This window comes from Glandiceps talaboti, chromosome 15 (genome assembly GCF_964340395.1).
Source record: "Glandiceps talaboti chromosome 15, keGlaTala1.1, whole genome shotgun sequence".
In the NCBI taxonomy this organism is placed as follows: domain Eukaryota; kingdom Metazoa; phylum Hemichordata; class Enteropneusta; family Spengelidae; genus Glandiceps; species Glandiceps talaboti.
The window spans coordinates 16,677,182-16,749,270 of NC_135563.1; the positions used below are offsets into that span (position 1 = coordinate 16,677,182).

Below are 72,089 nucleotides of genomic sequence, written 5' to 3' on the forward strand. Positions count from 1 at the left end.
CTACTTAGAATTGCTACCGTGGACTTTCACGTCACAAACCATTACACACATCTGAATTGCTCACAAACTGATCGAGTTTGACCAATGAATCATCAATAAATAAGTGCTTTGGTACGTAGACAGAAAAGAGTAATTAATTCAAGATCAACTACAGAACATTTTAAAACAGAAGCATGTTAAAATCGCGAACTTCCGCTTCAATTCTTTCGCCACAATTGAACATATTTTTAAAAGTCCAGACAATCATGGCATAATACATGTTCTTTGTTCATAGCAGTTAAAAATTAATTCATCAAAACGTTAAACGAATTTCAAAGTCAAAATAAATGTATTTTTTAATCCCGACATTAAATATATTGTTCAATTGTAGCAAAAGATGCAGACTATTTCAACAAAGCGTCAATGAATATATTACGTTCTGAGGCGCAAATTTTGCCACTGGGGGCGCTAGTCAACATGCAAGGAAGTTCGAGCACTGGAAAGTCTGTGGTTTCCAGTAATACTGTTTTTACGACCATTTCAAAAAAATAGGGTAATTATGATAAGGAAACCAAACATGTTCAATCGTCGACAACTAATTTGTCTGTGATTGATTGAATGTCAAGTTACAGACGTGAGGGCGCACTATCTTATTTATCGCTTCCAAACGTCCACTCTTAGACAAATGATGTGGTCTATTTTCAAGTGTATGTATTCATATATGTCTAAGACTCTGCCAGTATAATTTTGTTTATCACTGACGCATGATGTCTTTATCCGCCGATGCTAGTTATATATATAGAGTACACGGTACATATAGATAGAGGGTCGGAATTGAGCACGCCAATCTCAGTGTCAGCACCAGTTACTTACCACCAATGGATACGTGCTTGATAACAACTGAGAGCTTATTGCATTTTGAATAAAGAAAAATCTCCCGGTGTGGTAAAAGTTGTTTATTTAGGTCATCGTAAACTGGAATGCTGTTAGTAATTACAATGTTCTTGGGTAATTGACATCTAGACTTTACTCTGTTTGACTCACTATTTGCAATGTGTCAGATTAGAGACACTGACAATAATAAAGGTTTCTTCAGGTGAAGGAGGATAAGCTGATCACAGCTCGAGTCAGAATCATTATAATGTAGGTTAGAACTACAGTGACGTTAAGTGCTGATATCTAGAAGCAACGCAAGAAGGGATTTCTTCTCCATGGAGAATCTGTATTAATGGCTTCAGGCCAAGATTTTTTTTTTATTTCTTGTCCTTCGGAAATTGCGAAGGTGATGCGATAGCGCAGTATTCTTTTTTCTTTAAAGCGCCACCGCCATACAAAGAGAGACTAATAAGAACATATATTATGGGCTATCAACGTTTTATTCAACTCTATTGTATGTTGAGCAGATATATGGCTCATTGTATGAAAACAAATGATTAAAATTGTGTATATGATGTTGATATGGTGCTGGTACATTACTGAATATTAAACTAAGATTTGGACTGTATCGAGGAAGCAAAGCGACACTGACAAAAAGCCTGCCACTTTACAGGTTTGGAAAAAAAGACACCAAAAAGCTCTGACGCGCACGTACATTAATTCTCAGGTGATGTGGGGACGAGAAAACAAAAAAGTTCCTGGCCTGAAGTTTGACTGTCAGTTTCTCAGCTAGGAATCAACTATTATATATGCGGGGGTGGGGGGGGGGGAAAGCATAATTGCATTGAATGTTTTTGAAAAGTCCATGCGTATGACTAGTATAGCCATCATGTACGTGTCGATTCGCTCAAAATGGAAGGACAGTGCGATTGCTCTCAAATGGTGCAACCAGATCTGTGGCGGCTGTATTAAGCGATTGCAATGTTCTGGTTACACGTTTTGCACGTACTTGTTATCACTTGTTATCACTCTAACCCTTATCATTAATATGCATGTGTCTGGAAGATACGTTTCCGTTCTAGAAACAGCAGTCTAGAAGATACTCCGTTCTAGTAACGGTAGCCTAGAAGATACGTTTCCGTTCTAGTAACGGCATGAAGGAAACTCGTTATCATATTCCTATATCAACTAGGTAGAATGTTGTAAACCGAATTTTAATGTGGTGATGCAAGTCTGACAAAATACATGTAACACTTGTATATTTGACCTCGAATAATTTAGTGACTGTACACTAGCATGATCACCACCACCACCACCACCACCACCACCACCACCACCACCACCACCACCACCACCAACAACAACAACAACAACAACAACAACAACACCATCATCAACAACAACAACAACAACAACAACAACAACATCAGCAGCAGCAGCAGCAATAACAAAAACAACGACGACAACAACAACAACAACAACAACAACAACAACAACAACAACAACAACAATCTTCAACTGGCGAAATAACAGTGACCACTAACTGGCAAGTGTAATAGCACTGTATTTGTAATCTACCAGTTTCTGAATTGACTGCTTAACGAACCAAACACCAAGGGAGTGGTAAGATTGAAACGAGGTGATGTCGCAAACTGAGGAACCGATCCAATCTCTTCTGCGAATATTAAGCCGGAACCTTTTGCTTCTTTGCACTTTAAAATAATTGCAGTTGATTTACCCTAAGATTGCATCACACAACACGACTTATGTTAGGCTTTATATGTACGCCATGATTGAAAAGAGATTCTCAATCTAGACAGTAGGACAACTTTACCAATTCAGTCTGAGTGGAACACTATAGTCTTTAATGGTAGTATTTACATATTTTGACCCTGACAACTCAATGGCCTTAGTATAGTAAAGGCACTTAGTGATGTTCCGTCTGCCATTCGATAATACTTATTCAGAGACAGTAAGAGGTTACGGAAGTCTGTGTATGTTTTATGTACCTATTTAATGTTTTCCACGGTTTATATTATTATATTATTGTAACCTTGTTTTACATTTTACCGAGGTATCTGTATATTTTCGATGTCTGTTTTGTTGCTGCACGGCGGTATTCCCACAGGGGATAATGGAATTATAGTTTAGGTATATACTTGGTTAGAAGGCGTTGGATTCCCACATTTTGTTTCATACTGTACAGTTGAAATAAACGACCAAGAACATATGGTAATCTTATTGTTGTAGTCAAGTTCACATTGGACTGTAAAAACATTGTATCTCAAGTAAATTGCAAGGAAACATAGAATTAATAACCGTTATGATGATACACAGCGGAAGTTACAGTTGCGGTCAGTTTCGATGATAAAACATACGTGATAAGAGTCACATGCAAGTATATACGTATGGCTGATCATTCAAACTAAACGCAATTATGATTTCGAATTCCATTGTAACAGAAAACCACCCTCCTTTGATTTACATTTGCAATGATGACACTCTTGTCAGGAGCATAAAAAACTGATGACGTGATGATAGCATTCCTGACATGTCCATAAGACGAATTGGTTTGGAATTTATTGACAACGGAATACACCGATAAGTGTCACCAATTTTACATCGCCTTTACTGCCATAATCTTCAACACGAAAATATATGGAAATCTCATCAAACCCTTTTTGAGTGGAAGTTCGAGTCTTGTATCGTTCGATATTGGAATTCTCGCGAGACTTTTGCTTTGCTCGATCGAAATAGAATTACAAGTTTTTGTGTCTTAGAAGTAGAATTCGGTATCTAACTATTGATGGGAAATTGCAACTTTGTATAAACATGGCAAGACATGAAAAGGAAATGTGTGTACTAGTATTGGTACATGCATATGACATTAGTAGAACGAAGCGTGGTTTCCACTGGGGTAGTCAAGCTCAAGGGTTCATGGTATATATGCGGTCATGTGGCATGCGCATATAATTGTATGTTTGTATCTATGGCTGTCTTATATTCAACAAAGATGATGTTACAAATAATTGGTATCATTCAGCAATGAATGACTGAACAGGAAGTATGCAGAGTGACAGTCATCAACATGTTTGTCTCGTTTTGATATTATTGATATGTCAACATATATTGGGGCATAAATCCACTTGATGATAACTAATTACCCACATTCATTCCATATTGGAAAATGAAATGTCAACCTATCCTCCATTGTTATAGTGGTCTGAGTCGATTACTATTATAATGAAAGGAAAACTATAGGGCATATTGCCAAGGCAGTCTCACTCAGCCGTACCTAAGGTAATGATATATGTGACGACAGTTAGGAAACTTGGTGAAAGATTGACAGTTTATTAAATTCTAAAGTAATCACAATGTGGACATTTACAATATTGGACGTTATAGGTTTGTTCTCGCCCTTATTATGATTAAATCTGAAATAATAACAACATTCAGTCAAACAGTCAATGATTGTCAGGGTCATGTACTTTTGGTCGTGAGCTGTAGTCACTGAGTTGACGTATGCATAGTAACGTCTCAGACATACAGTGAGCCTGAGGTAACATGTCTACTTCCTGCTGTTCTCTGCGAACATTTAGTTGCATTATTTCTCTGACAGTTATAGTACGCTATCGTGCAGGTTTGATACTTTGGGGGCATCACTGTTTTGAAGAGAACGTGTACATCATTAGCGGTGTTTGCCTAACAACTTTGAAATTACACTGTTAAATCTATTAAAGTGGTAACACTTTGAGTTCAGTCATTGCAAGTGGCGGTAAGTGTTCTTCAAGAGGTGCGCGATAATGCAATATCTTTTAAATATGCAGTAAAAATTACGTCCAAACATGTGTAAATGAACTTTCATTTAAAGATGTGTAAACTCAGCTTGTGCTGCTTTAAACTAGATACATGTACTATAACAAAGTTTAACTGAAATTTTGATGCGTTTCTCCATTTTCTCCATGCAATTGTTATTTTGAGGGACATTGTTACATAACGCTCATACGAATCCTTTTACTTATTAATTAGCATAACTTTTATGTTTTTTGTATTTTGATCCTCCTGATCCATTTACTACTGTAACATTACATCATACTTTTTCCCACTTTTTAAATTTTTTTTTGTGCTGGGAATTGCTTCCAGCGATTTTCTGTTATGCAGCCAAATACACACAAACACACACAAATGCTACTTTTTCCCACTTATTCTTTTCATTATCAAGAAACCACATTGAAAGTAGATATGTTAATGAGATGTAAATGAGATGCTAATATCAGAATCACTTTCATAGAAGATCCAGCTATGAAGTCGTTAACCAATCACTATACATAATTGTTTTCACTAACCTAGGTAGTCAAAATATGTCTAAGGATGGGAGTTCCTTTGCAATCGATAGTCGTTGAGTGGGCTTAGTTCATCTGATTAATTTGTGTTTATAGGACCTGGTACAAACACTCATACACAGCTAAAAATCGATATTAACCAGCATGAGCTTGTTCAGACAAGTGCACCTGCGTAACGGATATCTAAATCGATACTTGACGACAACTTTGATGATATTTCTCACAGATTTGTTGATGAACGAAAAAACGACATCATCCACACCGACTCGATAGATCTTAGTACTTGACTTAAAAGAATACAAAATGTCAATACCAAGGTCCTCTTTAATCTATATGAAAAAATAATCAAAATCACTGTCATTAACATTCAAGTATAAGATGGGTTAGTGAGTCCTAGATCAAATAAACGCCAGATTTAGAAAATGTGAAATAAAATGACCTCCACCTGACTTCAATAGTATGTCACCTTTCGTTAGAAATTGGTATTGCATATATATGTAATACTTTGCGGGTGCACTGATGGACGGAACCCATTATAATATCACCCTCTCTTCCCAAGGTTGGGTCTGAACAAGGACGGATAAAACGTAGAAAAGTTGCTATAAATTTAATTTGCGACACACATACGCGTGTCTGTTAACTCAGTCATTCCTTGATTTATCGATGGAAGCTTATCATATTGCATTAAATTCTTTTTTATTTTCAGTTTATGAATATGACGTCGATAAAGACGTAATTATCCCAGTTTTGAGTTCAAACGTTTAGTTAATTTAATTGTGTCATAGAAAATCCTGGCGTATTTTCTCTCACTATATGCGATCTCGGAATTAGTCAGTGGAAACACTGATATCTTACAGTAGGTTGAAAGACAGAAAAACATAATATTCTTTTCTTTAGCCTAAGGCGCGCCCTCTAGCATTAGAATGGAATGACGAGACATGGATTCAATGCAGAATGAATTTACATAAACAACCGTCACCCCTCCATCACAGTAGGTTAAGTAGATATACATTCATATAATTATTCGAAATATGACCTTTGAACTGTTTACGTCAAGGTTTGTCACCGGAGAACACTATCATTGTGACATGATATAAGATCAAAATATTATATTAAAGCGATATTTAACCTCGTAACTTTTATTTAATATGACAGGGACTTAACGACGCCGAAGCAATAGTCCCAAGTATCAGTACAGTATGACGTGCTTTGATTAGCCCTCGAAATCTCCAACCGTATGTGTGCCTGATTGTCTTGCCGTTGTTGACATAATTTTGTCTTTCCAATTACGATACCGAATTAGAACCAATCTGGCTATATTCTTCAGTTCTATTTATGTAGCATATATCCTTAGTTTTGGAATGGAACCAATTTGGATGTGATTGATTTCAATAAAAACTAATTCCGAGGATTTACCTTATGTTCCATTTCAATTTGGCATAAGTATTCAAGCCAGATGACGCCAGTTTATCGAATTGAGAATGAGTGTCAATTGAAAATACGTCGTTCAGTGCGAACATTTTTATTTCGATTTTCACTATAAACGGACTAAAGTCAATTCGATGAAAGACAAATTGTTTGTAAAAAGTTGATGACAAAAGATGAAAACGGAAATAATAGACGCCAGATTGTGTGACCAATCAGTAAGTATTGTACGCTGAATAATGAAAGTTTATATTTTAATCCCCTAAGGTTATAGCTTAAAATTGACATATGTTTTCAGGTCAACAAGTAATTCAATTCAAAACACGAAATCATATTTATATATTTCAAGGCAAGCTGTGGTTTGAGCACTAACAGTTGTCTTTAAAAGCCGCCACGATGCAAAATGTGAACGACCTTCACCGTATCAAGAGTTTAAAACTACTGATCCCTTTAGGGATATTAGTAGGCAGAGCACCGTATCAAGATCTCGAGTTTACAACTTCTGACCCCTGTGGGGAGAGGGTAAACTGTCGTGCATGATCACTCAGCACAGGCTATTCTCGAGTCTGTAATTGCGGTATGGCAACACCACATTGAGTGTGCCATGCTGGTTATTTTAAAACTGGGTCGAGAAAAAATTAGATATATGATTTTATATGGCGAAAGCCTCAAAGATGATACATAAGCTTAAATAGTTGATGAATTTGTAAGATAACACTGATACAACATTTGAACAGAATGTCGTCGGGCTCGACAACATTTTGAGTAGATTGCTACATTTTATCGTCTGAATCGACATAAAAATCTCGCTAGCATTGCCAAATTTTGACTCGACAAAAATAATTGTTACCCGAACATTTCCAAAACGTATATACACCACAGTGACTTCAGGCATAGCTCGTCGACATGATTATTTTTGGATTTATCTTCTTCAGAATGTATAGTTACACCATCGCGTATAGATACCAACGACCAATGTGACATATTGCATCGTGCTAAAATATACGGTGGTGGTGGGGGTGGTGGTGGTGGTGGTGAAACTGTACTGTTTAGCAAAGAAAATCCAGAGAGAAGCCAAGACTCGAAATATCCTAATCACTTTCTCAAAAATTGTGTCAACATTTTGAACAAGGATAATTTGATGATGTGGGTAACAATAAGTTGTTTTGATTGAAAGATGGCGTATCCGAATACAAACTTTACCCAAATGACATTTTTATCGAAATTGCAACATTCCACATAATCAGTGTTTCATACGAGTCGCGTCCTGTACGTGTCTATTTGAGATTGCAACAGACGTTGTTGTCGCTCACTATAATTGGGTGGAAATGACGCCAATTTATGCATTCATTGAATGTCATTTCAACATACCGATCACAATATATGTGTTTAATAATACCCAAATTAATTTGCCCGACAATAAATTCCAGAATGCCTCTAAAATATGTCTTGATTAGACATCATTTTGGTTCGCTCGGTTTGGCAATACATGTACTTCGGAATCTACATTCTTAAGAAATGCTAAGAATCTTCAGGAAAAGCACAACTCCTTTCAGAGAGGCTTGAGTGTTTTCTTCAAGTTCATCAAATTTGTTGAAATAAACATTATTACATATAATAACGCGTACTACTAGTCCGATGAACATGCATGCCTCAAGGCCCCTAACCTTAACCAGCAACTAGGGTCACCCAAACAAAACTATGTTTTCGACCAGAAAATTACATGATTTACGCATAACGTCCCCCATGTGATATCAGACGTCATAATACAAACAAGTCAAACTTAACGTAATGGTCTGAACTTGGGGTGAGTAAGCCCTAACATAGCAATCATCATTGCCTCGCGACGTCTCATGTTAATCAACACACAAAATGCACACTTCATCTGCACATGCATACCTGACTACTAAACTTTAGTGTACGTGTCATCAAAGACTTGCCAGCGTTACCATATATGGAACTGTTGACAGTTGTTTGACAAGACTACACATTGTTGATTTCACGCATATTGTTGTTAACTAGCTAAATGTTATTTTCCAATTAATAAGTACTAATTAATAGATCCTACACTAATACCAAAGACAATAATATATTACTCCTTAAATGTATTTATTTCATAATTCGATAATTTTATTGTAATAATATCAACACATTTACAAAGTAGACAAGAAAATGTGACATACAAATAATACATATTGTTCAGATTCGTTTTACATAAGTAATCTTTCACTGTCCCTTATCTTGTGAAATGTGCTGAACAATTCCTTTTTAATGTAAAGGCATCATTCGAAAACTGTTTTTGAATATAGTACCGAAATCTACATTGAGTGCATTTCCTAGTATTTGCTTTTGTGTAAACAATTGTACACACACATAAACACACACGTATGATGTATGTATGTATGTATGTATGTATGTATGTATGTATGTATGTATGTATGTATGTATGTATGTATGTATGTATGTATGTATGTATGTATGTATGTATGTATGTATGTGTGTATATATGTGTGTGTATATGTGTGTGTGTGTATGTATGTATGTGTATGTATGTATGTATGTATGTATGTATGTATGTATGTATGTATGTATGTATGTATGTATGCATGCATGCATGCATGCATGCATGCATGCATGCATGCATGCATGCATGCATGTATGTATGTATGTATGTATGTATGTATGTATGTATGTATGTATGTATGTATGTATGTATGTATGTATGTATGTATGTATGTATGCATACATGTATGTATGCATGTGAAATATATCAGATGTATTTTAAACTCGGAACTAATTACTTATTATTTATAGCACGGAGAGTTTATATAAAATATGTAAAGAACGAAGAAATGGAAGAAAGTCTAATTCATATGAAGCATAAAGAAGCAAAAAACATTCAGTTCCATTTTGACATATTTTAATTTACCAATAATTCATGACACGTAGCACCTGGATATGATTAACTTAGATGTTACATATCAAAAACAAGATAAAAAAACTTCTTTCCAATTGAAAATATAATGTAAGCTATTGATAAATCATGAAATAACAAATGTCCTTTTATTAATCATATAAAATGCAGATTGGTACTATTCGTAACTTTGAGGTACAGATGTACTAAAACTGATGCAACGACATAAAATGATAAAATTAACGAGTAAGACAATTTGTTAATTGAGATATATCTATTCTGAATCTGGTAAGAGATTAAATGCTGTAATTGTGCCCAAAATAACCCTTTGGCGGTACTTTTGTACCATAAGGATAAACCTGAGATTATATATAGTCATCAAATAACGTTCTATCTTGCAATCAGCATGAGGTACCACATTCCATATGTTGGCGTGTAAATTTAATGATCAGAAAAGTCAAATTATAGTAAAATATGAAAATCCACGATATATTATTGGAAAATGGCCACCACCTTGGGCTTTCAAATGTCTGATCTAAAGAATAACCTGTTTGGGCACGTTTTGTGCTTGTATCATAACTTGAATGGTTCTGCCAAAAGTCTTGTTATCTCCGCCACTATAACAACACTTTGTGACGAACATGTAGTAATGCTATATACAATAACGATAGGTACAATTCTTTCAACCATGGAGGAACCGCGCCTTTCAACTTATCTGAATAGATAAACTTAACATTGTGAAATTGTCTTAGTTAATAGTCGAGTTGATCGCATAAAATGTAAACAAACTATAGACTACATGTATCGGTATAGAAATCTAAATGTCTCAAGAGAAATTTTTAAGTGTGACGGAAAAAGGCAGAAGATTGTTACGCTTGCATGTGTAATATAACTGTTATTCTATTGTAAGACTAGCCGTCTTTTTGTAATTTTTTGTCTGAGTGTCAATTATTATAAATTTGTTTTTTAAAAAACAGGCACAAGAATATGACGACGTTGAAGATCACTCATCTTACTCGCCCGTATTGTACCTCTTGTAATATAAGTTGTGTGGTTCCTTTCTGGCCCTGCATGGTACGTGTGATATATAAGGTAAGAGTAATTTCATATCATACTACTGATAGTGAATTCATTTAGTTTACTACTGATATTATGATAACCTTTTGTGACCCATTGTAATGCATTGGCAGATGTGTGGTTTTTCTTTATGTGTACCTAGAATGGTATTGATCACGAAGACAGGGGTAAACTCAATAAATATAACCAAAGGGATAGAATCTTTATTATTTCATCCTGGGATCATATTAATTCGGGCTATTCTTTTTAACAAAAATGTATTATTGAACAATAGCGGCATATATTCATAATTAGTAAAGTGGAACTTAAAATAAGGTTTGACGGCTAATGTTGTTTCACTTCTGTAGCATGAATGTAATGACAATGCAGTCCCCCTTTAAGTTAAAGTTGTAATATGGTGGATTTGCTTTTAGTTGTAGTAATTGGAAATATATATTATAATTTTGATATGTTACATATTGGCCGAAATAGTGTGTGTCACAGAAAGTCTGAAACATATTACGTAATTACATAATATGTATGCTTTTTAGACGGCGCAAATTTAATTGGACTTCAAGTGTTATTGTAGAACGCCGCATTGCTTTTTACCACGGTATATCTTCTTTGTGAAAGCATCACATGTAATTTAAGTACTTCCAAAAGGACCCGGCATATTATCTTAAACCACTACAATGGTCTGAGCTCATACTTAACAGTCAATTACCTAACGAGCTAAACAGATCGAGTACAGCAACAGTTTTCAGCCTCCCATCTTCACTAATGGCATTCAAGTCTACTTGGCAATTCAAGCGTAAATGCGAACTTATCCAAACCAGAATAGTTGTCAGAAAGAAAATATTTGCCTGTTTGAATGTTCGCTTTTACTGGCAGTGATATATTTTTAGCTGAGGTTATTGATCAACTTAATCTCACATGTTATCAAATAACCGTTCACAATCCATATTTCAACTTAAATGTGTATCATATTCTTCAGCAAAGAGTATAATCAATGCCAAACGATATATCTAGATAGGCATCTTTCAAAATTTCAAAGCCTAAAGCAAGTTGCATTTATCCGAAATGGCATTCTTTTGCAGAAAAATTGTGTCATGGATTTTATTTTGATTTCGATCAGTTATCAAACAATGTCGAGTTTTGCCATCTTAAATAAGCCTACAAAGTTAATTTTCCACACTAATGTAAAGTGTATTTCTACATAAGAGAGATGTTTTGGTTTTGGTATTTACGCTGTGATTCCGACAAATAAGTTTGTATCCAGGGAATGAGATGGGATGTATATATATACCTTTATGAAAAAGAGTGCACGAAAACTGACGTATCGCTGACACACGGTATCTAGCAAAATCATTCGGATTTGGATTGCCTTTGGAAACATATCTTTTTGAAAAAGAACGTTATTGAAATGTTCTTGATATCTTTTTGATTTGGAGAATTATGTACACAGCTGGACGCCACAACGTACATTTGTATAAAAGCCAACGCAACTCGTGCCAGGATGATGCACAGTGGAACCACGTGCACGCACACACGCACACGCACGCACGCACGCATACACACACACACACACACAGACACACAAACACACACACACATACACTCACACACACACATACATACACACACATACACTCACACATACATACAGACACACACACACATACACTCACACATACATACACTCACACACACTCACACACACATACACTCACACATACATACACAGACACACACATACACAGACACACACACACACATACACTCACACATACATACACTCACACACACGCACGCACGCACATACACTCACACATACATACACAGACACACACACACAGAACCGTACATACTTATATATCCAACAAGTCATTATAAAATTGATACAACTCCTGTTCTTTTTATATGAATTAGATGTCAGCCATATGTTACTGGTTGACAATGAATATATGATTTCTAAGAGTAGTATAGTATAAATTGAAAGCTATTTCTAAAATTCATTTTGCTCGTTAACCACTTATCTAATGTTTACCTATTCCTAGATCTTAGCTTGAAGAATCACACATTTGGCACTTGATTCTTGACAAGGTTAAAGGTCATCTTGCCTATTGTTATAAATATAAAAAGACAAAAACTTTTATGACGATTGAGTAAAATTCCCTTCCATTGCTAGTGTTTGCTCTGTCAATATATGTTTCGTTGAATCTTTGGATTGCGATTCTGAATTACCTGTCTCTGTACTAGGTTCACATATCTTTCTATATTGTGTCTTTTTCTCTAAGCATTCTTGCAAGAACTCTAGGGACATCAAACTGTCACCGGTCTGAACGCCAGAGTTTGTCAACTTCGTTTCTTTCATATGAATATTCCGTTTTCGGCTTCTAAGTTTACTTCGTACATCCTGTCGGCTTGGCACAGTTAAAGGAACATCTCCCTCTTCAATTATTTGTAAGGAAAATATGCTCTCCCTCGACCTCGACATCACATCTTCACTAGAACAGGGCTCTGTTGTTTCACTTTCCGGTGATGATAATCGTTCCCAAGTTGCAGGTTGTGAACTTTGTAAGGTTACATCAGCTGTTACTGCATCCGGAGAAGAGAAAGTTTTACATGTCGTCGGTATTTCCACTTTATCCGATAAATTGTTATCTGGTGTTGTAACATTGTCTGACTCGTTTGCCACACCAGAATCCCTAACATTTCTATCCGCAAGCCTTCTATGACATCTAGAACAAACTTCAGGCTGTTGTGATATTTCCGGTTTATAATCCTGTTTCGAAAACATTGAAATATTTGTTTCATCAGTTCCATTTTGATGACGTAATAACGTATCATTTGACGCATCTCCATTTTGATGACGTACTAACATTTCATTTGAGGTATCTCCGTTTTGATGACGTAATAATACCTCATTTGAGATATCACCATTTTGATGACGTACTAACACCTCATTTGAGATATCTTCATTTTGATGACGTAATAACATGTCATTTTTGGTATCTCCATTGTGATGACGTAATAACATTTCATTTGAGGTATCTCCATTTTGATGACGAAATGACATTTCATTTGACGTATCTCCATTTTGATTGCGTAATATATCATTGGAGTTACCTCGTTCATGTGAAGACACTACCTTGTTATCATTGTTGGTATTCGAATCAATCAAAAGTTTATCTGTTTCTGAATTACAGTTTTCATCAGCATTTGCGACGTTCAAATTTACATAGTTTGCCTGTTTATCCAGATTCTGTTTACCTACATCATTTTGCATTCGTCGAATATTGTCAGTCATAACCTCAAATTCCTCCCGTATACCTTCCTCATTCTTGGAGTTCATACTCGAGTGACTCACGCTTGGGGATGCATTCATTACCGATACTTCAGTGAGCTCATAGCCACTAGTACTTGCGATCGACATATTCTTTTTGCGATAGTGTCTATGACTTTTGACATGCGATCCGTTTAAACTGTTTTGGTACTTTATCAGTTGTTTTCCCGATGACCGCATGTAGTGATTTCTGTTGCGTTGCCTGCGTCTTCCAAAGCGGCAGGTTAGAATTCTCTTGAAAGCTCTTTTGAAGTAGCGGTTGGACATAGCATAGATGATAGGATTCAGGCAGCTGTTACAGTAGCCTAACCAAAATGCGACTTTGAAAACCAAATCTGGGGGGAAGCAAGGTGGGCCACAAATAGAAGCTGCAAAAAAGAAAAAACAAAGAGGAAATTATATAGTACAGCTATGGCAGAGTTTGTCTAATTGCCAAGAGAGTTAAGGGAAATCACCTGAAAAAGATAAATTCGTGAATGACATCATATTATTTTCGTTTTCTTCCCAATGTATGGAAAGAAAACGCAACGTGGTAAACAAATTGAAAGTTATGTTGGAATTTTACATAGGTTTACTTTGTTGGAAAGCTAAACTTTCTTGGTTGATGTGTACGTGTGAGAGTACACACGTGTTGTGTAAAGAAGTAATTTCCAATGTCAGTTACAAAGAATCTATTTCGTTCACTTCGTCTTATACTCCGAGTTGTGTTATAAGCGTAAATGACGCATAAATGACCAGAACAAAAAGTTGGATATGACTTAAAAGTTATTAGATGCTACAAACATTAATATATATGGATTTACGTGAAAACAGTGTTGTTTATACGACATATAATTTTCAGTCACGTTTTTTGATAAATAATATAATATGCTTGAAGCCCAGTGGTTTCTATGGCTGCATTGCATATTAACAAATTATACATGTTACTACGTGTGTGATCACATCATTTTCGCGCCTTCGTGTATTGATTGGCGACGGGGGGTTTTGTGCCACGAATGAGACAATTACAGGTGGGACATAATGAACCGTCGTTGTGAAATATCTTAATAATATGTAAGTAAGATTTATGTCTGAACTTCAGTCTGCCGAAAAGTTGAAACGATTAATCTGCTCAGATGTGGTTAACAATATCCGCTAATCATCTCACGTTGCACATACTTTGACTGAGTTGGTAATCAGGAACGCGATATGACATATTCTACAGAAAAGTGTGACTGTCTAGAGTTGACATGATAATGAGCCTCTAGCGATATGTGATGTTACAGTAGCTAGGGACGTTTCATGTATACCGTAGATACATATGCGATCTAATTTTGAGTTAGTTTGTCCTTTTCAGTTTGCGTAGCTGAGATTTGCCATACTTAATATAAACTCAAATGTATGTTTATGTCTAATACTTTTTTGAAAGTGTTGCTGCATGTCAGTTTACTCGTATGTGAGTATATGAGTTTGTATGCATGCATGTGTGTGTGTGTGTATGTATGTATGTATGTATGTATGTATGTATGTATGTATGTATGTGTGTGTGTGTGTGCGCGCGCGTGCGTGTGTGTGTGTGTGTGTGTGTGTGTATGTATGTGTGTGCGTCTGTGAGTGCGTGCGCTCGAGTGTGTGTATGTGGGCACACACAAGGATTAGTACTTAGTAGAACACTTGTTAGCGGCAAGGAAAGAATAAACGGTTGTTATTGATTGTCTGCTGACTGAACACCCGAAAATTGTAAAATACTTCATCACCAGCAGGTATACAAAATACGTGGCTTCGACCAGCAACAATATTTCATTGTCTGGTCGTTGCAAATATACATATATACGCCACATCAAGTGTCCTTTGTTATTTCCACATTTCTAGATTTCTGATGACTAGATGTATAGTGGATCATAGTAGACATGCATGATATTGTCAGACCCGATTGAGACATGTAGCACGGAGTCTTTTGTAACTCAATAATCTCGTTATCAGTCTGTGTTTCCGCTATAAGCCAATATAAAGCAATCTGCGTATACATTTATACTGGTTCGGATATGAAACAAATATAAGGTTATCGTCAGTACAAGGTCGTGCATTCCGCTGTTTATGAAATTTTCCATGTAATTTTAACGAATAGCTAAGCCACAGAGATAACACATCAGCATGAACATGATTAAACGAAGTTTTCATTAACTCAACATTTCTAGAAAAAAAAGAAAGTAAATAACAGCGTTTATAAATGTAAGCTAGTACATTAAAATACTTGTCTCGTTTGCTTATTTTATTTTGCATGCACTAAATGAGAAAGTATGCAGTATATTCCATTCCTTCTTCATGAGGAGGCGCCATTGTTACTTTTGTTTCATTTTTGAACCAGAAAAACTGTATCCTTCCATTAAAGCATACTATGATATTCCAAACGTGCTTTCAGGTAATTGACTGTCTTTTCAGGATCAGTCCATTTATCCGGATTTAATTTGTAATATATTTTTGTGACATTTTGACCGTGATCGTATTTGTACCCAACGTTTATGCATTTAGACCTCAACACTGAACAACTGCAATGGCTGTACTTCTGTTTGGGAGTACCCAGACTCCAAGTAAAGCCACCCAATGTAATTATATAAAAATAAAACCCATTGTATTTGTAAGGTAAACTCTAGCGGGCTTTGCTATGCACAACATCAAACACTGTGTTAAAAGACCAGAAGGTATCTATATTAAATCAACAAAAAGTGCACTTTTAATCCTGTCACCTAGCTCACTCTGTATTTTACACATAAAGGAACAAATAGCTGATATGGAAGTAACTCTTTATCTCATGTTATCTCTACACTAGGATGCAACTAATTTATCTTTGCACTGACTGAAAGTACATGTATGTATAGAAACGTACTTGCTGTGAACTCTCAACAATTGCTATAGTCACTCAGGCGGTATAAGTACACACGAGGTGTCAATCATTCACCTGTCTCTAGGTCTGTAATCGTCATATGTCCTAATGTATGCAGATGTTCTCAATATTACACTCTTTTGGTCAGATGAAGTCGTGGGGCTATTGTACATTATAGGGTGATCGGAGTCCATTCACAGACTGGTTTGTTTGATTTTATATTTGTATTCCAATGACATCGTTCATTTCTCATCAGTTTTCTAAATCCATCATTATATCGATACACCGTCTCTCATTTGGGGTTCCCTTTAAATAACGCATTTATTGGATAAGTTGACTTTTCCGCCCTATGACAATTTCGTTAGCCAGAGAAAACATTCTTGATATCACGGCTAATGATGACGTATGATAATGTCAAATAAATTCCCTAACCCTGATTTTCCGCGATTTTTTTTCTGTTGAATTTTTTAGCTAGTCAGCATAGCGTGAACTCTAAAAAAACAACACGAACAGTGTTTTGCGATTTAGGGCAAACATTTAAGCTGCTCAAAAGTATGCACCAGCTGACTATTAGTCTGAGTAAATGTCCAGTGTATGTCTATATTTTCCAGTTCAAACATTTACATGCCATCGGCATATTAACAGACAACAGTGATGTACATCGCTTGATTTTGTTTTCAGTTTGTTTTTATCATATTGATACTGGGGCTATAGATTCTGCTTAATATCTTCGCCAACCAAAGATTTTCGCCTAGTTGGACATTCTGAATGTACGTTTGTGATCATTTCACGAAACGGACAATATTGTGTTTGTCTTTCGTCAGATGTCATTTGTAGATTTCAACGTTCAATTAATCAATTTCCTAAGAATCAGTAATTGAATTTGGTTACCTAGAATGGCATTCTTATCTTCTGTATTCTCTGTTGACATTGTGGAATGTGGCAAGTCGAGAGTGCAAACATTAATCTACTGGGGAAACTCGACTGCGAATACAAACAAAATCACGGATATGTGCGTGATATGAATGCATGTCTATCGCTTTTCGCGAAATGTGTTAGTAGTCAATATTTAAATTGCTGTATCTGGATTTCATAACGCATCAATAGCCGTTGGCTGGGAAAAGATAAAGGCATATTTATAGGCATTTTAATGTTCAATTCAACACAGTAGTGTACGAAATCGAAAGCACACTGTATTTATATGCGTCGACTTACAACCGAATTGTTCAAATGTTATTCATATTCTTATACATCTTAGACTGCGTGATCTAGCCATGGCCATTTGATCCAAAACCACTATGATGTTCTTGTGACAATTTCACCAAATATTTTGAGATAATCAGGCAAACATGCAATGCTTAGATACGTGTATGGTACATTTGTAAAATGCCATATGTCATGATGGGCGGATGGTTAGAGTGGCCGGCTTGGAATCTGCAGGTTGCATGTTCGAGCCTCATCGCTGCCGTTTGTTTCTGAGTGGCTAAAGTCCTTGGGCAGATTTTGAACCATGACGATGCCTCAGTCAACCCAGCTGTATAATTGGGGACCCAGTAGGATAGAGGATGCAATGTGAATGCTTTAATCCTGTGCGCTTATAAATGCTGTAATGGATTGTATGCTCCCCAGGGAGTTGAGTATAAAGGGCCGTTGTGCCGCTATAGATCCGTGCCAGGGCCAGGGGTAATAATTGTAGAGCGCTTTGAGCGCAAAGTGGGAAAGTGCTATATAAAATCTAACATTATTATATATGTACTCCGTTCGTTTCAGTTGTATGTCTAAGCTATTTCTCTCTATATGTTATTCATTCATATGCAAATAATATTTTGTTTTACAATTAACCATATAGGAAAAACAATCAAACAATTATGATGATACATGCACAGACATATAACTTGATTGAACCGAAAAAAGAGTGAACATATTATTAATAACAAAGCACAACACTATTAATTCACACATTAACTGCGTCTATATTTAACCAACAAAAAGTCTCTTAAATTGAATACTGTACATTCATATATCAATGTTATTTCATATAAGATGGCGTTAATGTAACTTCAAAACCTAATGTGGAATATGATTGAAAACTTATACCTGTCACTAGAAGTTACATGGCAAGATCCACAAAGTATTACATACACAATCCCCATCATATAAAATGTGACTATAGAGTTCAACAGATGAAACGTTTTATCACTTTCATTACCTTACCTTAACGACCATATGCGCCACTCATTGACGCGGGTAATGTGGTGACTATGTCACTCATCGTACGCGTATGGTTAAGGTCATCTAAGGCCTCCAATATCATCACTCCGCTCCAAACACACATAAGGTAATACACAATTATACCTTAATGCATTTGGCTTTTACATATATGTCTGTTATTATTATTGTCAAAACAGTTTCTGCTAAAATCTTCACCTTATTGAACTTTTCTCGATTACTTAAAAGTCAGAGTTCCTTCACAAAGTATATATAAAAAAAGGTTGGTCGGTTGATATATTGTGTTTCACCTCCAAATTTGATAATCAAAACTGTCAGGAAAATTTAGAAATATTTTGACATACACCACGATCCAAATGTTTGATTCTACGACCCAATTAAATTGTATTGAGTTGACTCAAATATTTATACCAAGATTAATAAACGATATCCAGGTTTCCCTGGAAACGCCACTGCATAATAAGTCTTCAATATATACCCAATTACGCGAAAGGGGTTTATTTTGAACAGTAAATATTTATGCATAGTCACGGAACAAAATTGACATAAAGAGTAATTTCCAGTGAAGCAGCAAGTGATAACTTGTCATTTGCTTTGACAATAAATCATAATTAAAAAGCTTTTCATGAACATACTGTTTTTTGTATTGACTAATAATAACATTGTTATTTCTTTTGTGAAGTGCGCGCGTGCGTAAACGGTAGAACTGGTCATGCCGACGGCAATGATGGAAAGTAGAATTGCCGCCACTGTACACCTTGTAATTTTGATACTAATCCGTATGTAGCTAGCTGTTTGAAGAAGGGATATGTTTTTAAATAAAAGACGCGAGGCAGATGACAGGGTTTCTCAATAAATGTTATAACACCAGGACGCATTATTACGCAATAACTTGTGACGTGTAACCAGCAGGGGTTGATGTGAAGTAACAGCCGTCCGTCGAATTCACATCTGATTCGCATGCTGAGCGTTGAATGGCTTAATAGGGAAAATAAAAGATTTTGAATACTGTTGATTTATTAGACTGGAACACGGTAACTGTTTTTAACAAACGCGTACAGTTTAAGTAATATTAAATGTGAGTGATTGTTACCTAGACCTAATAACACATGTTGCTAAATTATAATTGATTGAAAAGAACTTCATTTCAAAATTAAAGATGGTGGGATAAAAGGTTGAATAAAACATATGTAAAATACTAATATATTTTACAAATTAGACTTAAATCGATACATATACACTGCATAGGAAGTAAACAAATAAGGGATAGTTTGTAGAACGCAGTTATATGAGCTGAAAAGGTGTACACATGTATTACATGATTGTTAATATCTAACGACAAAGAATATCGATGCGGTACGTTAAGTTGTAATGACAATCAAGGTAACATGATATCGATGTTGCTCTAAAACTGCTGAATGGAAAGGTATTCTATGGCTTGAAAGACTAAGTAGTGATTTCGTTTGTAATGGTATAGCTTAGTATAATATAGTATTATGAAGAGAAGGATTCAAGAAAAATTTGATATCGTCAACTGACTCCTCCATAAAATCTATCGTCATCCTCAAATTGAAAGCACTGAAAATTGCTTCGTTCAGTCCCGCACTTTTAAATGGTAACACATCTGCTAGCACTTCACTAGTCAAAGTGTCATAGGTATGTTAGAGTTTAGAAGAACGGCTGCAAAGCAACGATATAATCATTGAAAACTGTTTTATGCACGATCCTGCTCTTAGAGATGACGATTAAGGGAAAAAACCGAATGCGAAAAGCTATCATGTTCGTTTTAATGACAGAAACGTGTATGTACATTCCACGCACCGTGTTCTATTGTGGGTTGTACCATAGATGTTGGAGAGAGACCACCACGTCTATATGGTTGTATGTACATATCTCGACGTCCTCGAGTAAACTACTCACTGAAAATTGGAAAACGAAGTTTTAATCCATATTGCACTTTAACCTGTGATTTCTATAGCCAACAAATTTAAATAGAGAGGAATCAATAAATACCAAAACAAGAATATTCAGTCATGAAAGAAAATATTGGTAGGATATATGTGGTTTAATGTAGACTAAAGTGCATATTAGTATTGCGTAATTAGCACCATTATATATAGTATTATACGTGCACGATTTTCTGTGACGTCATCTGAAGTCTATGATGTAACAGAGTAGTCAGTGACCTTTTAAATTAACATATATTCATTCACTCTAATTTCAAAGAGCAGGTGATTAAGGAAAACAATCATGCTTACAAATGTAGCCTGAGTCGAACAACAAGTTTTGACAACAACGATAATATAGTACATTAACCTCGCGACTGAGTATATTTAATCCAACGCATTGTGTGAAATGTCTGGTGACGAGAATATCACAATGTTCGCACCATAAATTTATCGAGGGTGTTCCGGCAAAGCAATACAATTAATTTACGCTTTTGTTATTGAAAGATTAAAGGGGACGAGTTCCTAATATCACACTGCACTTTCTTTAGAATTGGAGTAATGTTAATCACATTAAACATTTTCAATCAGTATATATAACAATACAGTATAAACGAATAATTGGACGTACTGAGGATAATTATCTGAACTCCATTAGTGACATGCAATCAACACCGTAAGACTGGCCGTGAGACGAAACCCTGTCGATGTTAAAAATGTAAAATGTAAAAAAAATGGGATCTATATCATTCAGATTAACGTGGAAAGACAAGTTACACGGTGTATTAAAAGCGTTAGATAAACTACTCGTAAAGTACAAATATAACCCATCTATGGTGTCTAGGGTTACAAATATTAGCTGTTGAGGAAGTCGTTATTTGATAACATATCCATACCAATACATATCATATGTTAGGCATAATAGTACAAAATTTTAAAAGTATGTCAAACTATCTATACAATGTCTCCCCGGTAGAAATCGCGATTCATTTACATCACAGACGTTCTAATTTCCCCACACCATTATTTCATCGCTGAAAGACATTGTGATTTGATGATAAAGATCACAGTTTTCAAGAATGTGACATTCAGGCACTCTTTGTGTTATATTTTTCAGAAGAGTATAATTATTTTCATTATTTTCACGGTATTTGGCGCGTGACATCACCGTACATTGGGGATTTGTCACTAAGTGTCACTACATAGATTATACGTCACCCTATTGTCTCATTATATATACATATATATTACATCGTTAGGATCGAATGATTGTCACGAAAGAGGGAGTGTTTAAGATCACTGCATACAGTGTTTAGAACCAGTAGCACAGCCGTGCTTCGTGTACCATATAATAGAAAAGCGAAACTCTACTAACTATTAAACGAATAACGACATACTTAAAGTTCAAAGCTTGTCTAAGCGGATTAAGTGATGTATTACAATATCAAGGTTATGGCAAAGAAAAGAGACCCTGTGGATTACATTACAGACAAGTTAACTACCTGAAACAGAATAGTGTTAGCCTCGTCCAACATGTTACTAAAGTTAAATTGTACATTTTATGGTATGAGCGACAAGTAAAGACACAACTGTTATATGTTAATCCCGGATCACACACAAATATGTAGCACTGTTGGTACAGTTTTTGTCGTACATGAGAATAAGATATACAGGTATTGTTAGAATGAGATTTATGTAGTATTTAAATAAGTATATAATTCTTTCTGGGCGAGATAAATTATTATTTTGCAAATCACATCTTTTGTGGTTGGAATTACCTTATGTTGGGGCTATAAACATACCCCAATGTACTTTAAGCGAGCTGGTTCAACGCACTTCTCTATTACACAGAGGTAGGTACAATATGGTTGGCATATTCAAACAGTCACCACCATACTACGCAGCTTGCCAACTTGTAATTGCAATGCTGATAGGTGAAGATGTCATGAAGTAGTGCGATGCTTCCCGCTGTCGTCAGTGAATTGGGTTATTGTCAATTGATATGTGACAGGAAAACTTCAATTTTCAAATTTTGCATTCGAAGTAGTTAACTCTTTAGATGCTATACTCGTATACAATGCGCACAACATATTAATGTTCCCATGACTTCGTTCGTAAATAACACCACATAACTATAAAATACATTTAGAAGATTTGTAATCGGTCATGTTGTCGCACCAGGATACTTTCTCATCGCCGTGACAGCGTACCGATCCACAGTTGACCTTCGGCTTTACCTCAAAGCCTCTTCGACACGGAAGAGATGTCTTAACAACTGAGAAAGTATAAACTGGCGATCATACATCTCTTAAATTAGAAACATACAAGATAACGGCAAAACCCAACTTCTAGTTTTTCGATAGGCACACCGTTCAAATAGTACTCACGGTCGTATTTCAGTACTTGATATCACTTCTGGGACTCTTTAACGTTTTACAGCATAAGCTGAGCGGTTCAAATAAAACATAAGTGTGCCGGAACGTGATTCAACTACGAATTCTTTAAAGTTGCTAGTATGTTCATGAAGTGACGATCGATACTAGATGTTACAAACTCTGCTAGAGACAACAATATCCGATTGCGTGCTATGAAAAGACATATAATGTATCAATTTTACACTACCGAAAGATCTACATATATATATCATAAGCACAAATATGACCACCCTCGTCGTTCATGCTTTGATAGCCGCACCCCTTACCTACTTTGTCTAATTGCATATGGTCACATAAAATTTGATTGGACTATCTGTCTGTCTAAATATATATGTAATACTCAATTGAGACATTTTTCGTCATAAGTATGAACTAATATGCAAAGAAATGATATTTCGTTGGCATAACTACTTTTTTATTAATAATCTGAGTTTTGTTTCCGTTCTTGCCTTCACTTGCCACTCACCTTAATTCGAGTTCATACTTTAATTACACCTTAGAAGTAGAAATGACGTAGTCCTACATATCTAAGCAAGCAAGCAAGGGTCAGTGATCAATCAAAAACGTTCAAACATAGTCTGTGAATAAGTCTTAAGGATGAACGATGTCTGTCTTAAAAGTAATGCAACTATGCATACGTTTGCGCAGAATTACATTCAGTAACTTCGTGTTGCGACGGTTCGTACCCTTGTTCACGGTCACTGTGATGTTAAATCACATTAATCAGTGTGCCAAGTTGTTAAAACTAGCAGTCATTTCAAAATGAACTATAGGAGAGAAAAGACGAAATAAACCATAACAAAGTGAAGCAAACGCTCTTCAATGATTAACGAAGGTAATGGAAGTGTTAATCATGCGTATATTCTGACTCCCGATCTCTGGGACAAAATGTTGTCACTGATTGAGGAATATGTTGTTGATAATCGAACGATCAGCATAGCCTCGAGGTTCCACCGTCTCATATTAGTAGGGCATGCTCCATGACGGGTTTGGCAGGGTAAAGAAATGGAGCCTGTGATGATAGATTTAACATACAGTTCATTGGTTACTGCAAAATAAACATGGCGACCACTCTTTGTCATTTTATTTTCAATAAGTCCATGATGAAGTCTGCATTTCTAAGAGCATAATACGTGTATTTTGTAAATAGTTAAACAAAGTTTCTTTACTTTGCATTTTACATGTCGATCTCCCGTAAAGCATTCACGGCATACTTACTCAACGAGCTGATTTCTCAACTTTCTTAATGTAAAATACACACTCAGATGTATACTAAACACCCCAGAAAGGAGTAAATTAAGATAAATTATCCCTTGACTGTTAGCCTGATATCGTAATGCTTAACCAGGAATTATATCATCCCAGGAGGAAAAAAATGCAAATTCAATGAAACCCAGGAATCGTTCTACTATTCAACTATACATTGATGTCTTCCCCTCAAAAGAACTAGAATGAGATATCTAAAAAAACAGCCTTCTCTAGAGATCTACTGCAACCTTTGAAAGGGTTTGTTTGAAAGGGTACTGTAATTGTATTGACACTTGTATCAGTCTCATCATTCAGGTTCGTTTGTACTTTCGCGAGCACGTCTGGTCTATACACGATCTTCTGAAAAGAAAATATATCTACCAGGCACGAATGGGTAAGGAATTATGTGGCATGCTTTAGAGTTTATGTAATGCAATTCACCGCATTATCTCATTACGAGTCAATTTTATGCACTGAAAGGTGTTTCGTTATAGAAATATGTACTGAGGTAATCTGTGCATAGGAGCATCATCACAGTGAGGGACGACGATAATGTAATTACAAATGGAAAGTAACGTAATTACAATTACCTATTATGAATTTATAACAATGTATGAAAGGTTAATAATCTGATGAGAAAAATGTTTTCATGGCTTTATTCTGGCAGAATAATTTGTAGGCACGTCCGTACGTTGTTGAGATGACCTTATCCTAAGTAAAGAATGTTATGCAAGAAAAAGATGATGCACACGAGCTGTAACAGTGTTACATATGAAAGTGTTACATAATAACAAGATGATATTAGCACGCGAACTATTATTAATAAGTAGATTTCCCAGTGAAGTATGGCTACTTAAAAACCTGGCACTGCCACAACATATTATTCTATGATAAAAGCTATGTGATGTCACAAGAGGTTGTATAGCAACAGTAATGTCACAACTATTCAATGCAAGCAAATAGCTTAATGAAAACGGAAAGCCTCATTGTCACAGTTGCAGCAGAGCTTATTTTCTCTCCAGCAGTTGTCCAAGTTTTCTATATCATAATGAATTTTGATATACAATAGTTTATCTGGGTAATACTTTCCACCTGACACATGTCACACCAGGTTATATAGTGTTAGTACAGATAGAGCATATCATCAACATCTAGCAGTCATTATTTTTGCAACGAAAAGAACATTTCAACTTCTAGGTATATGCCATCAACCATACAACCGTACGTTGTTTATTATGTAGGGCTTCTGATTAAACTTGTACAAGTTTGGACGAGTATTTATACCTATTTATATTGAGAATATTTTAAGGACGCAACGTTATGACTATTTGTCAGGTTCTAAAGGTTGTAACTGTTTAATTATTGAAATTTAAAGGGTTTCGCGTTAATGCTAATAGTATCTACATGAGTTTTCTAATGTTCTTGCCTATTTGGGTTTTTTTGACATTCGATGGGGAGCTTGGTTTGAAGAAACATTGTAAATGCTATTGTATCTGTTGTCACGAACAGTAGATGTATAATACCTTTCTAAATAATTTCTGAGTCATTGTATCGTATAACCTAGTTTTGTTGGTTACAGCTGTATCAAATCTCTTAACTGAAGACAGATTTGTCACAACGTGTGGATAGCTCTCAGAGAAAGTCACAGCAGGGCAAATGGCAGCTAGGTCGACGTCTTTAAACTACATAATTGGATAAAGTGAGTGAAAGGCGCGGACAAGATGGTGGAAAACCAATTACTGAGTACAAAGAATTGCTTTGGTGAATGTTGACAATTTATGTCAACTGACTGTATTTTTCACGGACGTCTGTCGTTATACTTGTAATTTTGTTTTCCTTGCGTCGTTCTATTTAAGCATAATACCAGTATCAAACACTCTCTTTACATCTAGACTCGTGACAAATGGATGGCTGAAGACGCCATAGTCTTTATCTTAAAAGTAATTTTGAATTCGAAAACAGCTATGCGTTTTTGTAATAGCCAGGATAATTTGTATAAAGACAGACTAATGCGATATAAAAAAAGCTTCATTCGCTTCGTCAAATGAAACTTACAAATCATGTAGAATAAAGATACGTGCTCGTTCATTACTTAGAAGAGTTTGTTATTTATAAATTAATCATAATTTATACATTTTTCTGAAATCTTATTATTTCGAAATATTGATACATGCTAAGGACCTGGTATTATTTGTGTGTCGTAATAATACATGTCTATTAAATAAGAATAAGAATGAATGATTCGAACTAAGTAGTGTATTTAACCATAAAATGGGTGCATATTTCGTGATTGTGGAAATTAAAACATTATGGTTAGTATGCAGATTTTAGAAGTTTTCTAAGTATGGATAACGGTCTCCATTAATTCTCATGACTTATACATAATTGTGTTTTATGAATTCGATTTGGTGGGGATGAAGTGCATCTTTTAAACATAATGTCAGAACAAAGTCTTCGGATGGCAATGAATCGTGACTATTGTACGCAACTGTTTATCTTCATCCTATGGCCATGGTCTCTTGTGCTTTTTCCTTAAAACGTAGCATTTACCATACGTGATACATGATGTAGTATTAACACACCACAGGCTATGTTGGCAGCTACTGATGATATGCAGACTATAAAAATTGTAAAAAGTGTATATGCCATGCACACATCATGACTCATTTTACTTAAGTACTTGGGAAAGGTACCGCTTTGGCCTTACATTGAGAGCGCTCAATCATTTGTGACTATTGGTGATGCAGCTAACATTCATGAAAACCAGCTTGGGTATAGCTTTTAGCAATACAAACAGGATGGTACATATGATACCTGTTATAAAAACACTTCACAGTTTTAGTCCAGCTTAGTTTTCCCCATAAATACCAAGATGATTACTATCGCCCCAAATAAATCGCATATGATCAAGAAACTGTTACAACTATTCAGAATACGATGGCGTCATGTGACTTGAACGTAGTTGTTATGTTTCAAAAGGGAATATTTATTGACAATTACTGCACTGAATATCCATATATAAATCGTGAACAAATACCGAGCATTACTGACCAAAATAAATCATCTTGTTGAGCTGACCCAGCTAAGATTTAAAGTATCGATCATTCTGATCAAATGAAGTATTAAATATGTTATTTAAAGTATAGAAATATATTGACATTACTGATTGCAACACAGGCAAATACGTTTTTGTAGTAAATGCAGATGACAACATGTATGTATGTATGTATGTATGTATGTATGTATGTATGTATGTATGTATGTATGTATGTATGTATGTACTCAAATGTATGTTTATGTCTAATACTTTTTTGAAAGTGTTGTTGCATGTCAGTTTACTCGTATGTGAGTATATGAGTTTGTATGTATGCATGCATGTGTGTGTGTGTGTGTGTGTGTGTGTGTGTGTGTATGTATGTATGTATGTATGTATGTATGTATGTATGTATGTGTGTGTGTGTGTGTGTGTGTGTGTGTGTGTGCGTGCGTGTGTGCAGTGTTATTAATGTAGGGAAGTTTTCACTGAAATGGGACAGACGTTTTATCCATGACTACTTCACAAAGCCTTAATATGACTCTAAACGATGCCTCAAGTGAACCCGTTGAGAGTGGAAGTACATCCATTACCAATAAGTTCTTTGGACAACTTCATTGCGTGCAATGATATATTTACATTTAAATGATTAGTGTCTACAGGACCAGTCAAGGCAGTACACGTATATATATGAATACAGATAATTTGTTCTTTATATGATTACTCAAGTGTGAATTCACAGCATCTACTGAAGTGGCCAGATCAAATAGGTATAGAGGTCTTTGGCATTGAGATTTAAAGCTCATAATAAAATCCCTTTACCCGGCCTCAAGAACCTGTCCATACCAATTTTGCAATTTGGTCGACTATACATCATTGTCGTTATGATGGTTGTTCGACATTCAGATTTAAAAGCAATGCTATATTCGTGTTCACATTATCCTTAAAAACATTGTTTTCCTGTATTTTGGATTGGTTGTGCACGACGTGTAGTAAACGCCATTAATTTTGGTTAATTGAACAAGACGGAAATCAGGTAACAGCTGAATTTACCAATCAGCGCTGTACTATACAATGCAATGTTCCCAAAGTGATGCTCTGAATCATGTCATTCATTGGGTTCTGCGATTGGCCAAAGTACTTTGGCTACTATTTAATGACATTCCCCCATCTATGACAGGAGTCACGTTTCAAGTAAGAATCTTCTTCAATTATTAAACAGCTACAGGTACCGAAGTGCTCCTCTGTGATTACTTACGAACATATACTCTAATGAAGTGTTCCCCTGTGATATTTGGTCGCTGTATATCATACAATAGACAAGACAGAAACATTGTTACCTGACATTAAACATTGGCCATCTGCAATGTAGGTAATACAATTAACCTTATTCCCGACAGAATGTATGTCTGTGTTATAAATCGTTGGTAATGTTTATAAATCAAGATAGCGCTGATTCAAGCATTTGCGAACTAGTTCGTTTACACCTAACGCGTTTACCACCAAATAATCATATTTGTTATATACATGTGGTTAATAACAAGAAAGTTTGTCATTTTACAATGTTTGATCACTATCGTCTGACATTTGTAATTTTGTACAGAATAGTTGGATTAAAAACGCCACGGAGGCAACATTTACCATAGATAATTGAGTATAAAGTGATAACAATGTTACATGGTGGTGCTTTTGACTATCAAACTGGAGGCTTAACCTCATGGTATCACACCGTAGTATGAAAAGGTATAAATTCCTGTGAAATGTTGATATATAAGTTTATTAAACCTACAGAGAATATGATAATGCGTAATTGTCCATTTCATACCAAATAACTCGAACTATTTATTTTTAAGTTTCTAGAAATACTTTGTTTTCTTTGAAATAGGATGTACAAGGTTGATAAAAAGAACGCATAACTATCAATACTAAGTATGCTGTGTTTAAACACATCAGCAACACCCAATGTACCTTGTTACTTCGGACATGCAGTATACTGGTCAACCTCAGAAGTACTAAGATTGAATGTATTCCACTGGTTCTGTTGATTTAGAGAATCACAGAGGACATTGGAATGCTTCGTCGAATAAACATATAAACATGATGAACATTGCTTGAAATTGAACGCCACAGCCTCAAGACATTATTTTTCTAAAACAAATATACTATGTTCTAACGTAAGTCATATGTGTTTTTAGCAGGTCAAATTGTTGAGATAAGGTTACATTTAGATCTAAATGAGTTATTTTGACGAATCAATGATTTCATGATACCACTAGCTTTCGGGGGTATTTTAAGGATCATGATAAATAGTCTACTATTCGGTATGCAAGATAGTATATTTCTGATTTGGGTTTCCAATTCCTTGGCAAATGTGATCAATTTTACATCATGATCTTCCAGTTTTTGGTTATCTCTCTCAAAACTTACACTTTGCAAATGAAATTACTGCAAAAGAATAATTGTTATCCAAGATATTTGAAATGTTGCATTAGTATCACCATAATATCAAAAACTGTAAGAAAATAAAAAACAGAAAATAGATCAGAAGGTGTTCTTTATAAACCATAAGCCACTGAATAACTATTCCCCGTTTGCATCGCTTCAAAAACAAATACAAAATGGCAAATATCATATACAATATACTGTCCTCAAGCTGATCTAACCAGATTTTACAATATGTCTTTAATTGCTTTGACCTGACATTTATCGTCAGGCTCGTTATATCTTCAGTTTGAACTATTATTCAGGAGATTATTAAAGATGAACTCCAGTAAGAAGACATTATTGACAAATTAATGACAGTGCCAGCTTACTGACCCCAATATCATTTCTACATGACAGCATTACCTGATTCTGACTTTATCCATTGTTTACAATGATATGAATGTATAGAGAAAATAACTCTAAATGTCCACCTCTGTGAAGGTCAACGAAGGCATCAACTTGTTCAGAATCTCAATTAATTTCGGATCTGATTTTTTCGGTACCATCAAAGACTCAGTCGTCTCCTCCTGTCTCAGTGGAATACTTGTTTTATCTGTTATAAAGCATCTTAATATTTTCAAAACTAGCAGAGCTTCATCTATAACCCCGATGAAATGAAACTGCATTTAAGGTTCAGTCTAACTGCATGTTTAGAATTCAAGACTCCCTTGAATTATTGTGCAAACTCGTTAGTGTATACATTCAAGTGTTCCATCCGAAACGTGAGGTAACTAAGAGTTTGAATGTAGGACATGTCTTCCTCACATTGTTTAAAGTGACACCAAATGTATGATTATATCATGGCCGACATATAGTCAACAATTTCTTACTGTCATTTTAATTCTCAGTATTGGAGGTTTGCCATTATGATCTCTTAATCGGTAATTCATTAGTTAGGGAATTATACAACTTAGTAATCGATATACCCCGTGTCTGGTCGCTAAAAGTATCGATCGATGACTACTTCATTGTTCTGTAGATTCGGTCGAAACTATAAGCTTTCTTTCTTAGAAAAAAAAGGCTGCAGGTATAATTGCGAACATTAAACTGTCATATGATATCGCAATTAGAAGTTGTCTTTAGAATTTCAGAACAACCTACGAGATATAGGTATACCAAACATTCATCTGTCGAATGGATACATTATAGATGTACTTCTAATGGATTGATTACATTATTAAGACTATGTTATCGTGATCAGCACTATAATTAAAACCCATTCCATTAGAGGATAGTTTTCGGATGAATGGGTTCACGATTAGCGTCCCTTTCTTTTGAATACAATGGATGTGCTTGAATTATCCCCTGAAGGGCAAAGATCACTGTACAATGTTTAAACTAAGCATCATGAACCGAGCTGTGAAAATAGAATTCAGATACTATACAACTCTTTGCGGCATTCACAATAACCTCTAAAGATCTACATATTCTAGCCTTGGTCAATACTTGATAGATAACATCAACCATGACGTTTCATCGAGTCCCAATTCTTGGTTAGTTTCTACCATTCATTTTGTGCAGTTTTGTTATAAAAACACTCAGTGTCTAATAATTGATATCCCATCAGACATTTTTAACATTGTCAAACAACATCTGAGCCATATATGGTAGGACGAAATGACGCATGCGTAGTTAAAAGTTCTGCTAAAAACAAGATGGTGGCAATCAAAGAAGGAAGTAGTGGGAGGTTTTGGCGATTGTGTGAATAGGGAAAAGAAGACTTTCATGAAGAGCAAATATTCTAAACTACTGATTCATTATGCAATGGTAGATCTAGAAAGAACAAGTGTGACATGAAACATGACGGCACTTAATTGTAGATATGCGATAAAATGTGATTTCCAAAGTGTACAATTATTTTACAAAAATACAAACAATTATATTCATCAAAATCTCCCTCAACTCTTTCTGGAATTGTACTATTCAAGCTCGTAAAAAACACAATGCAACACGGCGAATAGCGATGACATATTGTTGACATTTGTATTTTCTCATTGGTTATACATTTTCTTCACGGTGATTATAGAGTGACAAGCTATTCAACATTGTCTTCGTATACAATGGACAACCGCGAAAAGTATGCAGTGATTTATACCTTCTTCTCAGTGTTAACTTCTAATGAATTCATTACATTTCCATAAAGACAGAAACAATCTTAAAGTTCAATAACGTTGGTCCTAAATCATACAAAAAAATGCAATTTCATGATCACATATCGCGTATTATTCTACATACTATGCTTTGATATGCAAATCATTATTATTTGTCAAAACGTTCTCACGTTTATAAACATGCAATGGAAATTAGTGTTTGAATTATTCTTATTCAAAAGGACCGCATATGAATTTTATGGGAAATTAAGGGGAAATATTCATTCGATGTCTCATTCTTTAACCTTGAGAGGGTAAATGTTATATGAATGAGATAATTCACAACGATTTATGAATCTCTTCAAGCAAATCTGATTGATAAAAAACATTCTTAATTCCTTCTGTTCTGGGTTGTCTTGACAGTCATGTTTAGTTGTCTATATACAGACGTATTCACATTATTCACATCAGTGTTTCAAATCACATTGTGCATTGAAATGTAATTTGTAAATATTATTAAATTGCTAAATATTCGCTGTTGACCAGCGTCATTAAATCCGAAAAATTAACACGTTTATATCATTGGTTATATACAACTAAGATTGAAATCTATGATTTATGGTTTCAACTTAAAGATTAAACACTGTACCCCCCCCCCTTGTAATTGATACAATCATTCACTATTCAGTCCCCTTCACTTTGTTTGCGTTTTCGCCACTGACTACATGTATATAGCACCTGTTTACTACCAATATAGTTAAAACAACCATTCTTGTTAACATTATACGTAACCAATCAATATCCACGCATGAATTACCTTGTGTAACAAAGGAACATAGGACCATATAAAATGGACAAACCTGAACTGCTTTAAAGTGGGCGTAAGTACCTGGCTGTTAAATATAGACACGGGTTTGTTAGACTCTTATGCCTATGTTGATGTAAGTTCAATATTGGTTGTATAGCCTGCCAACTTTCATTACGTAAATCGCCGAGGACCTAGAGTATCATGGCCCCGTGGACACCAAGCAAACGTAGAAGCATATACTTTCATGTCATAGAATCAAAGCTTGTACACAAGTGCAATGGTCAATGATGAATATCAAGTGACTCCATTGTCTATTTTTGCTGTATCTGTATACTAGTATCCAGGCATTTGTTTTTCTGAGTGCTAAGCCATGTAATTGGTAAGCTATTATTTAGAAACAGATACTGAGAAGGAACACATAATTATACGAACATTTCAAATTAAAAAATACTGAATTTTAACCCGTTGTTGCAAATGCGTACACGATAATCGCGACAACACCGTACCTCTGGCATAGAATCTACTCAACGTAAAACATGTACTCAGTACACAGTATTATCACGTCGATTACGAAAAGTTACTTCAATGAACACAAATATATTAACAAGAGAACTTAACAGAAAATAACTCTTTACAATATAGAAATGGGGTCACACTTTGTAATGATACAAAATTGTAAGGGCATTACTTCATATCGATCAAATTATTTGCTGCTAAAGTGTTCACACTGAATGTTTTTATTGTTTGGAACAATTACCATGGTAAGTGGTAGTCACGTGCTGCTAAAATATGCTCAATTTGGTTTCGTAATGACAGTCCATTTATGAATAAATGTGTCCATTTAAAGTGTAGTTACTGTATCGATCACTTGTCGACAAAAGCATACTTGCCAACATACCAGACAATAAGTATTTGCTTTAGCTTTTTAAAATTTTAAGGTTAGTCGATTTCATGAGGACAATTTGGCTAAATAATGTGTCGTGTTTTATTACGTTCAGTTTGATTAATACAATGATTGCAGGCCAATACAAATCGTGATTTTTGGAAACACGTTGAAGTGTTTCAATTCTTAGATAAAGTAATCATATTCATAGAAGCTAGCTATTTTCACTGTTATTTAGCGTGTTCCTCCTCGTTCTTTCTGCCAGCACATTCCGACGTTTCAAACTTGCATGTACTTTCCGTTCTATAAATATAACATAAGGATTTATTACATCTTAATTATTATCCGCTCTTATTTTATTCCTGTTTAGATTCATGACGAAGGTTCTCTGAGCAGGACCGAAACGTTGAATTAAATGATTAAAATTCAATCAAATTCATAGCAAGATCATGTTATTTCATATCAAACTCCTGTGCCTTCCTACGCAGAGTGCATTCTGTGTAGTTGAACTGGTCTCCGTTTATTCACTGATCAAACCCAGTAGCTAGTGTTAAACACATAATGTTGTACAATTTCTCTCTACTATAAAAACGCAAATGATTTTCCCCTTATTTTAATATCATACCAGAGAAATGGCGTTGTTTGTCAGATTTTCAAGAAAATGGTTTTTATTTTGCTGCATGCAGTATACCATATTTGTTTGACCTCTACTATACCGGTAATCATGGTAAAAGTTAAACTCGGATTGCATTTTCATCGATATAATTGTTTTTGAGGGGTCAACCAATATTGCCTATGAATCAGACACTGTTTTACAATCACGCGACCTTGTTTTTCACTCGTGCTCGAAACAATTTTCCATATGTTTTTGCACAAACCATATGTACGCAATTATTACAAGCGGTGTCTTTAATCTGTGGATATTTGTAGAGTATACCTGGATGCTGTGTTTAAATGTAAAGGTATTCGTAACAGCCTTACTGGTCTTATTTATTTGTGTATAATAAACAGCATATGCTTTAATCTCTCACTTTTTGATAATAACACCTTGCCCTTAGGCAATGCAACGGCTGAGATATTTAACGGCAAACACGAATGGTGCATGTGATAAATACATAATGTGGAGACGACGTAACAATGGACAGAACCTGCGCTGGTACTGAAAAATGCATCAATATCAAATTTCCCTACATAAAAAGTTTATGAAACTCAAGCATGAAGGATTTAGATGTGTTGCATCAGTGACTTGACCCTTGCCTTTTAACAGAGGGTGTTTGAGTATTCCGCTGAGTTTCAAAATGATAGTCAGATAGAATATCAAATTGACAACTCTGTCAACATAAAGATTGGATACCATAGTGCTGCAATGAGTCATTGGGATTGAAGACTTTTCGCATTTTCTAGAAAAATGCACGATACGATGACTTTGTATTATACTATAGATATTATAGTACTATATGAGAGTGAGAGAGAGAGAGAGAGAGAGAGAGAGAGAGAGAGAGAGAGAGAGAGAGAGAGAGAGAGAGAGAGAGAGATAGTGACGACAGAGAGACAGGCAGAGAGAGAGACAGACAGACAGACACAGACAGACAGACAGACAGACAGACAGACAGATAGATAGACAGTGACGACAGAGAGACAGGCAGAGAGACACACATAGACAAAGATAGGCAGACAGACAGACAGACAGACAGACAGACAGACAGACAGACAGACAGACAGACAGACAGATAGACAGATTGATTGGTTGGTTGGTTGGTTGGTTGGTTGGTTGGTTGGTTGGTTGGTTGGTTGAAAGATTGACTGGCTAACAGACAGAGAGTGTGAGTGTGTGTATTGGCGAGGCTCATACATAATTGTTTGTTTTAAACTGACGGCGCATCTTAGCACAAATAGCAGTCGATGTTCGTAAATCGTGGTACCACTTGAATCATTTGAACCTTGGATATCTTCCATCAAATAACCAAAGATATATTCACTAAAGATTTATGAATTATTTATAATAAGACATTGTATCTGTTAATTAGTGGTCAACATTATCTATAGGTAGTGTATTGGCAGGTTTATATCTTGGGTGAAAGCTTTATTTTTAATCTGTCACCATGTTAAAACTGTACTGTGTAACTGGAGTATCATTTGTCGATCAGACAACCACAACATGTTCACTGAAAATTGTTAAAATACCAATAATTAGACATTGTATTTGTTAAGCAGTGGTTCATGTTATTGGTTCATGTTATCCGTAAACAGTACAGAATCCGGTTGTAATCGTGATGGTCATTGAAGACGCTGATTTTTGGGTGCGGACCCAAAATTCGATTTGATTTCATATATCGTATATACAGCTACAAAAATACGTTTATATAAAGGTGATGAAATACTGTTCACTGTGTATGATATTATGAGTAATTAAAGTTATTGTACCTAACAGAATAAATTTAAAAAAAAATGTTCTATTTGCAACTAGTTACTAGTAAAGCTTTAACAGCTGCTGCTCATAACATAAGGATAAATAACACCATATGCTTTAAATTGAGGTAACCACATACAATAGTATTAGTCGACATATCAAGGCAAAGAGTAAAAAGACGTGAGCATATGCGTAGATTTAACTACGAACAGTCTAGTCACAACGTATTACATAGAAATGGTTTATTTTGGTACTTCGCGTTTAGAACTAAAATAGCCACTCATATATTTCGGATACTCGACATTATCTGTTCATAGCAAACTCTTTATAAAACTATTCATTTCGAAGTGTACTTTAGTGATTTTTCATTTAATTGCTCTGAATGCGTAAATAATGATCAATATGCGCATACAGCTTGGCATAAGTTTCCATAGAAACTCGTGGTAAATTGAGGGAAAACTCCCTATAAGATAAAGTGTCAGTTGTTCATAGCGCTGAATAGTCTGCCTCATTTAAACAACACAATCACTGTGGATACATTTACTTTCGATATGATGTTATAAACTAAGTTAATAGACTACCTGCTATATGTGTATCCGCAGTTTACATCCGTTTCTGGCTTTGAGTTTACTGAAAGCATTCGCCCATTGTGTTTATTCGTGTTGGCAGAATGCTTGAAATGACGAATGGGGTAACCATGGAAACAGACTCCGTTTCCTCAGACAGTACGTACAATGTATATGGCGTATTTAAAATCTGTTTTGGCACATGTAACACAGTTTATAAGCCCCCTTCTTCTTATAACAATTTCGTGACTATGAATTCACAACCTTCGCCAGTTTGTCAAACATTATGAATGTTTTTATTAGTACTATAGTCATATAGTCAGCATAATGATTACAAGTGCGTTTGAGGGATGAAGGGCCGAAGGAGCAACACTTTACACATGTAACAGCCCCATTTCCTGATATTCTGCATATATTAAATACTTTTCAACATAATACTGCAATAGGAGAAAAAGACTGAAAAGAAACAAGATCGTTTGTCGAACTAAATTGTCCGTTTAGGTACGTAAGGTAATAAGACTTCATATTTGAAAATTTACAAGACTGCTATAACGTTTAGTTAATTGTGTTATGGGTATGTTTTTTCTTCAAATGTATATTTTGTGATTTGATATAGATATAGAAAATCTAATTGATAACAATCAATATTTGATGATAGTTCTGTTTTCACGTTTTATATTGCCCTTATTACACGGCGTTTGTGGTGTTATTACTAGGATCATCGTGAGAACAAACGATGTAATAGATGATAAAACACAGCCGTATAGAAAGAGTGTTTCATTATCTCATGTTACAAGGGAAAGAGACATGGACAGGAAGGAAAGTGATTGCACTAATTATTAACTGACAACCCTGGAGAGTTGTTTTGTGTAAATGGGGCGGAGCATTTTTTTCTTAAGTTCAATGCGAGAGCGACCTTTTCACCGCATTAATGAGTGAGAGGTGGCAAATCTTTGCTCGACTATTTTAAGTGACAAGCTTCTTTCCTTAGATTATGTGTCAGCTGGGTTAATCAATGACGTTTCCTGACGTTCTAGTCCGTTTTCGTGTCATAGGAAGTTTGGTGGCTTGACTGCAAGTGGACTATTTATTTATTAGGACTCGTAATGGATGATTTGATTACTTAGTAATACACTGTATACTATTCATACATGGCGTCTGCCCACCGATATTACAAGGGAGCGATCTTTACGATCGTGTCTCTTCATTCAGCCAAGTAATTGAGCAGAAGACAGCATTTGAGCGAAATGTTAGTGAATCGGCGTTTATAATCAACTTTGTGGAACGCTACATTGCCTGTTTGAATATTGCTGTCGATAGCTGTTCTGCGGAGTCTAATCTTGCTAGAGGCAATTGTACACGATTTGTTATTAATCTATTAGGAATATGCCCTTGCACTGCCTCTCAATCATCTGGCACAAAAGAGACTGTGAGAGATCAAAACCTTGCTACCCATTGTGTAATAACATTTACTGATTAGTGTGCATCAGTATTTGTTGAAAGGATTAATTATCAATATGACATGCTCGTTGTGCGAAATATACATCAAAGTTTGGGACTACAGATTATGCTTATATTTTATCACACCTTGATTATTATGTTCCGTGATTTGATCCATTATTTCTTTACTTTTAAAAGATTAATCGGACTAGATAATTTATATTATTACCTTATAGTTAATACGTTAATCACCTCTTAGCGTACAGTCTAGAATAACTTTAGAGGTCGTTTATTGTCAATCATTTTTGTTTTAACCACTTTGTGCAAGTGTTTTTGTCCTTTTCTTTGACCTGTTGTAGGTAAGGATGTATGTATGTATGTATGTATGTATGTATGTATGTATGTATGTATGTATGTATGTATGTATGTATGTGGATGAGAGGGTGGGCGTGTTGATAGATGCGTATACGTGTATAGGTAGGTAGGTTTGAACTACTTAACCCTTTGTTTTTCATCTATTCTCCCTGTTTCGTCGATCTTTTCTGCTATAATTATCTTGATGCTCTCTTAAGTTAAAACTAAAAGAAGTTTCTATTGGATGAAATAAATGAATAACTATATATATATATAACTATATATAACTATATATATATATATATATATATATATATATATATATATATATATATATATATATATATATTAAAATGAAAACAAATCTCAGAATAATTAAACAATATCTGTTTATGTTGCAATAATATATGTTTTATTCTACGTCAAGATTAGACCTGGATTGGTACCGCTGACCTTTATCATGGTTACTGACGGTCAAAAACTATAAACCTGAAGTATACACCCATGATAACATTGTAATTTACGCAAATAGGTGCATTTCATCCACAAATCGGTGCATTACGTAATGATCTTAAGACACATTACCAAGTACCCAAATAGTTGATCATTGTCTGGAGAGTACTGTCAAACTCACAAGAAACCAACACAAACATTGTATCTACCTTCTTAAAACTCTTTCATCAGGTGTGAGTTACCATAGATTTAAACGAGGGAATTGCTTGACTTGCGTAAGATTAGAACTGCTTTGCAATTCTTTTCATGGACATGCTTTATACATATGCAATGCCTCTATACTTATTGTCTGTACGAATAATCTTTGTTTTGTTAAGTCGCTATATCTGTGATTCCCCTGAGGGAGTTTCCTGTTGAAAGACCCACTTCACTACAGTAAAGGGATATTTATAAACTGAGCAATCTTTTCATACGTCGAGTGTTGCTTACAAATTACGCAGTTTTGTTGAAGTGAGCGTGCTTGTCCTCGTTGCTTAAAAAAAACGTTGCTGTGAGATTGTTTTCGTCTAGAAGATGTAGTTGTAAATAAGCGAAGCGTCTATTGCCGTTCCCAAAGGGAGCATTAAGCAACGTTGAGATTTCTTTCAGAAAAGGAAGTCAATTGAATTCAAAAGATTCTCCGGAGACTGAAGGCGGATTCGACATCTTTCAAAGGCGCGACTAAAATATAGTAGAATGGTGTCAATGCTGTTTATATATCATACACAGAGAAGCATGGTGGGGCACAAAACGACCTTCGCATAGCATCGCTGTTGTACTGTCAAAGTTAAGGCACTTTGAAAACTGATAGTGAACGTTTTTACAACCATATTGCGGATACATGATAAAAGCGTAATGTCATTGCAATCAATGGCCATAAAGCTTGATCGACCAGACATACGAAGACCTTAAGTGCCTGCTATAAAAATAACCTTTCCCTAGACCATTATATAACCATTGTCTCTATGCTAAGACACTGTGTAACAGCAATAGATCGATTTGCCATGTCGACAATTTAGTTACTAATACTGTTCCGTTGTAGACATATATCACTTTCTTATAAATTAGACTCATTACATATCAATTACGTAATTAGTTGTTTTTTATTGCCGAAATAATTTTGTTTCCATATAAAACTGTACGCACCATTAGAGAAACTCGTCGAAGATGAAATAAGACTACGTCATGCCGATGTTGCTGTATTCAGTTTCTATGATGAGTTTCCTGTTGAATTTATATACGAGAGGGGAATTATTCTTGTATAAAAGGTTTTGTGTTATGTTGGATAGACTTAGATCGACCTTGATTTTAAGTAAGTTGCAGGTTTCGAAGTGAAAATCGAATTCACAAAAGGCAGGCGGTAGACACAACAAAGTCTTGTCACGTGATTAGGTATAATCCTCAGATAGGAACTCAATAGGAAATGAAAGTGATATGGAATAGAACCTCGACGCACACGTAAAGTTGGCTTTAGAATATTAAGCATACAGATGCAAAAAAAGTCTGTATTTTCTATTAAGTTGTGTTTCCAGCAGCTGGTAAAACGAGGTAAGATGATAATCTTGATATGGAAAAAAATAATGTGCAATGCGTCTTTTCATTTCCTGATAAATCGGAATCTTAGGGGACGTAATACATTTTTTTATTCCAGTTACGTTTGTTGTAGATAGATAGATAGATAGATAGATAGATAGATAGATAGATAGATAGATAGATAGATAGATAGATAGATAGATAGATAGGCAAACCAGATAGATATGTCCGTCGGTAGGTAGGTAGATTGGTAGGTAGCAGGGGTAGGTAGGTAGGTAGGTAGGTAGGTAGGAAATTTCGGTAAGTAGGTAGAAGGTAGGGTAATGTAGGTAGGTAGGAAGGTCAGGTAAAGTTAGGTAGGTAGGCAGGCGGGTAGGTGGGTAGGTAGGTTTGTAATTAAGTAGGTGGGTCGGCTGATTAGGTAGGTAGGTATCTAGGTAGGTAGATGGGATAGGTAGGTAGGGTTGATAGGTAGGTTAAGGTTTGGGATGGTGGGTAAGTACGTAGATGGGTTAGGTAGGTAGATAGGTAGGTAGGTAAGTAGTTAGGTAGGTTGCGGTTGATAGGCAGGCAGGCAGGTACGTTTTAGGTATGTATGTAGTTTTTGCGGAAGTGATCATAATTTAAATAACAAAAGAGTTTATTTTTTGCACATGATTACCCTGTGGATAACGTTCTCGAAATAATAAGAATCGGATGAAATGTTCTTTGGTTGCAAAAAAAAAAGACGACGCTAAGACGTAATCTCAAGAGTTCAAATAAAAGTGTTGGCTTTTTAAAACTCTTGTAAAGGTATACATATGGCCTAAATCAGTGTGTAGGCTATGGCCACGTATTTCTTGGGTAATTTAGTTTACATATATTTACCTTTTTATCTATTTTGTGTCACAAATATTTTATGAAATGTTTTACAAGTTTACATACGTACTTTATAAGCAGATATACTAGCATACTGCAAAACCATAACTCCAAGCATCAACTTATAATTCCATCAAACGTTGACTGTGATATGTTATGACAAACCTATCAAAAAAAATGATTGTGGTAGTTTTATAGAAACTGTTCGGTGATTCATCGAAGTTTTGTGGTTTGTCGTCTGTCAAACTTTTGTAATCGTTGTACACGATAAAAAGCAAACATTAATTCTCTTCTTAAGTGATCTTTCCTTAGTACTAATGTTTACAATTTTCAAATTTATAAAGTGGCCGGGAAGTCGCATTTTACTGTCAAAATCATCTAGATACCATATCTCTAAAAATCATGTTACATTATATCCATATCAATGTATATCACTTCTAATTATGTCACTCTTTCCGTCACTTGTTCACAACCATGCATTTTTGAAGGAGTAACATTTACGATAATGAAAGGAAACTCCATTTATAACACATGGTAAATGGAAATTGACGTTTGAACACACTAGATTACCGAGATTATAAGAGAAATCAAATCCATACCTGCCGTATCCTAGTAACGTTAAGTTCCCCACGTCTCCATGCTGTCAGTTTTAATAGTATGACGTGTCACTATATATTTTATCAATCCGAAATATTGGTAATGTCAGCATAGTAAATGTATACCCCTCAGTTAAGTAAATAACTGTATGTTTCAATGTAATTATGTATTTTTTTATCGAGAACTTTTCACTGAGTTGTTGCTGAACAGTAGTAATCACATCGAAGTATCCGAATATCAACACAGTTAAAATACAGTTAACTTCGATTTCTAAAACGTCATTTGAATGAAGATGACTGTCATGCAATGATATTTCTACACTGACAAAACCTTCAGAAAAATACCAAATGCCTTTGTAATGACAGTGTTATCTCTGCAATCTATAAAATTACAAAGGAATGAATGATATGTTTTATATTTTCGAGGCCGTATGATTAAGTGTACTTCAGGGACACAAGGGCTCAGGGTGGTCAATGTGATACAAGTTTCTATGATCAAGTAAACCTACAACAGAGTTCAATCGATATTCATGAAGAATGGGTTATTAAAGAAGCAAATATTCTTCATAATCAGCGTACTTTCGAGGCTTGATATCAATTTCAAACATAGATAAAGAGAAATATGAAATGACATCACAGCATGTAATGTAAGATTGTATAGTCTTAGATAAACTACTTCGAAGTATTTTTAACCCACTTACTATTACATGCAAACGTTTGTACCATCAACGAATTAACGTGGCATATTTTCAAAGATGCAGTACATCACATCTTTATATTATCACATTTGATTTGTTGATTGCATTGTGCTGCCATTGCAGTGTGATGTGCTAAATGTCGAAGATATGCTCGTAACATATATTTCATTATGAAAATACGATGTCGGTCAAAATGTGATGATTACAAACTTGTGGTCAATTAACTGAGAATTAAAAGGTTATTGCTTGTTACATTATTAGGAATTTTTGATAAACTATATAGTGATTAACAGACACTACGCTAGCGAACACGACAAGTGAACACGGTGACGTATCATTGAATGGGTCGCTTTTCATTGAGTAGAAGTGATTTGAATGTCAGTATTCACACAAAATATGCAAAAATCAGAATTATCACGCAGCGTGTGTTGAACTCTAAATTGAGCTAAAACCACACAAGTAAATATTCCGAGGTCTCACGCGAATGTTCCTCTAAATTGAGTTTATCTACTTATGGCAATATGCACGAGGCATAAAATATCAGAGTCGGCCATGAGTAAGCAGTGCCTAAATAGAGAAAATAAGAGTATGACCTATCACCCTGGCATATTGCAAAAGCTATCGATTTCAAAAACGCAATTTTTCATATGTTCCTCAAGTATGCTGACAACTTAATCAACTCTGTATAGGGAAATTGGTCATTGGAATGACCTGAACTTCGTGTAATTGGAATGAATGATGAAATATGTGATACATGCAGTTCTGTTTGTATAGTAATGGACGAAAGTAACCCTACATAATGTGTGTATGTATGTATGTATGTATGTATATATGTATGTATGTATGTATGTATGTATGTATGTATGTATGTATGTGTGTGTGTGTGTGTGTGTATGTATGTATGTATGTATGTATGTATGTATGTATGTATGTATGTATGTATGTCTGTATGTCTGTCTGTCTGTCTGTCTGTCTGTCTGTCTGTCTGTCTGTCTGTATGTGTCTATGTATTTATGTATGTATGTATGTATGTATGTATGTATGTATGTATGTATGTATGTATGTATGTATGTATGTATGTGTGTATACAGTGTATGTGTATGCCAATGACGTAAGGTGATAGTTGGTTTTGAATGAAAGTCGACATTCTAAGTACTTAAAATGAAGTATCGTGACTTGATAAAGACTGCAATTTATTGACTTTTAGTCTGCTATGCTCCAATGCATTAACTAATAGAGGATGTGCTGACAGTATTTATGAGTTATGACTGGGTATATACTCAACATACGTCACATGTAGCTGACACTATGTTTTGATTTACGTACATGTATTAAGTGCACACTTTTTCCTTGACCAATTACCATGAACTTTTGCGTATTATCTCAACTATACATCAAATAAACATCTGAAATTGCACCATCTAATCGATATTGTATATAAAATGTTATTTGCCGAGGTAATCCTGAATGAATTATGTGTACATTTCGTCTGAATTATTCCTCAGTAACGGCTGTAAAGTATGACAGACATCAACAGTCCAGTTGATAATGCGATGAAATATTAGAAAACGATTAACATATTATATTACGTTTAATATGCCTTTGTATGAAAAGTACAGAATGGCAGTCTCTTTGTTTGTTTGTTTGTTTGTCTGTCTGTTTGTTTGTTATTCTTGTTATTTTTTACAGTACTAACGAAGTTTCGTTGTCCCCTGTAAAATGTAATCTTCCAGTCAAAAAGCGTTGACGTACTCGTGATTGTGATATCCAACTGACGCGGTTACCATGGTATCATACATGTGCATTCGGTGTAAAAAGAAATACAGCATTTGCAACTCTGGTGTGTGTGTTTAACACCAGCGCATTGTTTTTATAGCGACTTCTCGTTACTACTCAATACCTACTGCAAATGGTGTAATCACAGGAGCAGTAAAATCAATATACTGTGTACACATCTAAATCCCGGTCACCACGAAGTGTTGTTATTACAAGAATGATAAACTTCGTACTATTGAAAAATGGATTTAACGGATTTTGAATGACACTAGTCTAATGAAACTATAACATTAATTTTGACGGTTATAATGTTTGTTACGATCGCGTATATCACAAAAGCTTCGAAATGTGCTAATAACTCGTTGGTGTGTCATCAATTCTAAACGAGCCATGGGTAGCGCCGTCGTTGGAAATCAATACACCGAGACTTGTAATACTATAATTATACCAAGTAAATTGTAATGTCGGATCGGTTAATATAGATTTTGAACTTGCGTTGGAAATCTCATTTTGTTTGGAATTTCAATTTCACATGGCTATTAGAAACCAAAAATTAGAAACATATACGGATACCGGGATGGCTTTTGTTGATGGATGGCTGGATGGATAGGTGGAGGATGGCTGGATGGCTGGCTGGATGGATAGGTGGAGGATGGCTGGATGACTGGTTGGATGGCTGGCGGATGGATGGATGTATAGATGGATGTGTGTGTGTGTGTATGCATGCATGCATGCATGCATGCATACACACACACACATCCATCATGTATGTATGTATGTATGTATGTATGTATGTATGTATGTATGTATGTATGTATGTATGTATGTATGTATGTATGTGTGTGTGTGTGTGTATGTATGTATGTATGTATGTATGTATGTATGTATGTATGTACCCATAAGTCGTACGTGTTTTAGTCCTTTCCCCATGTTTGATTATAATTGTTAGTAATGTTTAAATATCATCGCTAAGCTCAACCGTCTTCATATGAAACACATTGCGTCCTCTTTAATGTCAAAAGCATAAAAGAAAACGATTTGGTAACTGTTTGATTTATAGTACTATATTGAAATCCAACGATTTGGGGCTTTTAATGTCTTCTTTACGGATTAATAGTTTCTATATTCATCGTATACTATTTTGATGGATATACTTAATCATTCCATCCGTCAGATTCCATCTTTATCGTTTAAGAAGGAAACTATTTGTTAGACCGGAAGTCACGTACGGTAGGATTACAAAGATATAAAACTTATCATCCCAGTATCGTACGCAAGATATGCATCCGTCCAGTGATATTTTTGAAGTATACCATTACGACAGTTAATTTGCTTCAGGACTAAGATTACAATACAAATTGAAACCCGTGGAGAGAGTGCAAATAAGCTCCGAATATGACAAGGTCACTATGAGGTCAGCTGTATAAGGAAAGGGCTGCATGGAACGGGTGTATAAAAACATTCCAGACTTTTATTTCACGAATGCGGGTACATGACAGTTTTATGTGATCTGTATATACTATCAATACACCCGTTCTACAGTTTGATTTGATTCAATTCACGACGTGTCACTCATAATTACCGAATGGTTAGTGTCTTTGATTTCATGGTATTTCTCCTAATTAAACGTTTCAATGGCATGCATTGGATACAGTAAATCAATTGGTGAAAGAGATTAATGCATGTTCATGATTTTAAAGGGTGCGTTACACCAGACATTGGGAAATCAGAGAGCAACTTGACGAATGATAGAGTAGATTTCTGTCTCGTTGGATATAGGTCGATTTGAAATGATTGTGAAATACTTGAGTGATACTTTTTCATGTCTAGAACACTGCTGCGAAATTACAGTACTAAGGGGTCATTTTCGTATATCATGCATTATTTGCTGAAAATATTAGATGAATAATTATAATTAATGGTACTAGTAATGAGATTACATAGCAAAATCGATGAAGCAATTTTTTTTACTTCATTGTAAAATCTAATATAAGTCGTTGATTGAGGTGGGGATAGTAATGCATTTGGAGGACTGGGGACACAATTAAATACTCTCTTATCAGTCGATGTGCATGTTCTGTCTAATCGCCCCCAAGTGTTTATAAATGGCACCGAATCCATACAGCGCTCGTCTACTTAAAACGATTGCTTCCGGAAAAAAATTGTAATAAATAATATCTTCATATACATAGTTGTATGTTTAAATTTGATCATCTTGACCGGAAGATGAGACTTTTTATCATGTCTTGAGACGATTTACTACAACGGTCATCGGACTTAAATACAGTGTTTCTGGACCAGCAATATCACTCACGAGCTGTTAAATATAAACTCAATTAAATGTTTGATTCTAAACGTTCATCACCCTTTTTATTCAGGGACTAAAACGTTTTGATCGCTCACTTTGTAGAAATGTGAATTGACATCCAGACGATATTTATGGTTCGACTCAACTCGACTCGACGTGAAGATATAAAGGAAAAATAACTCCGGGTCTAATCATATTTTTGAGATCATTTACTCTCTTATTATTTACGGGGTAGGAATCTATAGCGAAGATAATTATAGCGTGGTTGCACTTGGAAACAAAACTCTGAATTTAGATTGAAAAACACAAAATAGACTTTGATCACGATGGAATGTTCACTTAATATAGCTGGATTGAATTTCCTCGCGCATGTTCATTAGGCCCAATAGCGACAATTTCATGATTATTTCCACTGGGACGTAGCATTTGAAGCCGGAAGCTTGACTAGGAGCGATTTCAACAAATGGTCTATGATTTGTGGGAGTCCGATATTGTGGGATATTAAAACGAGACGTGAACGTACAATGAAATGAGTAATAGAAGAAAGACAGACACAGTAATAGGAAATTCAGTATACTCACTTATTGGCAAAAGTAGAAAGAAAGGCAGCCAACAGCCGATAAACACACCGACGACTATCCCAAGAGTCTTGGCTGCTTTTTTCTCCTTGTTGAATCTTTGCAATTTTGATGCCAGTCCAGTTGAGAGGGACCTGCTTTTACCTTTCATGATGGGGGAGTTTGATTCTGCACTCTGCCGGGGCCTCCGATTGCCATCCGTTCTCTGTTGAGAAGTGTGAACTCGAAGTGTTACATCGTTTTTACCTTTCCCTGTCTTCTCTCCTGCCATTAAAAATCGGGTTTGTATGATGGCTTCCCGATATATTCGATAATATAGAACCAAAATAATAATTAGTGGGATATAAAAAGAGCCGGCAACGGAAAAAAGTACGTAATCTAACGAATCGGTTAGCGGACAGATATGGGGGTCCTTTGTTGGTTCTCGCCATCCAAATAACGGACCTGCTGATATCGCCACTGAAAATAGCCATACAATTCCAATAATTATGGATGCCCGCCTTTTGGTCATTATAAGATTGTGTTGTAGTGGTCTTGTTACACCTATATAACGGTCAATACTTATCACACATAAACTGTTGATGGACGCTGTGCAACATAAAACATCAACAGCTGCCCATATATCACAAAATGTTGGTCCAAATGGCCAATACGGTATAATCTCATAAGTTGCTGAGAATGGTAAAACCGTTGTTCCTAATAGTAAATCGGCCACTGCAAGATTTACAATAAAGTAGTGTGTGACTGTCCTCAGTGATCTCTCTAATGCAACAGCCAATAGTACGAGAATGTTGCCAAAGATGACAAGTAGAACGGTGATACTCAGTGCAACGGTGGATAATATAATAAATAGTGTTGATGGCATAGCAGGTGGTTCCTCCGTGTAGTCGGTCACATTCGTTAAATTGACCGCATCTCTGGTTGTCAGTGGTGGATTGAGAGTAACGTATGTTGTCCATGAAGTCATCATGTTCTCGGAACCGACGGGCATACCGTTGGCGTAAGGCATTGCCTTGTTGATACTCAAATTCATAGTAGTCGATTCCATGATTGTTAACGTGTCCAATGGTTGGTTCTAATTTTTGCAACGATCTATCGAGTCCGTGAATCCAACTTCGGTCTTGTGGGTAACTAGTGATAGAACAAGAACAATACACTACATTCAGATTACCAAAATTCAAGTACTATGTAATTATAGTAACTGACTCTTTTCTGGAACCACGTACACTATTCATGAAGCAAATTGTCTGTACCTCGTACCGTGACTAAATATGATGTAATAACTGTGATTAACATCAGCAAATCCATGTCCTACTGAGCTGTGGTGGCCCGCATCCAGCAGCCTTGAATAACAAATATTTTACTTGACGAGTGCAATATTGCCGTGTTTGTTGAAAGCAGTGAGTTATAACTAATCCATCGATACTATCTAAGGCGGCGAAATGATACGACTGGCAGTAATAAAACTCAGAAAATTCCCTGGACGAAGAACTCGACAAATCATTCGGCATACCTCCATGTACAGATAAGCTTAACGGTTACAACATTGAGGAGATTCAGTTGTTCGTGAGGTAACAATTGAAACGTATCTATTACAATGTAAATATTTAGTATTAGTGTTTAAGTACATAGTTTCACACTATATACCTCTCTCTCTGTTCAAATCACCTAATCAATGCCATGATCAAATAGTCATTGAATTGTATAGTAATGTCATACCCGCGAGTTTCTAAAATAACATTCCTTGTAATAATGGTAGGTTTTTTCGTCAATTTATTATTATTAATGCAACTAATTACGTGTCTGCCTATGGCTGTTTTCGTTACAAAGTAGACACGATTTGGTTTCATGATCACATCTAGCGATCTTTTTTTGAGAAATTTTCAAAAATGACACAATTTAGTATCATTTGAGAAATGTTCGGCAGTTCAAAATGGCTCTTTTTGGTCTTCAGATATTTAACAGTCGACTGAACATTATGGATTAAGTAGATGATTACACTTCAGTCCTTAAATCGCCGCTAATTACCAACAATTACTAAAAATAATAATATGATGATGACCACGGATGTTTTTATGAGATAACAGAATATAGGACGAACTCACCATAGTGGGAGCTATGTATAAGTAGGCCTAGAGGTCAACTGCTTGTGGCGAATGAAGGTTACCATTCTGGTTCGGACAGGTACAAGACACTACATCAAAGTTGTCGACAACAATTAAGTAATCTGTAAGTACCAAATTTACAAATCATGCAGTCAGTCACCAGTAATCTTGCCTAACATCTACCCTGTCTCCCGTAGAGACGTCTAAGCGAGTTGCAAAAGGAGGGCATCACCAAAGCTGATTTAATCAGATTGGTTTGCTGCACTACACTCAGGCTGACAACGACATCGAGAATCAACAGGGATCATTGTATTGCCCCGGGTTATTATTATGCAAATCACACAAGGGGATGCATTCTGTGTGAGCCATAATGATCACTGTATTGATGTAAAATAAACACTCTCGCATCAGATGTATGTCTGCCGTGAAATTACGATATGAAAACAGATCTACCAGTGATGTGGAACGGATTGTATAGTTGCATTAAAGTCTCCAGATAAACTCATGTTTCGTTTCTACTACGTGACCAAAATCGGACAAACGGGTATAATTTCAGAAGCCTGGGTAAATTTGATCGATTGGTACACTGAGTCTCAGCTGAGACTAATTGGTCGTGGTTTTCTTGGTCGCATACTGTGTGCATGTGTTAGTGGGCAAGACCTTGTTGAACATAGCCTGAACGACGACCACGAACTCGATCGATAAACAATGGCCCTATTTTTAGTTAAAGAGTTTGACACAAAAAGACTCCTTCTGAATACCCCTGGTGAAACAAAAGTGACGGTCACCCCGCTTTAAAAGAATGTTGTAATGTAATTGGATGAGCGGCAAATGCATGATTGCCGATGTGGCGCTAAATAAGAACGAGTATATCAGTAGTGGGTAATTTCCTGAAATATGCAAAGGAAATACCACAACAGTTATGACTTTAATTGATACGACATGGCGCGAATCATATGTGCATACGTCCACTACAGTGAATCCATATCGACGGTGTCACATGCCCGTTCATGAAACGAAGTCTGTTTTAATAAGTAACGTTATCCAGAGCCCTATTGGCTTTTTAGTTGTGCTTAAAAGATGCAATTGGATGGACACTGTTTTCTCATTACTACGGGTGTGAAACCGTGAAATGAAAACAATCAGCCAACCAAGGGAATGCTAAAAATATTTCCTATTAACCCATCGAATACACGCGAGTTAATTTCCAAGATAAACATGAATATGTTTAGATACACAGCTACTGTCTACATTTATTTTCTAAAGAAAGCGTGGCATCGATCGTTTGATTGCTTGGCTGAATATTACAATCAGGTTGCCTACGACTGGTGCTATTGGGAAACACTTTGAGGTATCCACGAGACATACTAACTGGGTTGCTGTTCATAAATCGGCGTATCTCTGTTGTATCTTTTATTTTAACAAAAACTAAAAATGCCCTACCCTACTGCATGAATTCATGCTGGCAAAAAAAATCTAAAATACCATAAAATTAATCATACTTTTTCCTGACGGGGAATGGAGGGTGAACTAAAAGTGATTGTAAAAACACTTCGGAAAACCTGTTACAATTTTTCAAAAGCGTCTAGGAGCTGTACACTAGCGTTTGATAGCGCCTACAGGAAAAAGGATTCTTTAATGCACTGAAGGCCGCCAATGCGCAATTGTTGTTATTCAGGCGAAATTTTGTCGCTGGCGCTTTGGAAATGGAAAATCACAGGCAACCTACCGTATTTAATTTCCGAATGGATGTTTCTAAGCTGCCGACGCAGATGACAAGTTTTCTGCCTTTGACAAGTAAATAGATACAAGAGTAGTTATGTTCCACAGAAAGGTTCATCAAGTTGATATCTGTATACATGAACCCGAATGAACGATATAAAGTTCTTGAAGTTGTCGTGAGCTGCACATTTGTTTTCGTATTCGAGTCCTGTCGAGTGGAAACAACGTGGTACACACACTGAGCAAGACGTAAACGCGTTTTAGAGCACTCCAATAATCTGGAATAGACGTGATGATATTAACACTACGCCGACTACTGGCGTACTAACAGGCTGACTCGATATACCTTTCTATGCTTTGCCTTCTTTGCATAATTACCAGAGCTTTAGTATGACGTCACTGTATGATGACGATTCCCCCAACGTCACATTTTCGATCTGCTTTCATTCAAAACATGCTATTATTTTCTTTTTCGCGCATGGCAATGACATAAAACTAAAATAGCACACATTATGTAACTGAACGACAAAACAGAATAGTCGTGTGGTGTAAATAAATCAAACTAACAACTGTCCGTCTGTTACCATTTTTATAGTTACACGCACATCCGTTCACTCACTTTCTATAGTGAGCGAAGCGTTACTTTTTATTCGTTTAAAAAAAATAATGATTTCTAATTTCTTTTAGACTTAGAACCTCAAATTGTCAAGCATGCGGTGGTCTGCTGTCTTTTACCAATTACAACCACCAGTGACCTGGTTTCTTCGGTTAAGAAGACAGGCGAACGTAAGTACAATAATAAGAAAGTATCCAGTCATTCTTTTGTGAATTCATAAGCCGTAAGAAATACCTGCATATTGACGAGTACACGTTTTCAAGGTAAAGAAGTAGTGCTCATTAAAGCTATTACAATCTTTTGTGCTTCGGGGTTATTGTAAAGAGCGCCGTCCATCAGCTGTTCACACCGGCGTGAATAACCTCCACTTCAGTTCTGAATCAGTGGTCTACCATTACGTAACTGCTCCACATTTTTATACTACATACCGTTTAATGACTCATAAATTGTATGTAATAATATCAGCATTTCAAGTCTAACCAATAATCACACAAGGACATTACTACCTACAATCAAGTTACTATGGTTACAATGATGACGTTGACGTCGAAATGTTGTCTACGTTTTAGGGGAAACGTAATACTATTTTAATTTATATTGATGACAGAAAACTGTAAATATGCAATTCGTTTATCTTACGAACGAGTCAATCAGACAAGTGTAAAACAAAGCTCTTTAGGTTTGTAAACTCATTCGGTTCTAAGACTTAGGAATTAATTAAAAGTTTCTCATGACGTAGCGAGTTTTTTCAGTTCACTCTTTCTCTCCACCACCCTCAGATCACCCTCCATTCCTCCCCCGAATCACTGAGCAATTGAATAAACACTGTCGGAGTGTGAAGTCACCGTTCTTATCTACTTTAGTGACTTTCAGTTCAGGCTTACTAATAACCACAGACTGAAGTTGACTTGGAAACTAATTAAAAAAAACAACAGATTGACAATGTAGCGTAATTCTAATTTTCCATTACACAAACTATAGAAGCTTGTATTTAACGATGTTGGGGTCGCATTGTTACCATTTTGCAATTAAACATACAATGTGACACATTAGACTTGACGGCACTTGTTCTTGCAAACCTTTAACCGTAACCCTAGGCAATGTAATGGATATCGGAAAGCAAAGTTGGAATGGAAAGCAGAGCACGACAGACAGATACATTTGGATTGCCCCATTGTGGCAAGCTTTAAGCCCGGGTACGTTTAGTATTTGCATTACATCAGAATGAAAAGAAGGGCCCTTGATTATCGCCTTTACTCACAACTTCGATGCTTGTACGTGCAAATTAGTCTAATGAGTTTAATGACACGGAATTCAATAATAGACCCTCAACTGATTTATTTCTGGATGAACCACCAACCTGTGTGACCATTGGAATTGACGCAAGGCGCTCAAACTCGCGTAGGTTGTGTAAGCTAAGGGCTAAAGTTATCAGTATTTTCATTTCAAAGGTTCCCCTTACTCGCTCAGTTTGACGTAATGGAAACGAATAAATGTGGATTATAGGTACATGTTAATTAGATTCTAAATTTGACTGATTCATTTGCCCAAATAATGATTCTTGAACAATTAATTAAAGCAAAGTATTCATGGCATCTAAACGAATTTTGTTATTGGATGAAAAACATACTTGTCATATATATTGTGAACTTCGTTACAAAATAATAGTAATTCACCAAGTGAAATACAATTGATGTCGTTTCCTGGGTAACAAACACGCCTCTGCTTGCTCCCTCTGCAGTGTCGCCTATGTTACATCAACTAATCACGGTTCAGTATACTTTTATACGTTAGCTGCTTAGATACCATTCTTGTACTACACGTTGTCGTTTTCGTAAACCCTGAACTATCAACCCACCTCCAAACTAATAAATAAACATATTCAACCAACTCAGTAACCCGAGTCATGCACCTGAAAACCACCTGAAAACGTCATCCTATTGAGGACCCCAAATTAGTTTTAATTTCTTTAAATTCCATGATGTTGGAATTTCAAATACATTTATTGTTTAACTGTAATGCCAATACTGATAGTACTGACATTCAACCCGCAAATGCCCGGTATCGAGGGTGACAGGCCCGGGGGTGAGAGGTAAAGGAATAAAGGTATGAAGGATATGGAATCAAAGTTGTGTACACGATATGCCCTTATATGGACAAGTATGCACAACTAGCTAAGCTTGGTAATATCTCAGACCTCAAATACCATGTCCCCAATGGTACGTACCTATACACGCACGCACGCACGTATGTATGTCTAGACCTGTCAAGATCTGTCTACCTTTTTGTCTGCCCTACCTGTTTCTTTATATTTAATTGAATTGAAATGAAATTTATTCCACCAGAGATGGACATAGGGAGATGGCGGTCGACCATTTCATTTCACATTTGTTCCATGCCATTGCCTTACTCCCCAATCATTGATTTACATACGTGACCGGGACTAGAATTGAGTACTTCAACTTTCGTTGCCAACCAAGTCTTCAAATTCAATTCATTTTAATGAAACTCTGAATAATATGGCGGGATTATTAAGATACTCTTGAACCACGGATTTTCACTGTCATAAACTTGCTATAGATCATAGACACCCCCCCCCCCCCCCCATGTTGGTGGAGGGTCTGTAGCTAAATCAAATAAATCACTATGTGTGCGTGAGAGTGTGGTTTCAACTATCAGATCATACAGACTATTCTATTGTGCGCATTTCATACATTGAATAAAAGAGTCAATTTTCTTAGAAAATCAAACTCAAAATGATATGACAATACGTTAAAATAAAGTTTTATTTACATCAACAAAATGTATTTGGATCTAGAGCTATGGATTAAAAAAAAGTCAACCTCCATCGTAGTTAAGTGTAGCCTTGGGTTCTTATTTTCGTGAGATATTCCGACTGTCACTTCGTATTTATAACTACGGTGCACGTGATTGATTAGCAGTTATTGAGTTATGACCGAAGGGTCATTGACCAGCCAGGATCGCCTCCACAGATACTTCAGCAATAAAATTACTCTCGAGTTTTCATGAAAAAAACCAATAACTTTATAGAAAACTCTGATGACCTTTTCTGATAAGGAATGTTCGAGAGGATCGTTATCAATTACTAACTTTGAAAGTTGAATGTGACGTCATCGTAAAGGACAGTGTTGTAAATATAGGAATTTGTATTGGGTTTACACCTATCTATCTGGCTTTCAGAAATTACAATTATATATTTGGTTTTTGGAGGGGAGCGCATCTCCAGAGAACAGGTGGTTTGTAGTGGCATGAAGCCCATTCATTTGAAGTAAATTTATCTTAACGAGTAGGAATTGTTGTGGTTAGATCGAGGATACAATGAATAGAAGATATGAATAGATTAATGATAAAAAAAATAATATACATGTATCTTCGACAGTCAGACAATGAGATAAATACAGACGGGGGAAATATGCACTGCTTATTAATCTGCAAATTTTATGTACGTACAGGGATTTGACCAGGGTTCGAAAAAAATGCAAGGTCGGAATTTGAATTAGGAACTAACTAAGCAACAATTAAGATACAAAAGAATTTCTGACACATTTCAAATGATATCCTGTTAAATTGATTGATCTTCTCCATCATGTTCCGTTTCGTGGTGAATAAACTAATTGATATACTCTGAGCGTTGTAATTGATCACAAATATAATCAATTGAAATGGATCTTAAAGGAAGTCAGGATATCAGCAGAGTAGGGAAAATGGATTAGAGTCAATACTGGAACCTGATATTATACATCAAGCAAAGTATAAATGAAATGCGCTCCACCTTGACCACGGATACGATAACTAAAATAACATATACGTGTTTCCAGTTCAACGATAACGCTAATGGCCGCAGTGAACCAAGTGACGTGCGTTGTTTCCTCTCGTCTCCGATCGACATTTTCAATTAATAGAATTCGTTGATGTTTTTTTTCTACAACACTTAGCCGGACATTGCCATCAGCTAGTAATCGATATATGTATCACGTCTCCACAATTCAACATCAAATCGGTCAAAACACTGTGCTGTATCTACAGTACACGTCGACACAGAACACAGAGACCTACACCCATTACAGATATACATACATACCTACACCCAATAAATACATACATACATACATACATACATACATACATACATACATACATACATACATACATACATACATACATACATACATCAGCTCAGCCACAATTTCTGTATTTATTTATACAGCATTAAACCAAAGGTTATGTCATTGTGTACAATTGTCATGATTATTCTATTCTAAATGATTTTTTCGTTGTCACGTTTTCGCTACGTTTTTGTCCTCGACTTGATTTCATTACCCCATGCTTATAATTTGTTTATCAGTTGGCTGACTAAATCTAATTACTTTTTGCTTTGCTGCCAAACGTTAAACATCATAACCTGAATTGGAATATATGCGTACTGCTTTAGGCCATGATGTACCAACGAATTCAATTTTACTCTATTTACTGAATTTTTAAAGGGAAGAGATGAAGAGAATGTTTTATTAAAAATACTGTGTAATCCAATTTGTTCAAGGAACATAAATATTGCTTATTTGACATACGTAACAAGGCTTCAGATTGTTGTAAGATATGTCAATGCATGCCGTTTTTAAATCACAATAAATAAAAAACTTTGATATATTTGAGGTTTATGATTTAATTTAATTTAATTTGACTTGTTTTCTGAAAAAATCAAATAGAGTAATATTCTATGATATTCAAGGTATTTGTTCACCGCTTTACGATTAAGATAAATCGTGTAATCACCATGGAAGCGCAATCAGCATGGTATTGATATCGTATACACACAGCGACAGAATTGAATTCGTCAAAAGACGGAGGAAGTGTGAAAATAGAGCTTAAATATAACTATATCTGTAATAAATAATAATAGTTAATTGTTACTGTTATCAAAGAAAGTAGACTTCCTTTTTTTAACCGAACTTGAAAAAAGTTAACGCCCTGAGTTGAAAGTGTGGTATTCGATATAAAACATACAACTTATAAGAAATTTGATCTTTCAAAACTGTGCACAGCTGTTTTACTTGTAAATTCTGTGCTAGCCTTGATTGTTAGCCAACAATTTCCACAACAGGTTGACAACGAGTTTCATCCAATACGACTTTAGATTGATTAAAAAGGGGTAGATAACGTTACATGTACGCCGCTTCACTACATTTTTCCGACAAGTGAACGGATGCTGTTTGTTAAGAGTCGCATCATATTACCCCTTCTGGTTATACTACTGCCAGAAGCATGAATGTTGGCCCTGGTTGCTCAGACTGCATCGTCAGACGGCGCCTCCTGTCATAATATGCTTTACTTCTTCTCTAAAATGCAGGTAATTTGATTTACAATGATACTGAGTTTGGAGGTTTGGCGATTTCACAAAGTGATGTGATAAGATTGTATTCTTATATCTGTTAACATGTTAAAACCAAAATATAATTGCACATGAACAGCAAACATGTTTCTACGTGTTTTAGTACTCATTGACGATGTTAGAAACATGTTTATTTATATGACTGGGGTTCTCGACTAAATTTGACACTGGCCTTGCCCGCGGCCCACCCAGTGTCACCAATTATTCAAGTGCACAAACCATATGTTGCAGCTAAAAAAAAATCACTACACTGCTTTGATAGCACACCAATGGTGGATAAGTCAACCGAGACGTCATTAGGGTAGTAAGGTGATATTATCTGTTTATTGGAAATACTACATTGGAACGGCCAACGACAGTTCATCTTGCGTTGATACCAATCTTATGATTACAGTCTGAAAAATGAGATAATACATGACGTCATTGTCATCATCGCTGCCGCCGCCGACGTCGTTGTCGTAATTATTATCAACTTCGTCGAAATCGTCGTCGTCGTCATCACCACCACCCCCCCCCCATCATCATCATCATCATCATCATCATCATCATCATCATCATCACCACCACCACCACCACCACCACAATCATCGTTGTCACCATCGTATGTAACGCTGAACGCCTTCACAACCAACATAACACCATAATACATTTTGGTTGCAGTGACTATACGTTTCTTACGAGTTTTCTTTATGCTAGCAGACGGTTTAATATCCGCTACAGTAAGATTTATAATACAGTCTTATACTAGATCGGCAATAGGTATTAGCTATAAGTATTACAATCAAGATTTGCTTAACACTGTCTAAGACTTAAATATTAGTTCGTATATGGTACAAATTGTAGATTTGTTATTGAATGAATTATCAATGTTGAAACACTTAATATTCATGAACATTGTGTTTTATCTATTTACTATGCCATACACGGTAGTCACAGACATTGCACACGTTTATAATTTAACTGTTGCTGTCACTTTACTCAACAATACTCAACCCCATTCTCAGCTGAATCCAATAAAAATAATTAGCTGTCAACGTATGAAATTTGGAAATAGAAGTCAAAGTGATATCGAACTCAACAAATTTAGAATCCAACATGGCCGCCAAACACTTTATGGAAAAATAAAATATATTCGATTTCATTGAAAACAAAACAACGAAATGTCAAATTCCTTTTAATATTACATAATGATCAGAAGCAGGGTTTCATATGACAAAGTTTGGAGATATCTGTTCGAAATTTAGGGAAATTGGACCACATGGCAAGTTATTCTTCTGTCTAGTCGTCTAGATACAAAATTAGACGTCAATCGGCATGCAGAATACCAATAACCGCAGTAGACAAACCATAAATGCAAGAAGAAACAGGCGAGGTCGATATACTTCTCATCAATGAAATATATTCAAGAAGTAATTTAAGCAACGAAATTGAATACACAAAGGTTTAGATGGATATAATGGTGAAGTGACCGAACTAATAATACCACAGTATAAGGTATCCTTGACACCCTACTCAACGCTCTATTAAATGTCGATACTCTGCAAAAGTCATCAAAACACAGGATTTAGTTTTCTAATTGACTGGATACAAGGACGTGATGTTTACACTGTACTGAGTGAAAATTACAAATTGTGTGTCGATTAACGAAACATGTTTCCATCCAATTGAGCAACGCGCAAGACCTTTTCTCAAATGTGAAAATATGATCACGTCTTGATTTCCATCACATAACAGATGTTATTTCCTGTTTTCTTAACTTTTGTGAATCAACTTTGGCAATCAAACTTTATCTTATTCAGTCTCCACACGTAATGAAAACTATTCTTCAACAAAATTATAATACCACAAATGTAAATAATTAGTCAAAAAATGATTGCTGAAAGTTCGATTCCAGAGATTTTTTCTGGAAAATGTTGGACGTAGTATTCCCAATGCGCCCAATCAAGTGGGTGCATGCGTTACGTATGTTTTAGAGCAGCAAACAGCTTTGTCCTTTCAATGAACTGTCCCCATGCATCCATATGCCTAATTGTGCATGTTTACTAAACTCTTTCAATCAATGGTATTTTCAATATTGAGTATAACCTGGTGTGAAAAATATTGGTATTAATGTCTTCAACGCTGGCTTAATTTAGAAACAAATCATTCAACGTTGTCTCATCAGAATGAACATCGAGTGTATTCATCCAAGATATTTCATTACTGTACATGCATGGCATGGTTTATTTAGTGGCAATACGTCTATAGAACAGTGACCATACCATAAACTTTGTCCACTGTGCTGACATGCATGCCCCATACTGTATTCCAGCGCCCTCTATTGATTACGGCGTTCATAAGTCGAAAGTTACCCACAATGCTACTGTGAAATATTGATCCGCCATGTTTGTACAAGTAAAACATTACAACTCTACAGACTTCGTACAACTCTCGCAAGTCTCTGCCAAGAACAGTCATCAAATCTCAGTTGGTATAATGTTTAGTAGTATAATAAGAGTAGAATAGGTGAAACAATTGTGAAAATTGCATGTATTTTCATTCATGTACTAGCTTAAACAGCTGTGATTGTTAAAATGACATTACAATTAAGCTATCATGATGCACAGTGGCCAACACGGACAAAGTGGTGTGCTCTATCAAAATGAGGGCCACCATAATGATGAAAGGTAAGACATAACATTACTGAATACTACAGAACCGAAGAGGTAAGCTAGAGAGTTGTAGTACATATAAGCAGTGGGGAAGGGATATTACTGAAAATTTCAATAATTTAGTGATATTGAAATGATCAGATGTCATGGTTCTATCTCAGGTATATAAGGAGACATAATGGCGAACTAAAAGGGATACCAATTAAATAACAATGACAATTAGTGTCATACAAGGAAGATGTACCAGCTAAGTCTGGTAGAATGCTCATCATCATAAATGTGCATGATTTAATCCAAATGAAGTTGCAAGTCACTACTGTAAGACGCATGTATTGATATGCATTGAAACAGTTGCTTAATCTATAGGCAAATTGAGTCGAGAAAAACCCAATGCCCTAAGTAAACACATGAAAAAGTCTACTTTTAAGCAGGGTGTACGACCGGCTATGCTGTACTAATAAGAAGGTTACAATTCATATTGATAGTGGAATACAGCGAATTCAATAAACTTACAGTACTCAATCTACTTGAAACCCATGGTCACTATTAGATGACATTTAGTTGAGAGAAAATAGCAATAGGAGTGTGTGATGGATATTACTGTATCCAGCAGGTCAAGCCGTGCCAATAAAAACTTGTATATTGGTTTTGCACTGGTGCAGATTTGCAAAGACAATTTAGTCATGAGAGTTTTAAGTCGTTTGGCATCCTAGTGCAACGTCCGAGACATTGGCTGCCCTTAAAATGACATTTTCCAGGGAAGTGCCTTGCTATTGACTATATAAAAAATCTACTAAATTCATTACACGCTTCCTCATTATGTTGTTACCCTTTTGGGAAATAAAATTAACATAATTTGATTGACAATTTTTTTTTTTACAAAAACCCAATAATGTTGAAGTTGTAGTCGTGAGAAAACTAGCCAAATATTATCTGTGAAACTTTAGCAAACCTTAGGTGAAAATGACAAAAGCAAGTGGGTCCCTACCCATATTGTCTCTTTTTCGTATATGTAAAAGTTGAAATATTTAACTAGGAAATATGTATTCTCCAGTGGCAATGAGACTCGAGTGGTCGTGAAAAAGCACTCCCCCCTATTCCACGTCGTAAACTTGCTTTGAGCGCCAACTCAGATCTACAAAAAGCTTACATTGCACATCATAATTAAACATCTAAATTTGTTGCAAAAAGAGTAAAGTGCAAGCGAATCTCAACTCGTGAGTTCTGAGGTGTTTGAAATAGCAAGTATGGTGAAATCTTTGATAAATAATCTAGAAAAGTATAGTGAAAGGACGGACTTCATTGTATGTATTGCAACGATTCACTACTGAGGAGATTCAAAGTCAAAACCAATTTGCAAGACAGTCTAACAACAGGAAGCTTAACCAATATCCGCATAATATAAATAACATGTAATTGGAACCCAATCAAGGTAAATCTCCTTGGATACGCTGAATGCGCGAGTGGACAAAGATATGAACATGAAACCGGATTAATATCCTGCGAGAAAATAACATAGAATTTGGAAGCCAAGAGCATATTATTTCATTTATTGGCAGTCTGGAATTATTATTTTCATCGGAGTAATTTTAAGCGAGGAAAACCTATATAAGGATTTGGCATTTTAGACCTAGCTGGAAATATTTGGTACAGACAGTTTTCAGTCACCATAATTAGGAGCATAATTGGTAAATAGGAAGGATAAATCAGTCCAAATCTAGAGCTGTAATTTAGCAGATATAAGAAGTTACTGTTTGGCGTATTAGCTATCTACTCACAATGGTGGTTTCAAACTATATCAATTAAGGGTTTGGTAAACGACCAGTATGGTATATAAGGCGAACTACCTGAACACGTTATAGTCTACTTTTACGCGTCATAGATTCCAGTTATATGCTGTTAAGATATTAGGATTAGGATTGTGCTTTTAGACGTCTTTCTATAATCAAGACATTGAAACTTTTGATCATCTAAATGCGAAAGGGTAAGAAGGCTGTTACTCAATTTGCGTAGAAGCATGTGTTCAATTGGCGCTAGCTTGTTAGATTTATATTAGCATATGTCTCGTCAGTAGAGTATTCCCTATTATTCAAACAAATTTCTTAAACTTGAAAATTTCAGATAACGTGCACGTATTTTTGTAAACCTGAGGTCGTTCGACGCGTAGGGTTACCAGTCGGCAACATTTGGACGTTCCTTATAACTCCGAGAACTAAGGCGAAACATCTCCCATGAGGTTTGATCAGCAATATCATTCAGTGCCAATCGAAATAAAAGTATCTCCCACGCTACTATGGACAGACGGTAGGCAATTTTACTCAGGAAATGACGTCAAATACAACGTCATGGCATTCTGTCTTTGATTAATCACAAGCCTTGGCAAATTTGTTCCTCAATAGTGCATCGTCGATACTATTTATACATTCTTTCAAAGAATGCAGATTAAATGTATCTTTTATCAAAGAATGTACATTATATGCATCGTTTAAGAATTTGAAAGAGAGGCCACTAATGGCAACTGTATTGATAACATGTCCATTGGGACTAGATAGCGATCCTGTATTTTGGTGGGGTAAGCTAAATCGAATTAAGGAGGAGATATCATTGGGTCTCCAGAGGGCTACTGTTATTTGTCTTTGAATCCTACCCCTCCTCTCTCGTCCCTTTGACCTTTTATCTTGTTCGGTCATCATTGAAATGGAAATTCAATACTGCGAGGAAGACCATGGAAGCATCTTCAAAAGCACATTACTTCATGTTATATCACGAGTGTGAATGCAGATTTTATTCCACCATGATCATGGAAGTTCTGGTGAATGTTGTTCTGTTCGTTTGTAGAGGTTAAAGATCTCAGTTTCAGTGTCTCGGCCTTTTGATGGAGTGCTTGTTTGTGAGCACAGTAAGATGGTCGATTGTCGGTTCAATGTTACCCTTCTATTGAATTACTACGTCTATTAAATGTCGTTTTTGCAACCATTTCCATTGAATGGAAGCAATAAACAAGGAGTGAGTGGTTCGTGGTGAACAAGGTTATGAGAACGAAGGCCGTACGTTATCCATGAAGTAAATCTATGGCAATACACAATTTGTGATCAGTGTAATGTATTGGAACGAAAATAAAGACAGAAATAAACCATTGTGTTATCGTTCCATGTGGATAGATAAATATTATACAATGTTATGTTTGTAGGACAACGTTTACATTGGATTAGAAGTCAAAGTAATCGTATTATTACACCCAATGCTTTCATTAAGGTTCTAGTCGTAGATGAGGTGATGTTACTGGCACAATATCGTGACTTGAGGATCGTGCGTACGTGATGCCCATGTTCGACGACCCATAAAGTTGACAACTATGTTATCAAAGATGCTCTAAATAGTAATCGTATAAGTCAAATGGCAATATACCTTACTGATTTAAAGATTTAAATTGATCGTAACACAAAGCATTTTTACGCTATGAATCGTTTTAAATAATGTGATTCCCCAGTGCATTTTTTGTCATACCGAGTTTCCAAGCCTTCAGGTAGATTTTACCATCTTGAGTTAGCCTTTCTCATTTTTTTGCATTTGATGTTAATGGAAGTGAGCGGAATTACACTACCTTCGTGAGCAAAGAAGTGGAAAGCCCGATATTATCATAGCACTTATGTGAAGGCAACTGTCCAGCCTGTAGACACCAATGTCCTCTAGGTAGGGCTAGACTGTTTTTGTTACAGAGCACGGTCGACGTAATTTGATTATGCCGAGAACCATTTTGGCTTGTAGGTTGTTTATCTGAAATGATACATGCTTCGACTGGTTTGAGGACAGTCTATGAATTATTCAAAACATTAGTCCACCGTGTGCGCACACTCAGTTGATATGAGTACCTCAATGCTGATCAACTTAAGATAGTATTATAGCTGTCTTTGCCTGCAATGTAAACATTTCTAGTTTTGAATTGCGTAACTTCACAGATTTAAGAAATCATTAATTTGGGGCCATGAATTAAACCGACTACGTGTATTGATTTGTATTGAGTATTAGGTGTCGTGAGACTCCGACATACTCTCTTAACGTCCGCTTGCGAAAGGTTAGGTCAAAGGTCACACCTAAGGAAAACATTAAAATATAGTAATTTAGTAAATTGATTCACAATAAAGTAGGAGAAGAGATGCGTGATTCAACAATTTCTCCCACGTTTTGGTTATCGTGATAGGCAAGTATACTTAGCTAGTAAGTCATACTTTTAATGCAAATGTCCTGTTTGTCAGTGAAAGTAAGAAGGAAGTTATGTAGAGCTGTGTGTTAATGATCTTCCGGTGACACCTGGATTTCAATCCAAGTTGTCGTAAGCGATAATGATTAAACCTACCATTTATTTGATTGTCAGTCTGGTATAAATCCAATGAGTGGAATAAACGTACAAAATTGATTGTATGACGCTTACCTGTAGTGTATTAAATTGTTACTGATTGTACATTTCATGCCTTTATAAGGACATTTTCAGAGAATTTTGCGTTATATAAATTACCACAACTAAAGACATTTAGACCCAATTTTACTTTAATTGTAATGACAGTTTTACGCACGGTCTAAAACCATGTTATGACAAAACATGCATTCTAATATCCAAATCCTCTGTGGTTCGTGTTTACTTCATTGTGTTTTTGTTATATGGGGAGGGGGAGAGGTCTAGGATCCGGATAGACTGGGCCTGCTCTTCCTCTAATATGCCCTAAAATACATATACAGTTAAAATATAGTATATTTCATGAACGGTATTTTTAATATACCTGATGATGCCTGTATCCAACACCTTCCCTCCAACCCCAAATGTCCTCGATAACAACTAGTCTAGCAAACACTTCTACACTGCCAAGATTTAATTTTTTAGCAATACAGCCTAATAGCACAGTACACCCTTTCTAATTCATAATATACCAAAGAATATGCAGCATTTATTAAAGTCGACAAGTCATTTCGTCTACCTGAAAACTGTATTACCGACGTATCGACCTCACACAGGAGGCCTTCTTCAGGGTCTAAATACAATAATAAAGTGAACGAAACAAAAGTAAGAAAATTAACACAACTATCATGGTCAATAATGGTCTACTATTATCCGATTGCACTTGAATAGAAATGACTAATATGTAAAACGACATATTTTTGTCAGTTGACATCCTATCATGATTACTCACACGAAGTGTAATTATATCAAGTCCATTAAATTATCGAAACACTAATTGAGCCGCCAACTCTTAGCAATTTAAATTAGATTCTCATTAAATTGTTTCATGATGATTGCTTATGTATCGGAAATTCAAGGAACAACATGCTGTTTTCGGAGCATACTAATCAAGTCCTCTTCACGAGAAATGTCCCAGTATTTGCGTATGTCGGTTGGAAATGTAGAGCAAGAGATTGCGAGTGATTGAACAGAAAGAAGTCCCATAGCTACCCATTGCCCCTGGAATCTATGGACTACCATTTTCAGCCACAGAGCCGAGGATAATCTTTTGCATTATGTAACAGTAGAATGGTCATATATTTAAGGAACTTGCTAGCTTTGAAAGACTCGTTGATGATCCATGGGGGACATAACTCCTATTCTTTATAACAGGAGGTACGACCCTCTTGTTAAAACAGGAGTTACGTTCCTCTTGTTTTGCACCTTCGACATGATAGGCATGGAAACTAGCACGTCGATATATCATTAACTGAACGAAGAATTGTAAGCTCAATTCCGACCAAATAAAAAAATAAATAGTCTGGGTGTTCTATTTTTATACATTCATGATTAGTACAAACATATATTAGGGAAATGTTACAGCGGTGTTAACCAAATTATAAAGCTTGTCTTCTGATATTCATTTGTTGCAAGACAAACATCCTGGGATATCGAGTATTGAAATGAATTAATAAATCAGGTAGCTTTAAATAAAATTAGTATCATTTTATAATCATATCACGTAATAAAAAAGCAATCAATAACACATTGTTGTAATATCATAACTTTAAGCGACGCAGCTGGTTACGTCAATTTTTATTTCAATCTCCCAAGTTAACGATAGCACTTACATACAATTTATATTAACGAAATCACCAGGAATATATTGTGAATAAAAGTTATCATTAGCTCTATATATCTATACCTGTTATATATATATATATATATATATATATAGTTTTGGTAGTACTGGAACTCTGATGATCTGATGATCGCACAAAGCGTGAAACTCCGAGTTACAACCAAGAAAGAGTTCCAGTACTACCAAAACTATTACGCTCTGCCACTGCGGTATAGAGCACTGTCTATATATATATATATTACGCTCTGCCACTGCGGTATAGAGCACTGTCTTAGCAGATTGATACTCACCGAGTTATATATATATATATATATATATATATATATATATATATATATATATATATATATATATATATATATATATATATATATATATATATATATATATATATATATATAGACAAACATTGTTCACAAATTACTCCTAAACTAGATCATGTCGATTGGGAGTTGGTGCGACAGTGTGTTTTATTTTGACAGTAGTATGGTACAGAATAAACATTAATATGCTAAACATTAACTAGTCCGCTGCTTAATGGTAATATATTATCTAGGTTTTAAATAATTTAGCTATCAAACCTTCGTATGGTCAAGGGACAATTTAAAATGAGGTACGGGTCAGTTAAAGATCGACTTGTTTTGACAATGACAGTAATTGCAGATACCTTGGGGAGAATACAATAAATCATAGCTAACATATTATGATAACAATTTGATTAAACTATTCTAGTATATAATAGTAATCTCGAGCCTTTGGTGACATTAAACTCGTCATTTCCAGTCGTTAACAAAACATAATTGTGGTTTCCTAGATATTCTCTTTGCTAACCATTGCACCGGATCTTTTTGTGCTTTATGCCTAAATAGCAAGTTTGAGTTTAAACAAGTGTCAAGTTAAGTTATTAGAATACTGAAAAGGCCTTTTGGTATATAAAACAATCAAACACACACTCACATATAAACTTGGCACATGCCCCTTTTAAGTGTACTTTTAAGTTCGGCAGCCACATTGACCCCCGTCGTCTTAGATCTCGATACCTGCTGCATACCCATGGCGTAATTATGCATAATAAAACTATAGCGTTGAGCTGTATTACGTGGTTCCAATATTCAGCATAGTACCCATCACTATTTATATATTGGCGTACAACATATTGTGGTTTAGCCATTGCTATTGCTGTGGTAAAGTTTGCTAGCTAAACATTCGTGTTCATTTTTGGAATACTCGTTCGCTTGAATCCTTTGATTGTAACTGTAGTAAGGAGTGCTCCTCGGAAGAAAACTGGCTAACATTTCTGTTACTTTGTTCAGGAAGACTCGCATCCATTCTAGACTCATTTCAAATGAACAGAAAGATTGAGGTGTCACCATCCAAATTGCTTATGTAGACAGAGGTGAACATTTCATAAAAAGTAAGCCATTTTAGAATCCAATATGGCCAACAACTACTATCACAGAGATAATTGTATGGAAAAGATTGTAGATTCCCTGTAAGTTGAAAACATGGCACATGAACCCCCCCCCCCCCCCATTATTTCAAAAGAACCAGAAACAAGCTTTCATATGGCGAAGATTGAAAAGATTTAAAGAAATTTGATTTTCATGGATTTGATGCTTTGGCGAAAATCACTGCATTTTGATTGTTTTTATGAGCACGTGTTCATGGTTTCGCAACATAGCTATATATTCAGCATTTAAATTCACATTACATGTGTAACTACATATCTTTATAGTTATGTGGATAAAAGCTTCCGTTGTTGTTAGGATTTACTTGCTGACTACTTATCGCTAGCGCTGCAGTTTCCATGGTGAAATACATTATATTGCTATTGTAGAATATCAATTTATTCACATGACTGCCATCTCATCAATATTATCTTGATGGAAAACTCGTTCAGCCGTTGCTATGGCTAAAAACGTACTTTCCTCACACATCTGTGTACGCTTTAGGGTTATTTATTCATTGTTAGCATATCCATGGCAACGGCTGTTACTATAGGTAGGATATGATTTTGATTTTCAAATGAACCGTCAGTTGACTACTCATCAGTCGTTATTCTTAAATAATATATTATCGTTTGGAGGTTGCTATGCTATGCTATGGTTGCCAAGAATACAATTATCCACGATTTGAATGCTTGCTCACTTTTAATTACTATATATCTATGTTGTAATCTTTGCAGAGGTTACTGTCCTTTATTTGTTGCTGTACACATTGTCATGGTTGCTAGACAAATCTATGTACATTTTGGAATGATTAGTCACTAGAGATTTCACTACTGTTGTTTTAATGCTAAAACACTACGGTAAAAACTAGTTTGGTTATGGTTGTTACATTTCAGTAAAAGAATTGCACATGCCGTTTTCAAATTGCTAAAGAAATCAGACGTTTCTTTGTCAAGTTGAATCCAGAATTTAATAGCGCTGGAGAATAAGACTATGGGGAATTTATCAAAAAAAACCAGCATGTTCGTCAATTATTCGCATAAATCAAAAGTAGTCGATAAAATAGAAAGTAAATGCAATGTTTGTTCACAAACTTAAAAGTACTCTGCCTGCTGATGATAATGATACATGTCAAGTTACAACTACAGTTATTGAACTGTTTCTTGAGTAGATGATGTCGCTAAATGTTTGTATGATCGACAATAGTGACTACATCCCGTGACATGTACGGAAGTACGGAATGTGTATTTGCTCATTAAGATCTTATATTCCAAACCCATCAGTGAAATTTCAGAATGTTAAAATGTCGACGCAACATTGCTTAAGAAACGCTTGACGAAAGAAAACTGGTTTGGACTCCCTAATAGCTGCAAGAAGCATAGGTGAATATGACTGTAAGTGGTGAACATAGTATCCAACGAATAGGCAATGCATTACTGTATCCTATGTTCATACTATTAATGCCACCAAGAATTGTAAGGTCAACTCTGACCGAATAAAAAACTGGCACGTCTACCCGTTCTAGTTTTGCACATTTATGATTAGTATGAAGGAGAGAATACTTATAGAACTTGTTGAAGTAATACTATATCATAGCATAACTTACAATGGGTTTGAGAAGACATTAATGTTAATCAACATCAAATCGAAATATGGACCAATACAGTTATTCACTGTCAATAGTATTGTCTCCTGGTTATATTAAGGACAATATTGTCTGTTTAATTTTCATCTTCCTATCGACATATATATCAGAAAAACGTGACTAGATAATCTGTGACATCCTCTATGCTCTTAAGAACTAAATTGAAGTATCCTGTCCAAGTACATAAAACAACAAGTTGTATACAAAAGGCTAGGGTTATTAATATAAATGGAATCGGTTCATCTCTTGAATGTGGTACGTATACCATCTAATAAGAAGGCAGATGAGTTTAAAAGTATTGAACAGTAAGTTACCAAAAGGCAATTATGCCACATACAAGCCATCATATTGTCTTTCAACAGAAATTATGGATTATATACCCTAGTCATTCTACGTCACGACAATCCGTGTCTACGTTACTGGTACTGCGGTGCTCGAAATATGAGTCAAAACGTTAGAAATTGCCACTATTCTTCCCAATTTTTTTTTATGAATCATGCTTGAAGAGGTATATAATTATATTATTTTACAAAGTTTTCTTCATTCAGCTGGAAAATACCCGTAAGCCAAGGGGTTGCCACTACTCCTCTAGCGACTCAGTGACGTGACAAGGCCCCTTAGGTCACTCGCATTTTCCTTGGCTGAATGAAGAAAATATTGGGGAATATCTAAGTGTAGAAAGGCACACTATAGTACATATGTTGGGATGGCAGGTTTAGTGTTAAAGAGTGTTTCAAAAGGCACATCGGCATGTTTGCTGAATTGACTGACTGAATGTAGCTAAAATGACATTATTAGCTACTGTTGCTCATAATACAAATTTGGATGATTAGCTGCTCTTTCTAATGTAACCCTGGTTTACAATCAATCCATGACTCTCTTTCATACTCTCGTAACTTTCGGGTTATTAAATTCCCGAAATTGAACTAAATGAAAAGAAGTGGTGTGTGTGTCAAACAAAAGAAAATGTATCAAAAAAGACGGAACGTGCTTTAATAATGCAAAGCGAGTATATTTACGTCTAAAATATGGTTGGTACGTGAACACTAGTAATCAGTATAGCTTTGGAAACACGCGTATCATTCGACACTTATATAGTTCTTTTCTGTACTCGACAATAATGAGACAAGCTATACCCGAGGATCGTCATATATCAAACATATGACTTAATTCCCCTAAAGGCTTTTATGATAGCGTCAGTGATATAGATGTGTAGTCAGCTTTTCGAGTTATAATTTATTTTTTATGAGTTCATCAAAATACCAAAAATTATCATAGAACAGATTATGATGTGTTTGCTTGCTTTTGTTATTTTTGGCCTCCCTCAAAATTCAAAATTCGTTAATTGCTTTCAACTAAATTTATATAATATAATATGTATTTAGAATATTATGGATTTAACGATATTGATCAATTAATGTAGAATATCAGCGGTAATTGGAAGAATTCTTGCACTATAGGCTGCTCCCTCATTCATAATCATATGAAATCTGTTCTCCTTCGTGAAATGGTGAATATAGTAACCCTGGGTACTTCAAGTCACATACATACATACATACATACATACATACATACATACATACATACATACATACATACATACATACATACACACACACAGACAGACAGACAGACAGACAGACAGACAGACAGACATACATACATACATACATACATACATATATACATACATACATACACACACACACGCATACATACATACATACATACATACATACATACATACATACATACATACATACATACATACATACATACGTACGTACAGTGTTCAAGTTTTCAAAATGTAGCACTGTGCTTGACAGATTAGATTGTGCATCACTCAATTTTCCTCCGTAACGTCATTAGTAATAAGATAAGAAGTGAGTTGTATCCCCTTTTCAAGTGTTAGAATATGAGGACTGTTCACCGTCTTGACACTATCCTGCTATAAACAGTTTCTGCCGAAGAAATTATTCACAGTTTTTAAGATCTAAAGGTGATAAGATACATATACAGGCACAATGCCTTCCGTGTCACATTGCAAGATGCGTTCTTTTCCCATAAAAAGTATTCTATATACTTCACATTTTATGTCTCCCGTTACCACTTCAAATACAGTCATTGAGGTGTTAGTAGTATGAAAGGGGTTCTATGAAGAGCTGGAGACGATGAAAATGGCTTAAGGGTTTCAGATACTCATGAATCATGGTAGCTTTTAACAGTTATAACTAATTCGTTTACGACACATGTTTTACGAAGTCACCTTAACCAACTGCCAGGGGCGTAAAGAAGTGTGTTATATTCATCGAAGCCGAATTATAGTGATCGAAGTGTATAGTTGCGATTTTGATGACCTGTTTCTGATATATGCGTTCCATGTATCATGCCTGTTATGGTAAAGATCCGACCATTGCCGTTTATGACGTATGTATCCTTTGGTACAAATATTCGCTAATACTGAAGCTTATCCTTAAGATTTCACGTTATGAAGGGCTTGCAAGGCTGAATTTTTTTTAAGTTGGCCCACCTTCGTTACTGAACTTTACAAAGTTTCCACTATAAGCTTAATAATGTCTGGTTGTTGGCCTTGTACCCTCATACTTATTTACACAACGAAAGCCTAACATACCTTTCAATTTTGCCATCACTGACTAACCTTTCAAATATCATCGGAGATAATTACTTGACGACCTGCGTTCCAGTAATTTAAATGAGATATGAGAACTTCATATATATCCACTAGGTCTAGAAACCTTTGAGGTTTAGTGTATAAGGATCTTTCAAAAGGACATGAGTATAACGCCGACGTCGACGCAAAGTCATTTATCCTTTACCAGTGATACT

General features: G+C 35.6%; 1 protein-coding gene across 1 annotated transcript; it reads right to left on the bottom strand.

Annotated features, from left to right (window-relative positions):
• Nucleotides 1-12,745: 12,745 nt before the first annotated feature.
• Nucleotides 12,746-48,616, bottom strand: LOC144446272 (uncharacterized). The gene is made up of 2 exons (XM_078136022.1): nt 47,572-48,616; nt 12,746-14,307 (listed from the first exon to the last, which is right to left on the bottom strand). The coding sequence occupies exons 1-2, from the start codon at nt 48,614-48,616 to the stop codon at nt 12,746-12,748; spliced, it is 2,607 nt and encodes an 868-aa protein (XP_077992148.1).
• Nucleotides 48,617-72,089: the final 23,473 nt, after the last annotated feature.

Excerpts from the sequence above, each read along its gene's own strand:
- LOC144446272 (XM_078136022.1), bottom strand. The coding sequence starts at position 48,616 with ATGGAATCGACTACTATGAATTTGAGTATCAACAAGGCAATGCCTTAC. Across the intron at positions 14,308-47,571 it reads CTTTCTACTTTTGCCAATAA|CTTCTATTTGTGGCCCACCT; the intron begins GTGAGTATACTG and ends TCTTTTTTGCAG.